At 47.1% G+C, this 54,071-nt stretch overlaps 1 protein-coding gene across 1 annotated transcript; it reads right to left on the bottom strand.

Annotated features, from left to right (window-relative positions):
* Positions 1-4,004: 4,004 nt before the first annotated feature.
* Positions 4,005-50,676, bottom strand: LOC105694280 (diacylglycerol O-acyltransferase 1). Its single transcript, XM_012414797.1, has 12 exons — positions 50,561-50,676; positions 41,010-41,138; positions 38,493-38,587; positions 32,819-32,871; positions 29,911-30,019; positions 18,457-18,612; positions 14,611-14,785; positions 13,769-13,877; positions 9,840-9,884; positions 6,878-7,056; positions 5,231-5,381; positions 4,005-5,147 (listed from the first exon to the last, which is right to left on the bottom strand). Exons 1-12 carry the CDS (start codon positions 50,674-50,676, stop codon positions 4,971-4,973), a joined length of 1,494 nt encoding a protein of 497 aa, XP_012270220.1. The 3' UTR covers positions 4,005-4,970.
* Positions 50,677-54,071: the final 3,395 nt, after the last annotated feature.

The raw sequence follows: 54,071 nt of genomic DNA, 5'->3' as shown, positions 1-54,071 counted from the left end.
TTTACAGGAAACCCCGGTACCGTAAATCACGGTGTTGCGAGCGAGCGTACGTATCGATAAATAAAAAGCAGTCGTCGTGACAGGGTGGAGGGTCAATAAATCAGGGGGAGGGGGGGCTTGGGGAAGGGGGCACGAAGCGGGGAAAATAAAGGAGAATTATCGAGGAACGATATAAATCAGGGAAGCTCCGGTGGGTTTTCGAGAGATTCGAGACATATCGTGGTTTACAATGAACGAATGCCGCGCCACGTTGCAAATAAACCGATGGTCGATGATCGAAAATGGGGAGGTTCCCCCCTGAATGCCCCCCCCAAGAAACGCGACACGACTTCTAGGACCCCTTATCTCGACAGATCCTCTATAGTGATTAACCGATCAATCGAACGATCGGATAATTCCGACGAGATTTCCCCGAGGATGGCGCCTCCCCCCATCTTTTCATCCCTCCCCTCCCGGGGAGGGGGGTGGTGGAATTTAAAGAACGACACTTCGCATTCGCAATTTCCTCACCGATCCTCCGGAGCTCTTTAAAGGGCGCTCCGATGACTCGGTGATTTCCGGTCGATCGTATCGATCTCCCCCCGGGAGATAATCGCGAGGGTGGAAACGATGCGACAAGTGCGAGGAGGGGTCTGGGGGAATGGGGGGGGAAGTAGCGGGGTCTCCTTTCACCCGTTTCCTTCTTTTTCCCCGTTTTAGGGCGAGTCCTACGACTCTTTACATCGGGTGCATTAATTTCCTGTCGACCCCCTCCAGGGGGTGGACTGCAGGGGGAGGGCGAGGGTGACATAATTGACCCTTTCTTCGCGACGATGACAGTAAGGGAAGTGACATCGCCTTGATCAGCTGATTGGGATTTCATTCCTTAAGATGTTCCCATGGGATTTTCCAGATCTTTTCATCCCCCTGGGAATTATCGGGGCTGATTTTATGGGTAACGAAACATCAGGAGTCATCTGATATCGATGGATATCCTTTCCGTATGACCATTTTCAATTTTCCTTTCTTCGTTTTCCGAATCGATGCGTATTTCTATTGAAGGAGGGATTTTACTTTACCTAGGGGTTGATTTGTTGATTACATGATTTTAGGGATAATTCCGAAGGAGTGCTTATCACTAATTTTTTTTTCTTCGATTTTTTATACTTTCCGATCGAAACGTCATCTTTTACGGGGGAGGTTTATTGGGGAGTACCTGGGGAGTAAATTAACGTTAACTGCGCCAATTAATTTCTTCGTAGTTAAAATCAGTACCCCGGATCTTTTTACCCTATCTGTCATTGTTATTGGCCGAAGATCGAACGTAATCGAACAATGGATAATAACTGGCGTGGATGCACCGAGTCGCGAGCACCGGAATACGAGTAGTCATTACCTACTCCGCGGAAATGTCGGACTGAATATCGGCCCGTCTACCGTGAAGCTTCGAATCCCTCGTCGTGGAATCCTCGGACGTTCGTTCGTTCGTTTCAGAATTCGAGAGCACTGACCATGAGTAATGGTGACGTCATTGTTATTCCGCCATACGAGCCGCGAGATGAAATTTTTCCTTTTGGAAAACCCCCATCCCGCAGGGTGCGAAATTGCCGGCGAAAATTGAGGTGAAACCAGCAGCGAAATCAACCCCACTCGGGCGTATGGCTCGATTTCAGTCCGCGGGAAAAAAAAGGAATCTTTTTTTGACGCGTTTAAACGGTCGCGACCACCTGCACGGAACGAGTACACCGGAATTAATTGCGACACTTGCAAATCCAGGAATAGGAGCGAGATACCTGGCCGATAATTCCTAATAAATTGTCGCTTTTGTCCACATTGTACATCACTGACGTATAGAGTCTCGGCGCCAAAATGCACTTGACGTGGAACTCTGCCGTGTTTTTGGCTTACAATCGTAGGATACATACTTTTGTCTTCTTTTATCAAAGGGAGAGGGAGAGAGGTTTTTGAAAGGCACTTAAAATCGTGTTCTCCCCCAATCCATGGTGATTTTTGTATGGCTGATAACGCATCTCCTTTATCACCGTTCATCGGGATTCCTAAAAAAAGGGTGGAAAACAATTCACGCCGCTATGCAATTTCCCTCACTTTTTTTTGTTTGCCCTTCCGCACTGTGTTCCACCCCCCAAAATTCCCCCGCAACATAAATCCTCCTCCATCCGGGAAAATCCGATAAAAAGCCCTTTCCAAAAACACTTGCTGGGGGGTTTCAAACCGATTTTCCCCTCCCCGCCCTTCAATCCCTGTGATTTTTGTCCGAGGGATTTTATCACCTCGTTTTTTTTATCATTCCAGGTATGGAGGGGTAGGTCTCCCGGGCGCGGCTTTTCCTCCTCACCTTTTTCCTCGTTCTTCTCGAAGTCGGAGGTTCCTCTCCGCGATGCTGTAGGTTCACTCCGATGAAGCACAGATGCACCTCCAGGGGAAGATTGGTCACGGGCCTCCTCGTGTCAGCTCGACAGGTGTCACAGGACTAACCTGGACCGAACCGATCCGCGTCGTGTCGCGGCGCGGCGCTCACTCGGGAGATGCTGCGGTGCGCCCGCTTATATAGGCCCTACCCCCACCCTAGACTCGGCAGTACGCTTGCGCAGCGAAGTGGACCTCCGACTTCCCTGCCGGTCCTCCGGAGCGCTTAGTCGCCTCGAGCTTACCTGACTCACCTGACCCGGGCACTTGTAAAATTACCGGAAAATTCACCTCCACCGATAAATATTAAGTAAACCCCTAAACTCGATTTCATAATTGAAATTTGGACATTTTTTAACATTCCGACGAAAATTTTGGGCTGCAGAATAGAAGTCACACAATCTCGGTAAAGGGTTTTGCGTGGAATTTTGGATGTCCTTTTTTTATATTTTGGAAACGTGGGTGAGAGAAATCTCTAGTTTAATCGCCTGGATCAACGTGAGAGGTCTTCAGCCCCCCAGGGAGAGTCTGGCCACGACTGGCAGGGGGTGGATCTTCCCCTAATTGATAATTCACCCCAGCTGTCGAACGAGCTTTCCCGGGAACCGGGAGCCGCCTAATTCCTGCATTTCCATGCGAGTCCTTGACCTCCCGAATTCCCGAATTAAATTTCCCTCTCGACCTTCCGGATCCGCCCCGTTTTTACTTCCGCATCGACCTTCGCCGTTCCCGCAATTTCCTCGGAATTATTTCCGGGAATTATTTCCAGAGTCCCTGAGAAAAATCTCTCCAGGACTCAAATGCTGGAAGGAATAATTGTTTTAATTCAGTGCACACCTCTCATTATTCCCAGAACTTCCTTAAATCACTCGAAAAATTGATTTTAAATGTTGCAGGCTTAATTAGAGAGGATCTTTTGGGAAATACCCTTAGAACATTCCTGGAAGGACCCTGGAAATGGTCGAAACCGAGAGATGCACGTTGGGGCGGTTTCATCCCCTGGAACTTCGAGTCCCGCGGGATCCAGGACTACCACGTGACTTCCGGTCCAGGAATCGAACTTTCCTGGTACTTACTCGATTCCCGGAGGACTCGCGTTTATCCTTCCTGAAACGAGCTCGAGTACCAGGCAAAGTTGTCTTCGATTAAATCCTGACAAAGAACAAGGACTTCCTGGAGACCTCGGATCAATTTCCTTCCTGAGTAACGGCGTTAGAAGTCATAGGCCTTATAAATGGCGAGATAAAATTATCCTGGGGATCTAATAAGCCTGGCAGTAAATTCCTTCTCCAGATGTCCTGCGTCATACTGGAAGAATTTACAGAAAGGATATTTTAATTTAATTATGGATATAAAAAATGGTATTCACCTTTGAAACATTTCTGTAAAGTTGCTAGGAATTCCAAAAGTTTCAATATTCAGGTAGTGTTAAAAAAAAAAAATTGGGAGGTGGAATGTCTTTTGTTAATCTTGTTAATTTGGGGGAAATTTGTTAAGCATCCTTTTTTGTCTACTTCGACTAGGAGGAAGGGAGGAACGAGTGATCCAATTGCGGCGACACTCGATGGAAAATAAGGGCGGAAGGGAATTGCGCAGAATTTAAAAGGTCGTCGCAATGCTTGTATTAAAGTAGAAACCTTTACAACAGAATCGAGACGTGCTATTAAAAAATACATTTTCCTATTCGAGCGCGTGTTGGTACTTTTCGGAGGACAATATACACCGCGGAAGTTGGCTGCTATCGAGAGACGCTACGAGGAAATGAATCCTGAACCATAGGGGAATTTATAAAAATTACCCTAACAATATATTAGGTATTTTTTACATAGAATATGAGAGAAAGTAACGTTATTAAATTTTATGAATTATTTCCTCTGAAGGGAGCTCCCTCGCCTTTAAGCACCCTGAGAAACAATATGTCATTGAACCAGAGAAATATATTGTTAATTAGAAAAATAATTACCCGACTCGAATAAATTTCCTGCAACGTTATTTCGAAATTATGAACATTTATTTGAGTCTGATTCAAATAATCATTTCTTTGATTCAACGAATTTTTTTTTTCTCTCAGTGCAAGATCGCAGCCTCGTCTTTGATATATTTATATATATATATATTATTTTCATACAATAAAATGTAAACTCCAGAAGGCGATCGCGTTTCCCTCGACCGGAAGCACGAGACGTTCTCTTTGACTGGTAAAATATTGCAACATTTTCGACTTTCTATCACCGACCTCGAATCCGAGGACTCATAAGTAGCCGTCGGAATGATTTCCTTACAACTACCCCTTAGCACCTTGGCACTTTTCTACGACCCCTCTATAGAATATAAACAATATAAAAAATCCGGCACTAAGCCGAGTTTGATCTTATCCTTAAACAAGGTAAGTATGCACTAATGGCGAGTATCTCCAAGGGTGCTAAAAATTGCATCTTCGATTTTCTCCCAAGTTTCAAGAATTCGTTGGTTCGTGTGACTAATTCGCGAGATGGAGAAATCAAATGGGAATTTTTCGGAAGGGTGGAAACGGACAATAAATTCAGGGAGTCTTGAAAGATCTTCTAGACAACCGAGTAGTTTTCGATCAGAGTCTCCCCGAAGTGCGTGACGACATAGTCATGGTAGTACATCATGATGCAGAGAGGCTGGCCGATGATCAGGCTAGACCACACCACGAGATTGCCAAATCTTGGGCCAAGGTGCTTTTCCGCCATCCTGCTGATTATCGATAGAGGGATCTTGAAGAAAAACGTTCTCCGGATGAATTAAAAATCCCCTATCATTTACGTCTAATTTTATTTATCGAAATGAAGACACAAACCTGCCCCATCATCCCCATGAACGCCCAGATCTTGAACGTCTTCAGGGGGACGCTGACGAGGTACTCGTGGAAGAAGGCGCTGATAAAGAAGACGGTGATGCTAGCGACGTTCCTCCCATAGCCCATTTCCACAATGGGTATATAGAGGTGTCTACAGGTGCACAAAAACAATGTATAAAAATGCTATGATTTAAAAAAAAAAGAAATAGAGAACCATCAATTTTCTGCGTAATTCTTGTTAATTTGAAGGAGTTGAATGGGGAACGCGATGATAAAGGGGTGCAAAGGGTGGAGGATAGGTCAGGCCGCAGACGGGAGGACGAGATGGCTCAGAGACGAAGGACGAGCGCCTTGGGGGCGAGGGTGGCGGATTCAAAGGAGGCAATGCAATCGAGCCACCCCCGGGAGTAGTCCCTTTCCCATTATGGCGGCATTATAAGAGCCTCGGGGAATAAACAGCCTTAAGTGCGGTACCGCGACGCGTATCGGCTTTTCCCATTACAAACCTGAAAAGACGTCGTCCCCGGTTCCACCCTCCCCCGTCGATCCCACCCCCAGTGGAGCCACCCCTTCCCGGATTTTTCCATTTTCGCGTTTCGCGCCTCCCGCGGGGGTGGCTCTGCAACTGGCACGCAGCCATGCAGCTGCAATCGCGGCTGCAGGGGAGACTCCTGAAGGTAAGGGGTGGAGGCCAAAGGGAGGCTCTCCTAAGGGTGAGACATTTGAAACGCGACGATTCTCGATTCTGCCCTCGCACCCCCGCGAACGAACTCAAATTCTTGCAATTTTTCGGGACTAGAAAATTACTGGGGATTTTTCTAACTGGATTTCGAGCTACAACCCCTAAAAGAGAGAGCGATGAATTTAGGGGGAGGGATTTTGGGGGAAAGTGCAGCTGCATTCGTGAGCAGGAATTCAAATTTATATTATTTCACGGGTCATGGAGGTTGTTGGATTTTTTTAGATTCTTGAAAAAAGCATCCCTCTAGAGGGGGTTGAAATGGACGCTCGGACCATAATCTCTAGAAATAAGGCCTCCAGTACTCGGTTAAGTTCCGCGAGTTAAAACAATTACGAGCCAGGCGGACGCGTTTTGCGAGGGAAGTCTCCTTCCCTCCTTTTCCCCCGGGGGGTGGAAACAGGGGGAGGGAGGAGCGATGAGCTTTGGCGAAAAATGTAATTAAATTTCCTTAAACCGAGGACCTCGTTAACGAAGTTTCGGGGGACCGGGGCTGGAGACGGCCGATCAAAGGGAGGTTTTTGCCGGACGTAGGGGTGGGAAAAAGTCCACCTCCCTTTTCTGGATTTCGAGAGGAAAATCCGAGCGAAGATCCTCGAGCCACTTCGTTTCCGACAGTGGAGGTGGAATCGAAGGATCAATAAGCCCCGATCAAGGGTTTCGGAGGTTCTTTCTCCTCTTTTTTGAAAATTCGTCAGCGTGTCTTCCCGGCAGATCGAGATTTTCCAGGTAAAGCACCTGGAAAATCACCTGGAGATTCAGGGAAAATTGGCGCCAGGATTGGTCCTCGAATCTCGGGGGTGAGAAATTGCACCGATCCTCGATAAGAGGGTCATAAACGAGGGTTTCCCTCGTCCCTCGGAAATTTTCACATTCAATTAGACCTGAATTTTTTTTTCAAAACTTACCTGAGAGCCCATCTGTGCACCGGCATATTCCAGCTTCTCCAGAAAATGTCGATGTTGTTCGCGTTCCACCAGTCGCTGTAGAAGTTCCGGTCGGCAAAGTGCAAAAGCTCTCCCATCAGGTTCAGGTAAGAGTGGAAGGACAGGTAGAAGAAGCACAGCCAGACCAGGTGATTAGGTATCTTGATAAACGATAAAAAGTGAAATTAAAAAAAAAAGAAAAGAAGTAACCTTTCCCTCGACTTAAGCGACAGAATTCTTTCAGAAGTCTCTGAAAATATCTTATTCATAAATTGGATTATTAAAATCAGAGGGAAAATCTCAGGTTAAAATAATGTTTCCTAGAAATTAATAAGCGCCAAGTGTCCTAAGTTTTTTTGCAGTTATTTTTATATGGAGTAAAGTGTCGATAACTTTCGGGAAAGAGGAGATATCAAAGGTGTCTAAATTTATGGGTTTCAGGAAAAATAAGGGTTGTCGCAGGGTGAGGTGCGGATTTTTCGCCGGTTTTATCCAGCGAGGTGTTAAATGTACAAATGTTGTTACAAGCAGTTAAATAAGCCCGACTATTAAGTACGCGAGTACTAATGGCCTTTTATGGGGGAGTTTAAGCGAGTATTAGGTTAACTTTACGGCTCGAACGCAACTGGTGGAGGAAAATCCGCGCCCTGCGGGGGGTGGTTTTTCGGGCGGGCGCGAGAGGGTTGAACTTTCCGGGGGTTTCGTTAACGAGCATGTAAATGTCCCTCGACGGGTCGTTCGCGACAATTTCGCGAGTTGGGCCCTTTTACGGGATGAGGGCGACCACCCCCTGGGGCCCGCCACCCTTTAATTTTCCCCCACTCGCCGGAATTCGGGAGTTATTTCAATTCCGTTCAGGAATCGGGGATGCAACCCCCGTTTAACCCCCATCTAAACTCGGCTTACCCCCGTTGACCTCCCCTAGATCATCCCCTAACCCCTGCAAAAGACTTAATAACGCAGCTCGACACAAAGCCGCGGTCAAAGCCTCGGCCAAACTTTTCCACCCCCGCAAACTTGGCTCGATCTTTTAATTCTGTTTTCATCCCCCAATCTCGCTACGAGGACTGCAAACGGAACGCGAGGAACGCTCCCCAAAGGACGAACTGTCCTTTGAGTCCTCCGGAGAGACTTCCGGGACGACCAACAGGAGACACCCCTGTCGAACATCCCCCGAAGGGGTAGCAACCCCCACACCATGTCTCCGGTTTCTGCCTCTCTACTTACGACTGTCGCCGACCTCCTTAGGACTCTCTTTTATCCTTTTCTCCCCTTTCAACCCTTATCTTTGTACATTCTTGAATCCTAGATAACTCTAACTTTTCTCGCTCAATTTTTTTCGTAGTCTTAATTCCGCCTCTCTGTTCATCTTTTCATTTTATCCTTTTCTTCCCTTCCAACCCTTATTATTGTACTTTTCTTTTCATCCCAAAATGACTCCGGAACTGTTATCTCATTTTCCTGATTTTTTTATCAGCTCGTGATGGGGTTCGACCAATGACGGCCCCTGAGGTCTCTTTTCACGTTTTCTTTTTTTCTTTCGCTGAAAGGGGAAAATCAGGGAAAATTTCGGATTGCTACCCCTGGACGTACGTAAAAGCTCCAGAAATCGCGGAGGCTCGAAGAAAGGGTGCCTATCGATTGTGTCCGCTTTTCTCGGAAACGTATTTACGTCGGGCGCCCGGAAGTTCCACTTAGTATCGACACGCGTCCACGACTACGACTATGGCCGTGGTACTAGTCGCCGTTAATGTACTATTCATCGGTTCCAGTGAACCTGCATCGTTAAAAACATTCGACCACCCTCTATGCAGAAATCACTTCCCGGAATTGATTTCACTCCGTTCGCCTCTAGCAATTTGCAATTAAATCCCACTCCAAATCTCATCATTTATTTTATATCCTCTACATCATATTCTCCATACCGCCCTTTTACAGCATTTTCCAAAATATCTGTCAAAAAATCAGGGAAACCATTTCCTAATCAATTATCATTTCGCGGATGCCTCAAAACTGTCCAAATAGTGAGTCAAAAAATTCAAGGCGAACAAACAGTCGATAATAATGCCCTGGATTAATTGGCGTTAAATTCCATTTCTAAATGTCGCTACTTATTTTATGTGTTCCGTATTAGTATAAAGAAGTATCCCAGAAGAAGAATTTTCTAGCAGATTTTCTTTTCACCATTTCGCGTGGTCCAAACAGGGAATAAAAAAAAAGTGAGAGGGGGGTGAAAATTGATGCCGGGTCGGATATTGGACATTAAATTTTTCGGAGTTCTCGGAAAGGTCGGAGCATCGATTTCGGTTCGGTTTCATCGTCGACGGGATGTCGATTCTAATAACTGCCCCGTGTTAATTAGCGCGATCCCGGACAGGTGGAACGGCGCGAATTGATGCTCGGTCACGGGGCGATGCCTCTGTCTTTTGATACATAAATGATCAGGACATGTCGAAGGGTGGCTCGTTATCGGCAGCCCCCCAGGGATGGGAGTTTGGAGTTCGATTCGAAACCGGTCGGCCCTTTGACAATTAAGGCGAGGGCTTCTGGGGAAAAGTCCGCCCCGGTGGCGCCTCCACCTCCAATTTCGCGTTTAATTTCGTCCGTGTCCCTGTAAAAAATTCCCAAATCACAGGCGACCTGGATCAGCCTCTGGCGAGGGAAATTTCGTGACTGAAACTTCGCCGCGGGATTTTCCCTCCCGAAGGAAAATATTTTTCCTCTTTTTTCTTTTCTTTTTTCTAGAAGTGATCCGAATTCGATCAACCCTGTAAAAATGGCGGAGTGGAAAACCGCTCGCGGGGCGAAATTCGTCGAGGCAAGTTCATCGAAGTTTATGAGCTCGAGATGGCAAATATTGTTTCTCCTGGACCAAAGATGGCGACCGGAACAAAGGCGGGTGGTTCAGGGGTTAAGGTAAGCTCGGGAAAAGGAGAAAACTCACCGCCAGCTTCAGGAGACGCTCCGAGGCCTTGGCGACGTCCATGTTCTGCAACGCAAACGAGAACGAGAAATTATTAATACTGGGGGTAAATACGCCGAGGGGGTGGAGGGATGGAAAAAGAGACGACGATCTCTAGCGAGGGGTTTTAATAATCGGGAACAAGGGGTAGGAAATTTTTGCAAGCACCCCTTATTGTTAGTATTTCCTAGTAATTCTTAAGGGAGGAAAGTGCCCTTCCAATCCATCGAGTTGCTGGAAAAAAAAAAATCAATGTCGTGTATTTCATACGTATAACATATGTATGTAAAATATATACGTATATATATATTATATACATTTTCACCCCCGACTCTCAGGGACCCTAGGGACTGTGTCCGATTTTCTCCGGAACGATCTTCTGGGAAATGCATCGAGATATAATTTTCCCAAGGAGGTCGGGGGCGGATGCACCCCCCGGGGAAAAAACTCTCGAATGAATATTCTAAACGAGAGGTACGATGGAAGATAAGCTCCTGTGTCAAAGTCGACCCAGATACCTCGCAAGGAAATCGCCTTACGAAATCAGGGGGTGCAACTTGACCGAGCCCCTTCATTCCCCGATGCACTTGGACCACTCGAGGGGTGCTCCCGAGGGAATTGACATTTCCGAGCGAGTCATCCTTCAATTGGCAGAAGAGATTCGCCCCCTCTTGGGGGTGGGAGTCTTCGAGAGGTAAAATAAGACGGCTTGTAAATACCTGGACCGCGTGTCTTGTCGAGCTATTTACGATTCACTGACAAGAACCACCCCCTTAAGTCTACGTTCCATTAAATCAACTAAAACAACTCTCCATTAATAATTTTAAAAAATATTTCGATTTGAAGTTCAAGTAAAATTATTTTAAAAAGTGCCTTTTTGTAGAAAATGTTTAATGGGGGAATCGAGTAACTCGTAAGAAATTATGTAAAAAACATGCCTTCTCTGAAATAATTCTGGGGGTGATTTTTAAGCGGAGGATGAGTTAGTTGGTGCTTTATGAATTTTTCTGGAATTTCTAGAGGGAAATTGTGTAAGGCGTGTAGGGTGTCTTTAGCTTCCTGTAAGGAGAGACTGATTAGGGGTGGAAACCACCCCGAAGATGACCTGCTCGCTTGTCGAGGGATGCAACCTCTGCACTCTGAGCGTTGACATGTCGAGATTACGAGGTTTCTTGGACGAGGGGTTGCCTCTCGTGTGTATTATACACGTCTATATTCCCTGGAAGATCGCAGGGGTTGGTATCCACCCCAGTGCTTGCGTAGCTCCTTAAGGTCTTCCATCATCGCATTCAAAGGGTAGCAGCTCTTTTGCTTCTCTGACCCCTCACCCCTCTGGAGGTAAGAAATTTCGCAACCCCACCTGGAAGACCCCAGAAAATCGAGAATCACAGGGGGTGGATTCCTCCCCCGGCGCCGGGAAACGTGTGAACGAACTCGGGTTCCCCTTTGTTTTTTAATAATTAATTCCGGAAAGAGACCGGAGGGCTGAAAAGAGTTGAGAGAGGGCCGGCTGGCCGCCACCCCCTCAAAGGGGGTCGGAAGCCTTACGGAGCACAAAGGGTTATAATAAGTCGACGATGAAAGGAAGGGAGGCTTCCGTAATTCGATCGATCGAGGAGACCCTCGGATGGCAATCCGTGAGAAGAAAAATCGACCTTTGACGGTCGAGGGTTCTAAAGAGGGGTGGCGATTTTTCAAGCCTCGACGCTTCGGCAAAAGTAAAAATCTCAAAAAATTCCTAGAAATTTCTAAAATCGTAACGAATGATCCAACGTCGATAACCACCCCTTTGGAGATGGGAAGTCGACATATTTGCAGGTTTGAGGATTTCCAGGATTTTATTTCAAGTAGGGGTAGTTTCGTCCAAGGAGGGCTCGAAGGAAGGCTGCCGAATCGCAGCTTGCGCGAAAGGGTTGCAGGGTGCGACAAGGTAAATAAAATTAAAGGGCACTCAGCGGGGCTTTAAGCGTTTCGTTCCGGGGGTTGAAAACCAGGGGTAGTTTTTATTCAGTTTCGCCAACGGCGGGAAAGCTTCGGGTCGCGCCAGAGGAGGAATGAAAACCTGAAAACCGAGGGCGGCCACCACCTACGAGGGTAATAACGAGGGGGTTGCTCTCTTATTCAACCCCTAGGAGATGTCCCACCCCCTCGCGTTTATAACGCGGAACTCTCTCGTCGTTACTTTTATGAACTTGAAACTTCTGCGACTCCCCTCGAACCGTTCGCAGGGGTTGTTTCATTAGTCTCGCTCGGATAGAAAATGATGAAAAAAAAATTGCGGGGGGTGGTGCCACCCCCTGGGGTCTCGGAACTTCTAGAATTGTTCCGCCCCTCGGATACTCCTTCGGGATCGTCAAGACGACCGGAACCAATATAGATTTTCCTCCCCGAGTGTTCGCCTCCTCTGCTCAAAGAACAACCCCTAGAAACGGTGGGGTGGAAAAAGGAAAAAGGCGAGGAAATTCTCCGAAAGTCGCGGTTAAAAAATTCCATCGTTTTTCTCCTCAAAGGAAAATCGTCTTCTTGGAACCAACCCCTTTTGCCGCATCCCGGGAAACGCTGTTGCGGAAGTTCCGCAGCGAGTTACCCTCCATACTCCAAGGGAATCGAATGGAACCTCGGAGTAAAGACGAGGTCCTTCGCAACCCCCTTGATAATCGAAGGGTTGGGGGTTGTGGAACTTTCGTGGCGAACTCGCGATTAGGCAGCTCGACCCAGATTATTAAGCGCTTCCACCCTGGTGAATCCGTATTGGATCGACTCGAGGGTCGAGATGGGATCGTCAGGGGGTGTAAACCATCTATGGGGGTGGTTGGCACCCCCCAGTTCCTCCGCTTGATTCTAACTCACGGACAAATTGCTCTGCAAATCGCTCTTACGGTGTATATGAAATGTACATACATCTACGATACGTATATTACACATATTTGTGTTTTATATATTTTATATATTTAATACACATTCAATATTTGGGACAGTTCGTGAAATGCCTAAATGATATGAATATTAGACTCAAGAAAGAGATTATTAAGAGATTATTGTCATAAAAGAAAGGCTCACTAAATTAATGAAGAAAGTGCCATTTTTATGGTTATTTCGTTGTATTAAAAACACTGTCCCAGAATATATGAGCGATCCGATAGGAATATATCAACAGAGCGGTAAGCAATTTTTGGAAACTCGGTAAGTGACGTTGAAAATATAAATTGACGGAAAAAAAAAATGTAAACGGGTTGTTATAATTGGATGGCGGCCGATTATTCCCGGGATTTCGATTTTTCCTTTCCAGGGCGAAAAGGGACAATCGAGGAGGATTAAATCAAGCCAAAGGGAGCCGGACATGGAAAGAGTTATGATAATTGGCCGGCGTCGGGGCGACAATAATTTTTGCGAATTCCCCGGACGTCGATCGCCGCCGAGGGCTCTTCACGGATCGATTGTCCGGAATCGACATATTGCCGATCGGAAAAATAATTGGCCCAGGGCGTGAGCTGGTTAATTAATGGACTCCCTTGGCCGATTAATTGGATTCGATAATTGGCCGGCTCGCGGGCGGCCTCGTCGGGAAATCCTCAAATTGGGAGCGTTTTTTACAGGGATATCAAATGGGAAGCCAAACTGTCGGAGGACTTTCCTTGTCGCTCCACTTTTCCCTTCTTTGGGGATAAAGCCACGCCGAATGCCTTTGAATCCCGGCGCGACACTTTTCGCCCCCAAAACGTGAACGGAGTCAAAGGTGAAAATTCCATTGACTCCGCAATCGCTCTCCGACCAGAATTTCAAAGCTCGGTCATTAGTCCGCCAAAGGAACGAAACTGAAAGGAAGACTGACAATGAATTAAAATCCTACACGGCACATTTTTCATTCAACTCCGTAATCGTTTATGACAAGTCGGCGATAAGGAACTCACGCTGAATGGTATCAAGGAGTTCTTCACGGAGGGGATCATCCATTGTTGGAAGAGAGACATGACCACTTGACACCCGACCACGACTTCCAAAATTCGCTTTATCAGGAACCTGAAACAGATTGGAGTGATTACAATAATGATAAGAGCCGCACCAGCTGCTCTTCCCAAGGATCGGGAAAATAATTCGGGTATTCCGGAAGCTCGGCGAGCCGGAAGCGAAAAACCGGCTTACCCGTGCAACTTCCGCGACAACGATTCCGCGCGATAGCCCGAAATGCAAGGATTCGGATTATCGCGCCCGGATTCCCCTTAGGGGCTCTTTTTTATCCCCCCCTTCCCGGGGGGTGCGAAAATGTAAAAAAAGAGACGTCTTCCGGCGAGAGCGCGCCGCTCGTTATCGCCGGAAAAAGGGAGCCGAAAACTCGGTCGCGCTGTCGCGTCGCGCCGGGAATTACTTACCACCCCTGGGGGTGGGAACTACCCCTAATCGGCGAGCCGAGAGATCGGACTAAGTGTCATCGCGATTGTAATCGCGGAAAGTGACGGCCCGACTCGACGACGAAACCCCCTGAAGGGGTTGGACGGTGTTTTTATTTTTTTCCTTCTATTTCTCTAATTTCATCTCCAGGAGAAATTCTTTTGTTTCCCTGTTATTTCATCTCTCTTCGCGTTTCCAGGATTGGGGTCCTGTTTTGAGTTTTGTGCAATTTTCTCTTTTTTCTTTTTTTTTTTTTTGGACACTTCTTCGACTTGCGATTCTGCCTCGATTTTTGTGGACGCTTTCTCTCCTCTCGAGGGAGATCGAGAGGAGACATGGAGTGGTCCAGGACGAGATGCTGTACCTTTTTCGGATCCTCTGCGTCCTGGGGAAATTCAGCTCGTAACAGAGGGTCGGAGCCAGGATGAAGTAGTAAAGGTCTCGAAGGTTTAGGTTGTTCGGGTACTGGACAAGGTTCGTCCTGCCATCGCTCTCGTCCTTCTCGACCTGGCGCTCGTTCTGCTTCTTCGCGGCCGCGGCTGAAAATTCAATTTATTATTAAATCTGTCAAACCATGAGAACATTCCCCGAGCCGAGCTCGCTATTTATCGAATTTAATCCGCCGCGGTATTTGACAGATTTAATTCGTCCCCGCGTTTCGATTTAATTCACCCTATTTGTTTGGAATTTAATTTAACGCAATATTTCGCCGATGCACGGCTTAACCGTTAAATAAATCCCAGGACGAAAGGATCTCCGGGAAAATGTGTCGAAGGCGGGAAACGAAGGGTTCCGAATTGTGCGATATTTCTCGGGAATAATAAAAAGGATGAAAAAAAAATACGGGAAAATAGGAAATCCAATCTGGACTCGAAATAAGCTCATCGTCGCGAGTCGACACTCCGCCATTGACGTCGATTTCTCGAATCGAACCCCTCGCCGACTCTAACGATCAACTCCAGGGTCGTCCCACCTCTTCGATTCTCCGATTCCTCGACTCGATGGTGTAATAAGGCCGAAGAATCTCTCCAAATGAAATTCCCGGAGAATTTTCCAGCCCCTAGGAAATGACGCGTTAAGGCACCTGACTCGAAGCACCGGAAGTGCGAGATGAGCCCGGCTGGACTTTATTGCCAGGAATTGGAGACAAGGTGTGCTTCATCAGGGTCGAAAATTAAAAGAAAAAGAAAAAAGAAACATCTTGGGAAGAAGCCATCAAAGTTACCTCGCATAACCAAAAATTATTCTTGAATTAATCCATTGGGTAAATATATTAATAATAATTAATCACGAGGATTTAGCTGGTTTAAGGCGAATCGGAGAATGGCGTATGTTTCTTTCGAAGTGAAAAATCAGGGAAAATATTGGGATAGCCAAGTTCCATTGCTGGGAAGGCCGAAATTCATTGCTTTCGATGCTTTGAGGGAAACTTGGATCGACTCGGCGGTAAAACGAGTTTGAGTTACCTCAAGAACTGGGGAGAGGAAGGGGACCAGCTTAAGCTTCGCCGATTCTTTAGAAACCCGGCTTGAATGGTCCAAGTTCGGCTGGACGAGAGAGATCGAAGGAAAACCGAAGGTCTTAGCGCGACTGATTCAAAAGTTACGGCACAGGGAAAGCCGGAGAAGAGCTTGCGTTACACCGGAAAAATACGACGAGGGCAGGATCCCGAAATTCGAGAGGCTCGATCAGAAGAGACTTCCCTGAATCGAAAAAAAAAAAAGATCTCCTCAGCAAAAAAAACAAAATCAATAAATAAAGACAAGATACAAAAAAGTCCATACCACCGAGGGAATTTTTAAAACTTCGATGGAGGCTAAAGAAACAACCGCCCAAGGAATCTTCATAATTTTTACGGAGAATCAGAAAAGAAAAAAAAAAATGTGCAAAGTCCGGAGAAATTCTTAAGGCGTTCAACAATAAGAAATGGCGAGTTCCGAACCACCCAAGGAAATTTCGAATTTTTCCGGAGGGTCATAGAAAAGTGTGCAGTCCAGAGAAATTCTTAAGGTGTTCGAAAAAGAAAGAAAACTGGCTAGTTTCGAACCACCCAAGGAACTTTCCGAATTTTTCCGGAGGGTCAGAGAAAAAAAAAATTGCAAAGTCCAGAGGAATTTTTATGGCGTTTAGAAGGGAAGGAAAGAAATTGCGCGAACCGCCGAGGGAAAGAACAGGGGCTTAATTTGCTAGCCCTCCTCTCCCCTTTTGCATAGAGGTCGGTCCCTCTTCTTCGCACTTCCTTTGTCGCCGGCTTGTTCCTAGCCGGCCCTTCTTGGAGCTTGCTCCGAGATATATGACCCCGAGGAGCCTAAGTGCCGAGGTATCTCCTGGCACAAAGGCGGAATTACCTGGCCGGGCGTGATTGAAAAAAGGAAGTCTAATCGTTACACCGAGGAGAGGAGTCCGCGTCCTTTCTTCCGGGTCACCCTGGGAGATCGGATCCTCTCCTGGGATTTTCCCGGTGATTCCTCACCTCGCAGCATCCCTCCTCAGGGGGTGTCACCGGGACCCCACCCTATCATCTTCCCGGCATCCCTATCGCCCCTCCCAGCATCCCTCCACGTCATTTATATTTTTCCCGGAATTCAATTAAATCAAGTACACCACTCTTGGTTACGAAAAGGTCTCAAGGCGAGATAAATTCGGCAAATATATTTCCTAGGCAAATTTCGGCGTTATTTATGGCCAGGGGGAGCACGCGAGGGGCGCGACTCGTGATAGGATGCAATTCTCGCCGCGGAGGGAGAAATGGGGTGTCGGTAATCGCGGGGAGGGTTCTCACGTGTCCGGGCAATTTGACGGAATCGACTGGCAGTCGTTAAGCCGGCGTGCCGAGGAAAGGCTGAGGGCGAGTTTCCATGATTTGACACGGCTAAGAGCCCAGGGACGTTTTCAGAAAACCCATCGCGCCCGCGAATGGCGACTAGACACGCGACCGGCTCTTCCTGCCTCAGGACTCGACCTTACTTCTGACTTGCCTCATTTCAGCCTCGAAATTGACCTTAATACCGCCTCTCCAAGAAAAGGATACAGGGAAGCACTATAAAAAAAAATTGAAAATGACTCAGGATTTTAAGAGGAATTTTTCAACCTCCGAAATACGGGAGAACGCACAAAAAAGAATTGGAAGAAAAGTTCAGGATTTTCGGGGGGATTCTTCCGCCGTGTGAAAAGTATGAGATTTTGTCAAAAGAAAGAAAGAAAATTCACTAGCGTTATCTCTGACCGAAAATAGGCCTTAACGTCGTCTTTTCGCGGGAATCCAGAGAATGCACAATAAAAAAAATGGGAAAAATTTTGAGGAATTTCGGGGGAATTTTTCCACCACCGGAAATACGTGGGGATTGGGGAAAAATAATTCACTACCAAGGATTCTTATTCCTGGGGGAATATTTCACGGGGAAAGGAGCCGGGACTTATTCGAGGGGCGACCGAGCGATTTCGCGCGAAAGCCCCTCTCATGCGTGTACCGCATGTACGATATGTACGACATACAGAATATGTAGAATATGTAGATACGCGGAGAGCGGCATGTATCGCGCGGAAATATACGAGGCCGGACGGCGCGCTTGTCGAGGGTTAATATTCAGAACGGCGAGTTTATTGGGAAGGCCGATCGTAATTTGACTTTGGCCGACCGGTCTGAATAATCGATCGGGTCCCTCCTGGGGGGCTGCTTTCGGAAATTGACGAAAAGAGGCCCGACTGCGACGCCAAATTGCCTGGGAATTATTCCCATAACCTGAGACCACCCAACAAAACCCTGGGAGAGAATTCATCTGAAAAGAAGTCTCCTCAAAAATCCCGGGAACACCTTGAAACTTCTGCTTACCAAAAATAAATAAAGTAATGAAAACGATGAGGATTTTTATCAATTCTTCGGTATATTCTTCCCTTATTATCGAGTAAGTCGGTGCTGGAAGAAAAATCAGTCTCTCCAAGATGGTGAGAAAAATCATGGATACGCTCTGAAATGTCCACTTAAGGATAGATTAACTGATGAATTTCTTTTATTATTCTTCCTTGTTATCGACGAGATTGTTGATATGGTCTATCATCGAGAAAGGCCTGGGATGACAATCCTGGGAAGAGGTCAAGGCAGCAAGTCGCGGGAACGGCTTTAGTGTTGAATAAAATTTTAATAAAAGGATGGGGAATATTGCAAATTTTTTGCTCCTTGTTAGGGAATTGTTCTTTTTTAGGTACCCACCCTGCAGGGAATTACAGGAGAGGGACTGCCTCCGCATCCTCCCCTGGTTCTCGCACTTGGTCCTGGTGCTCAGCCTGCACCACATGTTCACCTGGACGTAAGACCAGAGCTTCAGGAACAACATGGCGTACAGCATGCAGACGTACATCGCTCCAACTGCAACACCGTCGAATTATTAGACTCTTATTAAACTCTGAATTATACCGCTCGTTTTCCGGGAATTTCATTTCGAACCCTTTTCCCAGCTCGCTCCATTTTCCTCGGCTCGGAATACGCTGAGAAAAATGTCCCCCTCCTTCGTCGGCCCTCGAAGCGCGCAGAAATGCTTCGAGGTAATTCGTTTTCGAAAAAGTTCGCCACCCCTTTCGCGTTTCCCCCGAAATTAAATATCTCCTTTATATGATAACGTCGGGTTAATTAGGCATTCATGGCGCTGGATGGGCGGCATACGTCAAAGGATTATTGCGAAATTAAATATATACAACCCCCTTCGATAGTTTAAACATCGGCCAATTGCTTTTATAAATGCGGTATTTACCAGTGCTAGTACAAATTGGGCAGGGCGAGGAATTTTTTAATTAAAATAGCAATAATACCAGCATTGAAATTCCCGGGGCCGGGATCGAGTTTAAATTGCCACTCGCGACAAGTCTCGAAAATGATTGCGGAGGTGTAATCATTGACGAAGGGCCATTATTATCTCGGATTTCGGCCCTTTTTCCCTATTTTTCCCTTCCCTTTTTCCCGAAACAATTCCGGGGATCCTCGGATGCCATTTGCAATCGGCGAGAATAATTACGCCCTAAAACCTAGGCCGCTGCAATTTGCGGGAATTTCGCAGAACGCACTTCCGGCCTGATTATTGGATGAAATATTTTCCCAGGTATCTTGACGGGGACGTTCTAAACATTTCTTTTTTACGGCAGGGTCGCGTAGGGTGGCCAGGGAATCAATTCGGGAAATAATTGCGGAACGCGCGATCGCGATTCCGCGGGGTCCGTCCTCGCGAATCATTATTTCGGCTCGCGGCTTTGTAAAAAATAATCCCGGGGACGTCGATGCATATCGACATGCTCGCGAAATGCACTTTCCGGGGGAATAATTATTCCCGAATAAAGGTGCACTCCTAGGGCCGACCTCTCTTGCTTCGTCTCGCTTCTGACAATTTATTTTAACGAGCTTGCCGCACCTTCTGATACGTGGTATCGCTTAACCGAGATCGAAACCCCTCGTGGCAATCTTCCCGGAAAGACTTCCGACTTCTCTCGATTTTCCCGATGCACAAAGACGTCTCCCATTGCCGGCAAAAAATTGACAAACCTCTCTGTGGGCCTTGCTGGATTTTTTTCCCCATTTCTTCTTTTTTCTTTCCCTTCAAATTTATTCCCGATTTCTGCGATATTTCTCTCCCAGTATGCGCGGAAAATTTATTTCCAACCGTAACAAGAAATTTTACTCGCCTCGAGAAATGATGGTAAGTAGACCAGCAACATTTTTTCATTGTATTAACAACAAATAAATTCCTTCCCTGGGGTAATAGAAATTCTATTGGTGGTCGTAATATTTTTGACTGGTGATTTAAATTATGTATCGACCAGTCGATCGGCTATAAATATTTTTGCTGTTGGTGGAATTATTCCCGCAGTGAGAAGGAAATTTTATCAGCGGTGATTTCCTTTGTTTAAAGTGCATGTGTCATTTTTTTTTCGCCTATTATCGGACTTTCCGTTGCGATCGTTGCATCGCCATTCGAGGCGATTCCTCGGGCGATTCCATTATTTCGGAGAAACGCATCGCCGATGCGATTCCGGCCACGCTTTGTACAGTGACAATGCCGCGTTTCTTCCAACACAAGGAAATGGTACCGTGTTAACCGCGGTGGCGTTGCGGAATTCTTCGTATCTTAATTAAATCGCGGCCCTCGATTTTCTCTAGAGAGGGGAGAACGTCCCGAAATTCCAAGACGTGGTGCACCTGCAGCTGCATAATTCCTCCCTTCCGTTGCCCCTTTTATTTCCCCATTGTGCCGCGAAAATACGCACCGGACGGAACAATCGGCCCTCACTTCCGCAAGCGGAAGGAGGGCCTCATTTTCCCATTGTATCGCAGAGCTTAACGTGTAAACGAAGACCCCCGGTGGGACCATTCATCGCGATTCCGCAGCGGATCGCGAGAGAAACCGGCGGGAAAATTCGATCCGATTTAAAAATCGATCCGTTTCGGAAGTGCGATATTTTTTCGATCGACAGTTGCAGCCCGAATGAAAAAAAAGAGCCCGATGAAAATCATAAAAGAGATTAATTTAGGGTGCGATAAAAAATTCAGGCAGATCGGCGAGACGAAATGGAAAATTCGAAAATCATTTCAGTCAAGCTCGATAAGAAAAACGTAGATATATCCTGAAAAAAGGAACAAAACGAACGGGAGAATTATTTTGTTAACACGAATAACAATGATTTGACTTAAAATTCCTTGAATTAAAAATATATTACTTCGGGGCCATTCAAAGAAATAATTCACAGGTTGAATGAAATCTTCGTCTCGGGGTACAGAGTGCCGTAAATATGGAAACGGGGAGGAAAATCGAGAAAAAATTATTAGAAAAGAGCCGTGTCCCAAGATATTTTCCGCAATTCTATAGGTGTCGATAGAGCTCGAGTTTGAACTCGAATTTGGGACAGGGAGATTTGCGAGGTTCGATAAAAAGGACAGAGGACGTCGAGGGGGGTCGAGATTCGGCAATTCCTTCCTTGGCGGAAAATCTGCAGGGAAATTCGGGGACTCGAACCGTCCGTCATGATATCGAAGCTTTATCCTCGGCTGGCCGTAAACCATCTTTCGGTTTCGCCGATCTCGGGATCCGGTGCACCCGGTGCATCCGGTGCATCCGCCGGTCCGGCGAGTTTCCGGGGGCGGAAGAACCCCGAGAAGAAACCCGCGTCTTCTCGACCCACCCTCCGAATGTCCGATCCTCCTGGGGGAGGCCACCCTTTCCTCCTTCCTGATCGAAAACTATGAAAGAACTTCCCCTCGGCCATGTTTTATCGATGGCTCTCGCGCTTTATGGAGTCCGCGCATTGTATCGCGAGTAGGGGACGCGGGGTCGGTTTCAGCGTGAAATAGTTTCGCAATTTTCACCCTCGGAGGGATTGCTAGTTCGCCTCGAACTATTGTCGCCTTCCTGGGAAAAGCGACGAACGGGGGAGAGACGAACCCTCTTCGCCCCCCGCGATCCATTTTCGATCTAAGGATGCGACTATTTGAAATACGACGCGTCTCGCTTCCCATCAGAGTTGGGTGATATCCAGGACCTTCGAATATATATATTTTTTTTTATCAAGAGAAAGTTGGCGCCTCGACGCCTTCCTGGAAGTTTTCTCGATAAGAACGCCGACTGATTATTTTGCCCCCCTTGAACATCCCCTCGAACAAGTCAGGAGACGCAATTTTCGATTTTCCAGGGATTGCCAGTTATTCGACGTGTTGGATGATATCCAAGATCTCCTAAATATTTTTTTACTAAAAAAAATAAAAAAACTGACGCCCGGTGCATTTCTGAAAATTCCTTGGGCACCTCCTTAATCGAGTTAGAGAGCACAGGATCGATTTCGGCATGAAATAAACGTCCACTTACTTCCACTTCCGCATACTTTTTCCAGGAATTTGACGCCTCCTCACATGAATCGAATGGACATCCAGTACTTCCGGGATATTTTTCCAGGGATTTTGCGCCTCGCCTTTCCTAAAATTCCCTTCCCAAGAACCCCGAATGACATCCATCACCGTCGAAAAATTTTTCCAGGAATCGTGCGCCCCCCATTCCGAAAATTCCCTCGACAAGCCCGCCGACTGATTACTTCCGCGCCCTTAAGCCCTCCTCCGATTTCCCCCAGAGGGAAATCGCGGTGTTTTTCCCTCGGCTCCGGGCTTATTAATTAAAACTTTTCTCGCGTGTCCGGAAAAAGGGGTGTTTCCTTCGAGGGATTACCTGGGCAAAGTTTTCCCGGTCTGTCCCGTCTGGCCTCGTTAATCCTCGGCGTATCTCCCGATGCTACTCCTGTCTGCCGATAAGGTGATAATCGCGGGCCGAGGGTTTAGTAATTGCAGACACGACACCTCGCGACAACGCGAAACGGATTTCCTGGCAGATTACGCCGGTCGATGGGAACATCCCCCCGTGATTTCTTTATTACAGATTCCAGGTCGGTCTCGAGCCGCGCACTCGCTCGAGTGGCCGCCAATCAGCTGGTGGATTACGTCAATATTTGCCGCTCGAAATTACACTCGGCAATTGCAGCCCTCCCCCCGACCGATTGGCAACCCCTCGCCCCCGACTGGCGATTCAGGAGAGGCTTAATAACGGGGAAAAGTGATGCCTCTGTCTACCTCGAGGTCCCCTCGGGCTTTTACGACCCTCCACCTCGCGGAAAATCGGGGCACCAAATATTCCACAAGGGGGTGGCAACCCTCCAAAAAATTCAACAACACCCCCAAGTAGCGCCTAACAACTTTTATAACATGTAAAATAATTCAAACAGTCTACAAATAACCTAAATTAAAATAAATACTCGGGGTTAAGCGGATTACAAAAATAATGAGTATTTTGAAAATTCGAATTTCACGGCTTTGGTCAAATTACATTTATGCACCGTGCCTCGGGATATTTATCTGTTATTATTTATGCAACTTCTCTCTTGAATTGATTTCCAGTTAACGTAAATTCCGGACATTGTTAATTATTCCTGCGGTTTTTCGGTATTTATCGCGTATCATCGGCCGGTTCGCATTTCGTTCACCGACGCACTCGTTCCTTGTAATTCCGGCATTATTAAATTAATTTTCCGTTAGCGGAAATTCCGCTAATTGCGTCGTGCGGGTCGAGTGGGCGGCCGCCTTAACTGACCTACCGCAAGGGCGCCGCTTGCGCCGGTGACTTCGACGCGGCGCCTGGGGGCACTGACCTTTGACTCGGTGCAGCCGTGTGGGGCTCAGTGCGCCGCCGACCAGCGACCGGTTCGCATCGAAGGGGAGTGTCGCTGCTTTTTTCAAGTCCTCGCCTCCACCCCTTAGCCGCGCCACCAAATGCGTTTCTTTATTAAACAGGGACTTGCATAGAGCCGCGCTCAATGGGGAACATCGGAAACTGGGAATTGTAGATCGGCGCCACTCTTCCGTGGAGTGGGCTCAAGACGAAATGGGAATCCTCGAGTTCATCCATTTACTGGACGAGCTCTGCAGAGGGCGCCGCGAAATATCGACGATAAAATGGAAATGAAATGGAAATAAAATATAAATAAAATATAAATCAAGTATAATCGACCTTTAGATTTAATATCTGTTTTTGGCGAGACTTCCATCCTACGGGGCAACATTTAGCAGTCATTACCAATCTCGGCGGGGCCGCAAATCGCGACATTAATCTTCCCGAAAATCCTGCCCGGCCGATTGGGATTTTAATAAATGAGCGCGCAAGTGATTAATCCTAATGCGCCAGGCCGGTCGGATTTGTCCGGCAGGGAATATATATTCTTTCGCGTGTACAGAGGGGAGGTTAAATCGAGGATGCAAATTGGGGGTCATTTTTCGTTCACCACTAGAAATGGTCCGAGCCTTGCTCGGGGACGTTTGATTCGCCCGCGTTGCATACAATTAGTGCGTCGTCACGAGCCCCTGACGTTCGTGGAAATTCTCTGGATTTCCAAACTGATTCGACAGCCAAGAATGCCGTTCGAGCTGCTCCGAACAGGAGTTGCCCCTCCGGGCTTGGCCACGGGATAGGAGTTAATCCTGCACTGCACTTCCGGGGCCCTCGACGTATGCAGCTCCTTGCATCCGCGGCCTCCCGGAACGTGTTTCGGTATCGATCAATCGAACACCGTTTCCTGGCTTCTCAAATACCGGAATGCTATTTTGAATATACTAAAATTTTTTGCGCGGATGAAAAATGCGCAAGAAAAATGAAACCCCCTACAAGGATCTCTGAAGATCCAATTTTACGATCTCATTTTTTTTTTTTACACAAGCAAAGTCTAAATTGTAAAATCACTTTCCAAGAGTTCCGGGCAAAGTTTGAAGAAATCTCGACCTCTCTAAAAATCTGTCCCTGGGATATCCAGATTCTTTCATATTTTTTATATTTTTCTAGCGTATAGAAATATCGAAAGATCGTGACAAAAAAGAAACATTAAAATCCCATTGTCATTTTCCTTGGCATCTGGATTTCTTTATGGGAATCCGTTTCTGTGATATCCAGGTGGTTTCTTGATGTTTATATATATATATTTTTTTTTACGAGGTTGCAAAATGAGGGGAAAAAATTAAATGCATTTCTGGCGTTTCGGAGCACGCGTCGTCCCGTTCTTAAGGATCTGCTCCTGGCTGGACGAAATGATTTTTACGGCTCCTGGGGTGCGTGTTTTCAGGACTATCTTCCGTAATTCTTTCGGAATTTCGCAGTTGCATGTTCACGCGTGAACATGCTACTGCGGAAACGAATGCGTCTCCTCTGCCAAGAGTCGCCCTCTCGCACGGTAACCCCTTGCCGATTATGCCGTCGTGCCAAGAGGATCCTGTGCCAGGACGAGGAGGTCCTGTGGAACGACGGAAGGGATCGTAAGGACGTAACTAGCGTGTCGGTGTCCCTGCAAGGAGCCTCTCGTACCGAGGCATGCTCGGTACCTCGGGAAGTACTTGCCAAATGTCAACATTCTGGAGCCTAAGTGGAACATAAGTCTCGTTAGTGCAAATGGAATGGATTTCTTGATATAAATTGATATAAACGGCATCATTGTTAAAAAAAATGTATATAAAAATTATTCACAATGAAGATATAAAAATCATCCTTCGATGATAATAATCCCTCATCTTCATTGGCTTATCTTGAGGCCGAGTTATCTCAAAAGTCTGGGGTATTTCTAGAGATGGGATAAATACCAGAAATATTTGGACGTTCCTCTTCTTTCGTGTGTCCTGCAAGCTCAGCCGGGATTTCCGGGGAATTTGTCGCAATTTGTTGCAGCGACCAAACTTAGCTGCACTATGGGGCCCTTTGTCCCTTCTTATGGGGAGGAGAGGGAGAACCGCGTCTCTAAACGGCCACTTTTATGCACGGGGCTCGACTCGGGTCTCGAAACAAGTTCAAAGGAAAATCTCCGGGGCAGGGAATGCGTGTTGTTCCCTCAGTAAGCGCAATTTCTCCCAGTGCACCTCTGGAGACGTTCCCTGTTTATCATTAGCTCTTTCGGTCTCAAAGGCTCAGCTTGGGAAGGGGTTAATTTCTGGGGGTGGAATTTAGTTCAATTTAGACCGTCCGACGTGCCTCTATAAAGAGACGTCGGGTTACGCGTCTTAAAAGTAGATTTTATACATTTTTCCAAAAATAAATCATTAAACTTATTTCGTTATTAAGCTTCCACTCCATCTTACGCTATATCTCGATCCTTATCAATCACCTTTAGAGCGACTTCACTGAAAACGGAATTTTGGAGAAATGATAAACACATGAAGTGTGGGTTAAAGCCTTCAGGGAGAAATCAAAAAATTGTAACAATTTCGTAAACATTCCATCTCGTTCGTTATCACTATTTGGGAGTAAATCCACCAATGAGAGGACGCTAAAAATAAAATATCGAGAAATCACAAATGCAAGAATTCGTTATGGCCTTCGATAAGAAATTCCCATAAGCAGCTCTGTCCACACTTTGTAACCATGTTCTACCCATTCCATGAAGAAATGACAATATCAGCGATATTAAAATTCCTCTCGCCCTCATCACCTCGATTTTACATCCCCGCTGTATCTCGGGCCTTATCACTGTTTGCGAGGAAATCTCCATCCTTCCTCGGATGCTGGAAACGGAACGGCAAGAATGCAGGGGTGCGAGCATTCGTTAGCCTGGTTCCCTGTAAGAAGTCCCCCTACTCGGCTCTCTCCGTAATTTGTAATTCCGAAAGAAAGCGAAGAAAGTGGCAGGGGAAAGGGTAAGGCCAGGGAGAGAGAAAGAGAGAGAGAAGCCAATTCCACGACATCAAACGAGGACGAGCCCGGCGTACCGTGAAATGTCGCGGGCCAAAAGGCGGCGTAGATGGGGGTGCAGGAAGTGCAGGGGTTGCACGCACACCGGAACCACCCCTGCGTGGCCCTGCACCGACGGGGCTGCACCTGCGTGTGCACCTGTCGCACCTGGACCCCATTGCCTCGCGCAATAAGAATGTATTTACATATGCAACGACGCTGGAGTGCAGCCAGCCCGTTAGGTTAACTAGCGAGGGAAATGCACAACGGCTCGTTTGCACCGGATTATCCGGAGAAATTAGACTTCTTCCTTATCGGCCGCCTTAAAACCGGCGAGTCGCATCGGCTGGCGAACATTCGACCTGCCAAATGCATCCAAAATGCATAGGTGCATGGAAATTGAAGACACACTTGGAAAGGATTTCCTAAACGTGCCATTCTCTCGTTGCAGGTACTTTTTTATACGAACTTTAGAATCTCTAGCACCGATCGGGAATTATTCTCTCATTCGTGGAAATGAAATTTTCATTTGCGGGAATTATTTAATAATCTTTTTCCTTCGAGTTAGTTTTATTTAGGGAGAAACGTCGAAGTTTTTATTTGATAAGCCTTATTCTCGACGAGCTCGATTGAATACCTGGATTGCCAAGTACCGCGAGTTCCTCAGGGGTCCTTCTCGAGGAGAGAAAGGGGCTTTTCCTGGGAAATTGAGTGGCAAAGATTTTCCCGGATGAAGGGCCTCGTTAATTCCGGGTAAACCCCCGCAGGGGAACAAACAATATTTGGCCCCGCCGACGTGGCCCGATGAATTTTTCAGACTTACAAATGACGGAGGCGTCGAAGTGCGGCCAGAAAGGGCGCCGTTGCCTCTGAAAGGGGCCCCGGGAAATGAAATTCACGGACAAGACGTCGCGACGCCTTCACTTGAGGGTGGAAACCTCGTTACCTTTCCTCGGCGTCCCTAGATTTCCTCCTAGATTCTTTCACTGCAATTTCCTCGCTGAGATGCTCCGCTCCTCTCGCTACTAATTAATAAAAACGGTTAATTAAAGTTATTACCGAGTGGCGCCTAGGGGATTTTTTATTCCCCAGCCTTTTTTTCCAAAATCGCCCGCCGGAAGTTCAGGGAATTCTCGACGTCGAATTTTTTTTCACCGGAACTTCGCGTCCAGGAATCTTCTTCGGCGGGTTTTCTCCTCACCTTTTCTTACCGGCGCTCGGAAAGTTCCTCGATATATATATGTATATATATGTATACGTGTATATGTATATAGGAAAGTATAGATGTAGATATATACGCAGACTCCTCCTCGACGTTTTATCCGGGGGATGTTTTATCTCCGACCAAAGTCGGCGGAAGTCCGTTTGCCCCGGCAGTAGGCTTCTTCGAGAGGAAGACGGAAAAGTCGTTTCGCGTGTCCCGAGTTTAAGTTACCCACGAAGAGTCAGGTTGTGACGAACAGGGCTAGCCTCTTCGCGAAATCCGCCGGCGGAAACGCGCCCTCCAACTTTCCGCCGCATGACGAAAAGTCGCTTATCCGCCGCCTGCTTCCGGTCGGCCCCTTTCGAAAATTCGACAAATTTCTCTTTTTTATTTAGACTTATGTCAATCCTCTCGTTTCAATCCTCCTTCCTACCACAGTTCACAGCTTTATTAGAAAGAGAAAGTTCATATGTACAGGATACACGTTTTAATATTAAAAAGGAAAAGTAAAAAAAATTAATTAATTTCGCCTCTCTGAGGGAATTTTGACACTTTAGGAAAAGTAGGTCTCAATGTTTAGAGTAATTGCATCGATTTTTATGTGGACAATAAATGCATGAAATAATCGGTGCGAATTTTTTGACGGCCAGATGATAGGTGGAACTTTTTTTTTTTTCGCACATGCGTCCGACTCAAAAAAGGGGATGCAGTTTAAAGATGCACTTGAGGCTAGCCAAATGACATCGAATTGACAAATGGCGAACTTGCATTCATTTTCTCACGATAGATGCGAAAATACTGAAACGAATTCATCACCGGGTATCGCAACGCCAGGTAGGTTTGTATTTTGTTTGTTTTTTTTTTCGCATGTGGATATCGGCTCGAAAGAGGGCTTGCAGTTTAAAGATGCACTCGAGGCCAGCCAAATGATATCGAATTGATAAACGGCGAGCTGGCATTACGAGGGCACCCCGACCGGAGGGAGCGAAGTGCCTCGTCTCTCTCGAGTACTCGTCACTTCGACACGCTCGCCCCTCGCAATGGCGTTTCGCGTTAAAGCCCGAAGCAATCAGGAAGATACTCCAATCAAATCCCCCGGGAGCAAACGGCGCCCGGTGGCAAATGTCGGCTCGACACCGCGCGCTGCAAACAGACTGGAATATTTCAATTACGGCCGCGGAATCCTCTCCGATCGGCCGCGGCTTGCCGAATTCCGCCGACGTCGTTCTTTCGGCCCGACGACGGGATTCCCGTTTGCTAAATTGTACTTTTTACGCCCCCCCAGCCCTGTCGATCCAATTCCCCTCGGCCCCGAGCCACGTAAAAGATGGAACGAAGGAAAGAGTCGACTGGCAATTCGCCCCCTTTAAAACGGACTTAAGAATTGAAGGGTACTCAGCAAATCGTCCCGTTTTTCAGGCCACAACTCGCGGCGATTTAAGAGAATCGCATTAGCGGATGAAATCGGATAAAAAAAGAAATATGTATTGGAATTCAGATAATAATGTTATGATAATCTTCAGAGCGAGCCGAGGGCAATCGTTTGAAATTTTACCACCTGGATGTGGAGTCTGTAAGAAAGCAAAATTTCATTCGCTTGTAAAAATGGAACTTTATGAGTGTTGAGACCTTTTGTAGGGCCTCCATGTACACGTGGTGAAATTTTAAATGATTCGGTACGTCCAGTTTGAAATTAAAAACAAGTGTCATAAACGATTGCACCCTCGGATCACCTGAAGCTTCCATGTCACCTAAAAATCCTCCGACGACCCAGTTTCGTCTTTTATGACAATTGAGAAGACTAGGATTTCAATTCCCTGGTAATTTTAAACTCGTCCCCAATTTTTCGAAATTTTGGCAAGAGTATTTACTGAGGTTGAAGAAAAGGGTCATAAACGATTACACCCTCGGATCACCTTAAGCTTCCAGTCGCCTAAAAATCCTCCTCCGACTCAGTATCGTCTTTCATGACGATTCAGAAGACTAGGATTTCAATTCCCTGGGATTCTTAGACTCAACCCCAATTTTTCGAAATTTTGGCGAGAGTACTTACGGAGGCTGAAAAAAAGTGTCATAAACGATTTCACTCTCGGATCACCGTAAGCTTCCATGACGCATAAAAATTCTCCGACGACCCAGTATCGTCTTTCATGACGATTCAGAAGACTAGGATTTCAATTCCCTGGGATTCTTAGACTCGTCCCCAATTTTTCGATATTTTAGCGAGAGTACTTACTAAGACTGAATCCGGAATCCTTAATGTGAATGACGACCATCGGCACCAGCACCATCACGATGAGGTTTACGACGTGGAACACCATTCCCGGGCCGTGAGCTATGATATCCTGCGGCGGAAAATAAAGAGGCACGTTAGACCGGAAGTCCCCGTCTAGGTCGGGGGAGGTTTGCAGGGCATCGCCAAGGGGTGCTCGCGAAATCCGCGAGGAAGTCGCAGCTTTACGACGAGGGCTCCTCGGCGTTTCGGAAGCGGCCGCTTTTGTGTTGAAATTTAAGACTCTTGGCATGGATGCTTAATATCTCCCAGAGAGGCGGACGGAATTGCGAGATTTAGTAGCTCAGTCGCGCCTTCGATGTCACCACGACTAAACGTCACGCCAAGACCGACGATTTGCAATTTTTATCATTTTTGACAACTATGACAAACGCGTCCGACGTCTAGTCCAATATCGCCTGCACGCCTCGGGGAGTTTCGCCCATACGTCAAAAAGGCTCCGTACTTTGATATTCGATTTTCATAATTTTTTCATTAATATAAATAATTCAGTAATTTTCTATCTTGAACAAGGAGATGTAAATTTGGGAGGGAGGTAAGTTTGAGGTTAGGAAAGTGAAGATGATGGAGGAGGGTGAATGGTGAAGGGGTGCAATTGAACAGTCGCGGATCCCATAAACGGGGCGGGAGGGGATGAAAATTAACCAGGGATTATTTAAAAGTCCGGCTCAGCAAGAATGGAACAAGGATCGAGAGGAGTTCAGGTCCCCTTTTTCCCGGGATCGATAGTTGCAGCTGCACCTGTTACCCGGAGCCTGCGAGTCGTCGGCGCCCAGTGGAATCCGATTAAATCAAAGAGACGCTCCCCGTTTATTGGATTTGACTTCGCGATGCGCTTTGTACAACCGTTTGTTCAACGACTAGAGGCGGCACGAAAGATTATTGAGCATATGAAGAGAGAGCATTTTCGAAAAGTCAGGCTGCGACAGATGCACTCCGACTTCACGACTACCTTCAGCTGGAAACGACATTTTTTAAATGCAAAACCCCGCAAAACGTGAGAAACTAGAATTAAAAGCGAATGAAATGTATGAAAGCGAATAACATTTCGTACTGCATTTAAGAATGTGTATATTAAATCTAGGATTATTAGTCTCTTACTTAAGAACTTGACTTTGTGATTCCCATAATTTCATTCGGTTCCTTCAGTTACTTTTATTTATTTTCTACTGTTTGGTTAATGGTAGGAAAAAATTATCTTGTAAAAAGTGGAAGCCTAAGAACGAATTCGATTTTACTCGTCGATATTAATTGTTAAGGTTCTTTGAAATCAGTCCGAAATATTGGGCGTTCGGAAATACCAGCGAGTGCATCCGGTGCATCCTATGCAATCTCAAAGGACCGCCCAGAAGATGTGCTCCGGCCAGTCCGAGATGTTCCTCAGAAGCCAATTGCTCGGAGGACTTGCGGCACTTACTTTAAATTCGGCGTAAATTCGCACCCCCTGTGAAACTTGCCAATATAATCTCGCAACCCCGCCGAACTCCTCAGGGTCCTCTTCGAGGTTCTTCGCTCGTTTGGATCAAACGATTTCCAGGAGCGGTGCAATCACTCTCCCTATAAACGACCGAATCGGGGAGGAGTCCGAATTATCAAGAAAAATGATAAAATTGCGAGGAAAAAAAAAACAATGTTAGAAGAGGGAAGAAAATTCTTGAAATCCGTAAAATCCCTGAAATCCATAAGATCCCTAAAATTCCCGAAATTTCACCCCATACTACTGAACCATGAAAGGGTAAACGCGAGTTATCACGGTAAATGATAAAATGACGGGCTAAAAGCAAGGAAGGAAATTCTTGAAATCTCTGAAAAGGTTAAAATCAGCGAAATTCCGAAAATTCCAGAAATTTCAGCCAGAGGTTTCGCGTGCCCTTTTCCTCGGCTATTATTTTCCGGGCGTTCCGCGGCGGGAAGGCCGCGTACGGGCATCGATCGAAACGCATCCGCGGACGTTTCAGGGCATTTTCAGGGATGCGTCGTTCCGCGATCGGGGCAGGACGCGGATCGGCCGTCGACAGGGGTGCGTAACGCACCGGGGACGCTTCGCGTTTCCGCGGCAGAATTTACGCTTTACCGCGGCGGGGGCGACGATTGCATCGTTAATTCATGCTAACGCGCTGGGCGCACTTTGCAACAGTTTCGCGCTGCGACGCTCGTCAAATGCCGCGGAAAGTTTCATTGGGCCGTGAGTCGCCGCGTTTACGAGGTCGCTTCCGGAAGAGGGAGGTTTACGGCCAAGGGGATGTACCGCCGAGGGGTGGAAATAAAACGGCGAGGACCGCGCGGATCGCTTCGGCCGGACGAGGTTTAACGGGGCTCAGCCCTGTGCCTACCGATACCAGGGGCCGGGTCCACTTTTCCATAATTTCCCTGCACCTCCTGGAATTTCCCTACCCCTTGACTCGCGTGGTCCCGCAATTCTGATGTTTAGGAATTAGTCATAATAATTTAGTTTAAGATGGTATTAAGAGACTGGGGTGAAAGATGATCGCGAGGGGATATCGAGATATCGAGAGGCAGGTCCACTTTTCCATAATTTCCCTGCACCTCCTGGAATTTCCCTACCCCTTGACTCGCGTGGTCCCGTAATTATGATATTTTTTAAAATTATTTAAATAATAATTGAATTGAAAACGGTATTAAATGCCAAGTGTGGAGGATGGCCATGAGTTTCTCTCTTATCACGATTCTTTACCACTTTGTAGTCTTCGAAAAATGTAAATTTCACAAGAGTTGAGTTTAAACAAAAATATTGAAATAACTATCACGGAAGAGGAAACGTTACTAATATCTTGGATCTCAATTCTAACCCCATAACAAGAGTTAGAAAAATGATTTCGATGACACTCACCGCAGCCAACCCCTTCTCGATGAGCAGACACAGAACCACCGGGACCGTGGAGTCTGGAAAGAAAATCGAAAAAGATTAATCCCTGGCTTGCCAAAATTCCCGCACGTTCCGCACTATCGGATTATTCGAATATCAAAGAAGGGCCTTTTATTTATCACAGAGGTTTAGAACCTAGCAATCGGGAAATGGATAATCCGCGAGGATTAATTTTGGAAAATGCGACGAACTCGGAGCGACTATCTCGCGGGGGAAGTTCCGTCCCAGTTCGAAATCCGCGGGATATCAGCTGCGGTATCGCCGCTCCCGGAAGCCGACAAAACATCGCGCCGCCGCGGACGAGTCCGGGACAGGTTACGGGATGAGATATCGCGAAAGTTAAATAAGTTTAAGAGATGCCGAGCGATAGCTCGGGACCGAGTTGAAGCTTTTCGGGCCGGCTCGGAAGGGCCGATAATTCTTTCGAGTGATGTTCGTGACATACCGAGGAAGACGCGGATTTACGCGGATCTCCTTCTCAAAATTCGGACGCGATCCCGAATTCTCGGATTAACTTCTCGATAGCAAACCCCTGACCTCGGCCAATGATTCCCGAAAATGCCTAATCCTCTTCGGCGCCTCGCAAAATGACCTCAGAAAAATTGAAAAACCTCAATTAATCGATATTTTATGGAAAATCATTTCAGGGAATTAATTTCACCCCCGCGAGAAATGATTTAAACATTTGTATAGAAATAGAGGGGGCTGTTTTTTCTTTTCCAGCGAATCGAAGCGTTCCCCCGGGAATTCCGGAAATTCTGGCCGCGCGGGACGTCCCGCAGGACCCGGCCCAGGGGTTGAAAGTTCTCTAAACAATTAGGGAAAATTCCGGCGTTAATCCGGCCGCGATTCGAGCAATTTCCCGAAAGTTGGGTCCGAATTAACCAGTCGGAGAGTTGGGAACAAGGGCGAGCCGCCGATAACCGTGCGGATCGTGATAACGGCATCGGATCCGTATCAGAGGATCGAGTTATCGCCGATTAGCTTTGACCTGCCAAATTGATCGGAAAAATAAATCCACTCGAATCCGTGATCTCGGGGCGAAATGCGGAATTCCGCGCCTGCGTTTACGCGGAAATAATGCGTTATCGGAATCCAATTAGGGACAATTAGGACCTCGCCAGTCGGAATTCCGAAATCTCGAAGAGAGTCCAGGGATGCACTCGAGGCGACATCGAGATGCAGCCGAGACAGTCGGGCCTGCCCAAGGGTGCATAGGTGCATGCACCCGGTATGCAGCCCAGGGTGGTCGGATGCTCTGCAAGCTCGTTCCACGGTGCACCAAAAGCGACCAAGAGGATGTGCTTTGTGTACTTAGGGGTATGCCCAGCTCCTCGAGATCTCCAGAAATCCCGAATCCAACCGTATGTCCAGTCTCCCGAGTGCTCGAAATTCATTCCTGACGTCAACCCCGAAATTCTTGAAATTTCACCCCCCGCGAGAAAAAGTTCATTTTCACCAAAAACGCATCCCCTGATAGAAGAAGCCAAGCAGGAAAATAAAGAAAAGTTGATTTTCGATTTCACAGGAAAAAAAATTAATTCACTTGCTAATCGAGGAATTCATCCCTGATGTCAACCCCGAAATTCTTAAAATTTCACCCCCCGCGAGAAAAAGTTCATTTCCACCAAAAACGCATCCCCTGATAGAAAAAGCCAAGCAGGAAAATAGAGAAAAGTTGAGTTTCGACTTCACAAAAAAAAAAACTCACCTGCTAATCGAAGAGGTTAGGAAGGAAACTACGGAAAATTAAATTAATAAACAAACATTCACCGGCTAATCGCGAAGATCAAGGTGGAAAATTAATATTCATTGTAAAAAATCTATTGATAAATGGGAAAAATAGGGGAGCGTACATTTTTAATAAGAATTACAACCGCAATAATCGTGAAGGTTAGGGATGTTGAAAAATGAAAAGGGAAACCGCTGGAAAATCGCGCGCGGCGTGAAAATTACCCAGAGATTGGTAAAACCGGTCACGTTTCTGCATTGCTATCCATCGGTCTCCTTGATTAATGAAAACGAATGGACGCGTCTATTTCAGAGAACGAGGAGCACTTTTAAAGGAGTCGCCGAATTCGCCGGATGCACCTCGCAACGATGATGAGAATTAATGCCCAAGGGGGTGGGTGATTAAGTCGTGCCCTCCCGAATTCGCAGGGGTGGCCGATAATGGTAATCGATGAGGCGCTAAATTTCTGACTAATTTCCCGCCCCGCTCGGGAAATTGACCGAGCATTTCCTCAGGGGAAATGAGGAAGTCAAATTATCAAGAAAGAAAAGTTCTCCCGAGAAAACTCACAGGGAAGAATCGAGGCGACGACCCCCGGCTCTTATCATCGGCAATTACTTATCCCAGGGAAAATCGCGAGATCGAACTCGCCCCGGCAATTTGTCAAGGAGTTAATTAATTAAGGGACGTAGATTTTCCGCGGAACTTCCGCTTTTACGAGCCCCGCCGGTATTTATCGGGAATGCACCGGGTGCATCGAGTAATAATTAACCAAAGCAGAGAAAGTTCGAGGCGACGTCTTCGGGTCAGCTGATCAGCAAGGGATGAAATTTCAGGAAAACCTTCCACTCGAAACAATCTAACCAAAGTTCCGCAAAATCAACCGCACCCTTATGACCGGATAGGAAACTCGACAAGAGGGATAAATCATTCACTTTCGAGCGGAGAGTATTTATTAAGAATTTCTGAAGATCATTATCGAATTTTTTCTAGCATTTCCCAAGAGCGTTGTTCGTTTCGACGTGAGCAATTGCGAGTCTTTTTTTTTTCTGGTTTTTATGTTTGCAGGAAAAAAATATATATATAAATCGAGGAGTTCACCAGGGGTGACACGGAGTACCCGAGGACTTCTCGGAAAATTCCAGGGTAGCTAATCGGGCCTTTCTGCCGATTATTTGCCTTCTGCGGGGTAGTCGAGTTTGTCAAAGCTCCGCTCGGGGTTGGCTAATTAAGAGCCTTCCTTTTTCCGAGGCTAAGTCCCGGCACATCTCACTTGGAGTTTGCCGTTTCCCTCTCGTAAGGTAAAGTAGCTGTTCGCCATCCGAGAAGGGAAGAGAAGGTTCCTCGAAGTCGTCCCTTCGTTTTTCCCTACGCGACGTCGGAAAGTCACGCGAAAACATGAGCCCGGTGTCGCGTGCTAATTATGAATAATTACGAGGGCCAATTAAGGCGGTGTTTTACGATTAAAACAGCCCCCTCACCTTCCCTTACGCGCCGCTGCATCGGGGGGATAAATCCCCCGGAAAGTGCCGCCCCACCCCTCGCAGCACCCCTAGCAAGACAGTGCTCCATTTCTCCAGCTCCAATCCAATTAATCTCTCATAAATGTATCCTGCTCTCGAAAACCTACCGAAATAAATCCGAAATCTTGAATTTATACCCATTTAAAAAATCCAGATTGATCATAAAAGAGAAAAAAATCATTCTATCGACGGTATGCGTCATCTTGAATTTTTTATTTACCATGTTATTTACATTTTTCCAGGATTTTTCGAGTTTTCCCTAACTCGGATTAAGTAACTCCCGGGGCGAAGTCGCTTCCACGCGGGATTCCGCATTCCGCACCGGATTTTCCTAAATTAACGCAGCACTGGTTTATTCCGCACCCTGGCACGCGTTTACGCACGGCCGAATTTTATTCCTATCGCAAGTGTGCGTGTGTGTGAATTTTTTTTTTTCGTAAATCAAAACTTTTCTCCCGTATCAAGTTGCATTTTTTGTATTTGTACCGCGTTGTACCGTTGAAACAATGCTCCTAAATTGAATAGTTAATTAACAAAAAATCAGTTCATTCCGCATCTCTGCAATCGAGTCTCCCTTGGAACCCTTATCACCGTTTAAAAAATTGCCCAAAAATATTTCCTGCCATTAAAAAATGTATTCACCCCCCTCGTGTCTTTGCAATCGAGTTTCCTCTCTCCGGTCTCCCGGTTATCACCGGTCATCACCTGTTATCAGCGTTATCACGGACAACCCGTAATTCCATTCGCTCTGAGCGACCCGGGGTTAATCGACGGTCCCCTTCGATGAATTCCTCCCCGTCTGGAGGGGTGTGTTTCCTCGCTCGCCTGGCGGGGGTAGAAATAATGTCGGCTCGTAAAAAGCGCCCCATGACAATGACGATCTTTACTGCCGTGCGTATAAATGCAAGTAACGAAACGTTACGGCCGTCCTGGCCGTAAAAAACGGGCCGCGGAAATTCAGCGAGTGCGGATTTACGAACGGCCCGTTAATTTCGGTTTGAGGTGGGGCTGGAAGAAGAGGGCCTGGAAAAGACTAAGTACACCGGGGGTGGTTTCGCTCATCTAGGGGAAACCTGGGGGAAATAATTCGAGGACTCCCCTCTGAGTTTCAGGTGCATGTCCGCTCGCTGCACTCGCGTGCCGTTATCAAGACACCGGCCCCATATCACGGGCTATTGATTGTAAGCCGTCCGTAATAAATTCCGGGGATGTTCTTTATTACTCTTGGGAGAATCAATTTTCCGGCGATAAATAAAATGCCCCCCTCTCACACACACACACACCGCGGAGGCCGCAAGTTTACCCCCACATCCGAAATTTGTTCGCGGAGGGAATTTTAACGGGGAAGTTTGAATTTTTGAGGCGCGTATGGGGGTGGGTGGGGAATTTCACCCCTTTTTTCTTCCCTGGTCGGACTTTTCGAAGAGGGCCACTCGGCCCGTACGTCCCTTTTTGACGTTGCCCCGCGTTTTACGAGGGCTGCGCCCCAATGAAAACGACCGCACACCCTTTGCCGCCATAAAGTAACGATTCCCTCTGTGTATAGATATAGATCTCACGGTTCGAAAGCCGCATCGAGGTTGCAATCCACCCCCCCCCGAATATCGCCGATTGCCCATCGCTCCTCGTAAAGGGCAGAATTAACGCGCCCCGCCCGGAGGACGAAAAAAAAAAAGAAATTGATTTTCCGCCCTGTGGTATTTCCCGCATCGGAAAAGCTTGCCGAAGGGCGGAGGAAAGGAATCGAGAGCGGGAAAAATTGCATCGGCGACGTGGATTTTTCGATACCCTGGTAGAAGCGCATCTTCGAAGTGCAATCGAAGGGTGGCTCCGAAATTGCACGTTTAATATTTTCAATTATCTGGTTTTATGGTGGAGCGGGGATACAGGAGGATTTTTTAACCTGGGATGTAATCGTCCCCTAAGTTTTGTGGGCGATGGTAATGCGGCTTCTCCTCCAGGGGGCGATTTTTCCAATTCTCTTGTAGAGGGGCGCACGCCAAGAAAATAATATCCGGGCACGTAAGTATTTAATCCGACGTCCCTCCCGCGAATAATTAATCCCCTAATCCCGATACAGAAGGCCGGCACTCCCGAGGGCTGTTCCGGGAAGTTCGCTTAAAAAGCAATCTCGGCCCCGAGCTATGAGAATTACGCGAACATCCCCCGTGGCGGGAAGGGGCAAAGCGTAAAAAAGGAAGGGCAGAAGGGCCGGACCCTGAGTTACGGGGGCTGTTACCCCCGCGACCATAACCTACCCTTACGGGGGAATAATTCGACTCCTTAGCCATCTCGCCGCGGAAGCGCCGATCCACGCACCCCGATTTTCCCCTGACTTCAATTTTCATAAATGAAAAGTCGAGGAACGTTCAGCTCTACTTACAGAGAATTAAAATGAGCGATGGGTGCTCCTCACCCCCGTCGTCCTTGCCGCTGAGGAACCGGAACCACTGCCAGGGATCCACTCTGATTCCGTACCTGCAAAGTGATAACGAATCCGATTGAAATGGAGAATAATAAAACAGAATCTCCTAAATAGGATGGCCAAATTAATTGTCACAGTTCCTTGGGAAGTTTGCTTGGAGGGCAGGACGCAAATCGGCCCTACAAAAGGGGATAATTTTCGGAGCGATTATATTTTTTTTATGCTCTTTTGCAAAACTTTCACAGGGGTTGCAAAGCGATAATGAGGTCGATCAAGATGTAGGATAATAAGATAGAAATTCCGAAATTAATTCTGAGTCAACTCCTATCTATCGGATTGAATTTCTTTTCTTTTCAATTAGTGGAATTAGGAGGAAACGTGATTTCAAGGATCTCTAAGGGTGAGTTTGGTGGACGATTCGAGGAGTAAGAAGGTGGACGGGCGGTCAGGGGGCGCCATTAACGTCAACGGCCGACATCATCCCCAAGCGAAGTGGACGTTCGGGGTTGTAGCTCGTAAAAAAGCTCCGAAGCTACTTTCTGGCTTTGTCTCCGGCCGACAGGGGGTAAATAATAAACCGCGCAAGCCAGAGCACCGGTCTGAAATATAAAGGGAGGCCTCGGACACGCGAAAGGAGAAGCGGGGGTGGAACCGCCCGCCCAGCTTCCGCGGTGGGCGGAAAGAGCGCCAGGGGTGCGATTCCGAGGCGGCCGGAAAGCTCAAACGACCGGCTTAACGATGATAAACGACGGCTTATTGTTTCGGTAATTAAAGTATTTTTAAGACGATCCCCCGCAGCCGCAGCCCTAAAGCGCCGACACAGCCTACGGAAGGCGAGGAGCATTTTACCCGGAAATCAGGGAAAGCTTTTGCCCTCCTTGAGACCATAAAATGATAAGAAATCACCGCAACTCAATAGAGACATTAAGCGATACACTTCCTCCAACAACGTCGATTTATCAAGATTTCCCAATGATTTTTAACCTGGTGTTTTCGCACTCGTCGACAATTCCCAGCGAGTGTTACTAGTTCCTAATCACTAATTTCCAGCAATGTCAACGTGTTCTCTTCTACAAAAATGATCTTAATAATTGTCAATTGACTTGCGCAGTTAAGACGCATGATTTTGTTAGAGCAAAGGGTAGATTTTGTTCTGGGCTCTGGATGCTAAAAGGACTCGGAATAATTATCGAATCCGGTCAAACATGTCGCAATGAAAATGTCGCAGTCTTGTAGGACCCCAGTCGGGGGGGTGAATAATTTCTCGATTTTTTTATTGGGGCTGTAAACCCGAGTCGCGACGCACGACGGGCAGCGGGTCTGAACAGCAGCCGGGTAATTTATCGCGCCCGTTAAGTAGCGAGGGAAAAACTTCCGAAGGAGCCTTTTTTCCGCCCGTAATTGCCGGCCCTTTTATCCGCCACCCCGTCCGCCCGGTTAAGCCGAGCAAGCCATTACGGCCGAGTAATCGCGCCCCACGATGCGTTTTCGGGGACTGATTATAAGGACGAGCCTTTGACCGACCAAGCGTGGTCTGCCAGGGCAAACTTCGTGGTCGTGTCTAATTTCTACGCTTTTTTTTGTCTACCTTGAAACCCCGAGGAACTCATTATCAGCGCCAGAAATCCTCCCGCGAAAAGCACTGATAAGAAGCCTCTCCAGGAAACGTCGAATTTGTTCCCGCTCGATAAGAATTTCCCTTCTGGACAGAATCCCACGGGGCGAAATTCCGAAGACTCGCAGGGGGTGATTGATTTTTTATCCAGGCGATATCGCGTCCATAAAAATCTCTGTTTTCGTTATCAGCCCCAGAATCCTTCCCACGGAAGGCACCGATTAGAAGCCTCTCCAGGAAACGTCAAATTTTTTTCTTTTTTTCTCCTCGATAAGAATCTCCCTTCTGGAAGGAATCGCAGGAGGCGAAATTCGAAGGTCTCGCGGGGGATGATTGATTTTTTTATCGAGCGATAAGACGAGGCGATATCGCGTCGATCAAAATTTCCGCCTTCGTGACGGCCATTAGTCCCCGCGTGCGTCTTTTTTCCTCCAGCTCGGCATCGGGAAAAAATACAGCCGGGCCATTTTCCCGGGCCGACGTTACGAGGCCACAAAGGTCGACTCGTTACCCGAAGAAAATTTTTAATCCCCGTTTCCGTCGCCTCGTTGCGCCCTGGTTGTGGCCGCCCCTACGAGATAAACGATGGATTTCGGCCAGGTTAGTTATTATCCCGGGTACTTTCGTTTAACGGGTATTTCATTAAAAAAGGATTCGCTGGGAAGGGAGAGAAATTAAATGAAAAGCCTGGGCAGTTCCCTAAACAATTGCCGCGCATTAATAATTCCGCGCAATGGCACATATGCGAAAATAATAATTTTCCCACGATGTATGATTAGATTAGAAAGGTAAGGGAGATTTACAGTCGTCGAGAACTTCCCTGGGAAAAATTGTGGGCGGAAATTTCGCTGATAACGTACTTGATAAAATTCTCGAGGAGGAGCCGAATTCCGCCAATTCCTAGGAGGAGGAATCCCCAGTTGACAAATCCAGTGAAATTGTCGAATCCGGAGCTCCAGGAGAAGAGGCTGTCCCTCGGACGGTGGCATCTGTAACGAGAGGAATTTCCATGAAAGAGAATGCAAAATTTATCCCGAATTAATAAATTATTCTTAATTAATATCTGCCGGTAACGAGAGATTTTTCCCTGCAGATTAATCAGTGGATTTATTATCCCCCTCCCCTGTTTATTATCTCAAAATATCAGGTTTCATCTGCGGCTAAGTTCGATCTGAGATTGCGATGCACCCCCTCAGGTGGAGGCACGGGGGCAAGGGGTTGTAGTTCACCAGACCAGGGGTAAAGCAAAATTCCAGACACAGAACTCTGGAAACGGATGGAAAATAAAAACCAAGGACTTACAAAGACAGCCGACGACAATGCGGTATCGGGCTTATCGTCCAACCCCATTATATTCCCGATCTTCCGAGGAAACAAGGGCGAGTCTTCTCCCTGTCCTCGGTTTCCCTCCATTTTTTTTTCTATCCCACGATTTCCCTCGAAAAATATTTACCCAAGTATTCCTTGAGTTGCAAAGAATTCATCGAGAAATTTTGGAAAGTATTTGGAATTTTTTCTCTACTTAAAGAGGGGAGGGTTTTCGATTTTTGGACCTAGGGGATGTTCCTAGGAGGTGCGAAGTGTTGACGAGGGGAATCTCAGGGATCGGAATCGTACAAGTGAAGTGAGGCGCTAACAATGCCCCGCTTGATGTCTGAATTCTGAAAAGCCACCCCTTATGTCCTATGGTACAATGGAGTCCAAGCACTCCACCCCTAACTCGGTGCACCCCTGTCTCGGGAACAGACGAAGTCGATGATAACCCTGAAGTGAGAGGAGACACCGTCAGACTGATAAGGGGTAGTACCTCCCCTAAATCCGGAATGTAAAGAAATTCAAAGTCGACCCTTAACGTTGATAAAACAGGAAAATAATTCAGTCAGGGGTAGATTCTCACCCGCTTCCTTTCTCGACCTATTAGACTCGATCGATCCTCTTCTTCGCAGAATCAAGGGGCTTCTAAGCCACCCCCGGGATTCCCCAGGGGGTGGAACCCCTTAGTTAACAATTCAGTTGTAAACCTTTCCGAGTCTGGACCAGGAAACGTCTCGAGCTACCTTCGAGAGATCGGGCTGCAAGACCAGGTGCAGAACCACCCCCTTTGGGGGGTGGCTGAAAGAGTCATTGTTAATGCAATACTTCCTCAGGCTCTAACCCGAAACCTCCGAACCCGGGTGTCGAAAATATCTCTCGAGCTTCAAATACTTTCACATTCTCATTTCTGCCCGGAAACTACCCCCGATGTTTAAACCCCATAATTAATGTAATTTCCTATAAAATATGAAAAAAAGAATTTCCGGAACTCTCTCCTTTATTATCGACGTTTCATTGAATTTACGAGTTACTTTTTATCATTAGTGTTTCTCCTTACGGGAGTAGGCATTTTCATGTGATATCCCGTATGAAAAAAAAATTAAAAAAGGAAACCACATCGAGTGAATCGAATTTACCTTATCATCGTTAAAGATGTTTCACTTTAAGTGGAGATTTTCATACTTATTATCTAGGTATCTATCTCGGCGAGTCATTTCGGCCTAATCTGCACCTCGTTCATGGGGGTGTCGTTAGGGGTGAATTGCACCCCTTAATCGCGGGGTGCGAACCGCCCCCACAGAAGCGCCGGCGACGTCTAGCCTCGCAGTAACTATTATTCCGAATTTATGGCAGATCGGGGTAATTAATAGAAGGCAGTTCGGAACAGCGGGATGGCTGTCACGATGGGGTGAGGGGGGGTGAACACAAGGGGGTGGCAAAAGGGAAGGTGCGTCGCAAATTCCCGTGTCTGATATCGGCGCCGGGGGTTGCAGACATGTCATAGAGAAGAGGCTCCATATTCATGAGCACCGGAAATGCGCAGGGGGTGTCCACGAGGGCTGGTTACACACTTTGTCCCGCCATCCCTCGGGAGCAGCCCAAGTCCCCTTTAAGCGGCTCCGACTAGAGAATTCGCGAAATTCGCGAAATCCGAGACATTCGGGAAATTCGAGAATACCCCCGGGGGGGTGGACGGAGACGTAGCTTTAACTTTGAAATAATCCCTTCCTGGAGAATTCTTCCAGGGTTTTCTCCCCCTAACGAAGCTCCTTTTGACACCGAGACCCGAATCGACAGGGATTGAGAGGAATTGATTCATCGGGGCTCCCTTTGGACGCGATGGAATTCCATTAGAAGAACGGACTGGTACTCCTTCCACCCCCGCCTCAAGTGCGAAGACCACCCCCTCGTCAATTCTTGCAAAACCTTCCTGGAAGAATTATGAAAAATCCCGGGACTGGATTTTCCCCAGGATAATATATAACATACGTGACGATCTTAACGAGATACTTTCTCACCCCGAGCACTATTCTTACAACATAATAATTTACAAGTGCAAAAACCACCCCTTGGTCTGCTCTCGCATAGATTCCCTGAAAACGATGAAAAATCACGGGAAAAAAAAATTCTGCAGCGAGAAAATGCGTTATGTACATGGCAATTTTAGTGTAATGCCTTTTAACTCCTGTTAGGGGGTGGTTATGAGAAATTATGGAAAATTCTCGAGCACTGCTTTCACGGCAAATTTACAAGAACACGTTTTATACGAGATAAATCGACAGTCTCCTAAGCATCGTCAAATTTGTAATAGTAGAAATTAATTGTTTAGGGCGCAGTATATTATACAATATAAAAATCGTTTAATGAGACTTTTTAGCCCACCCTTTTTTTTTCGAGGGGGGGTTTCGGACGCGGCTGGCGATTTTTTCCATTCCGGCCGGAGATCACCCCCGCCAGGGCGGTATAATTCCTCCAGGGACGGAAATTCGCGGGAGCCGAGGCTGCAAAACCAACCCCCGCGACATCGGTCGCTTTTTCGAAAATTCTCCCCGCCCACGAAGGGCGGGAAACATTCGGAGCGGTCCCAGGGCTGCCGAGCCTCGAGCACCGATCGGCGACAAAGAGCGAAATTATTGGAAAAACGTAGGGCTGCCGGGCGAGGGGGTTGAAAGGGGTTGAAAGCTCCCTGCCCGGTCGGCAAAGCCGTCGGAATTTTCACGTGTAATCGAGCAGAGCCCGAAAGTTCCGTCGTCAAAACTCACCCCTCGTCCCTGGAAAACGCGAAATAATGTACCGTCGACCAGTCGGGGGGTGGAAGAGAGGGATGAAATAAAGGACAAACGTTTTGTTAACCCGTCCTGCCGTGACGCCGAACAATGTTTCGGTGTAATTATCAGAGGCCGTAATATAATTCAGTTCTGGTTGAATTTCCCCGACATGGGCTTCACCCCTTCCGGGGGTGAGTTCCAAAAAATCGAGACCAGCACCCCTAAAACCGGAAATCTTCTCAGCCACTCTCGCTTTGAAGCTTCTTATACCCCAACCCCATAAATTCGCGGGTTAAAAAATCAAAACCTACCAAAAAACAAAACCATTTACTTTTCTCCCCCTACCCCCAATTTATATCCACCCTTACGTGTCATTAAGATACTGCATAAACGCCTTCTCCGTAATTAGTATATTACTCTCGGCTGATTATCTGGATTAAAACTGGAGTAAGAATAAAAACTCGAGATGCACTTGAAATTTCTTCCGCCAATTTCCAGCACTGAAGGGTCTTTTCTACCCCCTTGGCAATCGTCCAAATAATTCTCGATAAATTTATCTCGAAGCTTGGGATCATCTTCTTCCCTCAGGAATTATCTTGGACAGTTAATGATTATGGGGAAGAGATGAGCACGCAAGGGGTTCCGGATCGCGGAGAAAGAAAATTCCGCAGGCACCCCTTCGTGTGTTAGGGGTGGCCAGGTGAATACCAGGGGTAACCCCCTCAGGCCGGAGATAAAAGTGGCAAATCTTTTGTTTCCGGATTGTCTCGACGGGGGCGGCTCACAAAAGGCACCACTCGTCCGTCCGGGGGTGGGGGCAGGGGGTGTTGTCGGAGTCAAGGGTGGCTCGAGTGTCGGGGGATGAAACGAAGGAAGGAAGGGCGGGGACGCGTATCCATCTCGCGATCTCGCCGACACCGGGAAGCGGAAACCCTCCTTGAATATTTAACGAGTGGACGGATATACATATATTAGCCGTGTAATGAGCGAGCCCCGACCCTGGATCGGGGGAAGACGGGAACATCCCCTAAATGATTCATGAAGGGAAATTAAACGGCGCTTTCAAGGGAGCTCCTTCCCACCCTTACCCTGGCGCGGTCCGAAAAATGGGGAAAATACATCGAACCAAGGGAAACCCCTCCACCCCATGGAGGGGGTTACCACGTGCCTCCCCATAACCGCAACAAAAAAAAAAATTGGCGCAACATCATTTTCTATTTCTATCTCACTGTCAATGCCAATATTCTCCCGATATTAACGTAGGACGGATGTAAATGGAGATCAGTTGAAAGAAAAAAAAAAAAAAGAAAACGTAAAATAAGTGTTTCACTTTTCGTTTCACGCCATTTCTTCCCACGCGAAGGGGCGTTATCGTGATGTGAGGGGGTTGCGCCTGGAAAACATAAATTCTTCTTAAAATTCCGCGCTTTTTCGAAGAGTTCGGGGATTTATTCGAGATCGGAGGGATGATTTAAGGGTGGAAGGCAGATGCTCCGGAATCGAGGGTGCTCCCGATAAGGTATCGTTTCAGGGCGCGATGTACACCTGGAGTGCCTAAATCAGAGGCCCTCGATTCAGGTCGCGATAATTAGTTCGTGCAGCGGGAAAGTTGGTTAAAAGGATAGGCAAAGTACTCGGTGCCCGTTAGGTTCGAGGAGCTTTAGGGTGGGTGTAGGGTGCAAGGGGGTGGAGGTCGTTTCCTGGTTCGCCAGGGGCATTAAAGAAGCTAATTTAAACTTGGCCAGAACCTCGTAGGCATTTCTGTCGTTTCCGCTGCTCACCTCCCCTGCCGAAGGTGAACTTATTCCCTCGAAATGATTTCCGCCCGGGCGGCGCGACGTATCGTTATGGAAAATTGCCTGGAAGAAAAAAGGCCCCAGAAAACGCGAAAGGAAAAAGAAATAAAAGAGCCGCTAAATTGTCCCATTGCGGGTTCTCAATACTCCATCACAATTTCCCAGAAGGAAAATCCCCATTAAACGTCGATTCTTCCTGTCGTAATTTTTCTTTTTTTTTTTTTTTTAACAATTTTACTCAGCGATTCCCGCCATGGGTTGGCTAGGGGGTCGGTCTATTGTTTCACTGTCCAAGAGGGGCAGAATCGCAATAATCGGGCATAACGTCTGGCAGATGATTCCGGCGATCCCGCCCGGGTGGAATTCTCCCCCTAGTCGGAGGGTTCCGGGATTTCCCTGATTTTCGCCATTTTTCGCCACCCCCTCGCCGCGTCGACACTTTTAATCCGCCCCTTTGGATCGGCTCGAGGTGCGGGAAAGTGGGGCTGGACCAAGACGCGAAAAAGTTGCCTCCGTGCAACGCGGGGGCTAATCACCCCCGTCGAGATCCTCCACTGGGCGGGGGCGCCCCCCCGCAAAGCGGGCGGATTAAAAGTTTTTGTCGAGTTCGAGGAAGAGGGACGGGTCCCAGGGGGTGGTCAGAGGCACCCGCCCCTTAAATCAGACCTACAATATCCTCCCAAACAAATTTACCCTCGAGATTTTTAATCTCCCGATATTTATTAATAAAGTTAAGTATCGGCGCGATTCCTCGCTGAGAGCCGCCCCCTCCCACCCCCAAATGTCCAGGGAAGGTCCTGAATATTAACTTTCGAAGTCGTCGGCTCCCTGATGTCCTTCAATTAATACTCCCAATGTTCCGAAAATCCGCATTTGATATTTGTAATTCCCGATTCAAAAAATTGTTAGCAAGGTTTACAACGATTTTTAACGTAGCAACATTCATCCCCTGATTTTGCATATAAAGAAATGTAAATTCGTACGAGTGGAAGGATCCTGAATGTTAAATATCGTTTTCCTAGGATATCCGCGGACGTCCTTTGGTAATAGTTTGGGGGTTGGGGTGGATTTTTCAGAATTTCGAAAATCAAAGGACGTCGGTAATTTCGCCGAAAAAAAAAAATAAAAAACTGATAGTCGAGGATGCACCGGGCAGGAGGAAGGAGGGTTTACTCGGGGGTCCTCCTGGGGCCCCCTCCGGGGTGAGGGAGAGGGGAGGGAAAATCGGGCGCCGAAATTGGAAAAGGGGGCCGCGGCTTTATCTCCGCCGGAGCTCGATTCCGGACGGGAGCAACCTATCACACGTCTAATTGCAAAGTTGGTGAAAACAAGGAGTGCTCGGCAAACAGGCGGCCCGAGTAAATATAACGTCCGTTCGCCCGGGAGACGAAGAAAGGGGCGGAATGGGAAAGAAGGGAGGAATCCCGGAGAAAGCCCGGAGAAAGCTCGGGGATTCTCGGCGGAGGAGGTTGGAAAAACGTGGGAGAGCGAGAGAGACCGCGCCATGGGCGGACGTGGGAGTGGGAGAGAGACGGAGCGAGGGAGCGCGTCGCTACGGGCGCAAGGAGGATCTCTTGTTTGCAGGACATTATGCCGTGTCGGAAAGCAAGATTTTGCTGTTTTTCCTCCCTCGTTAATAAAAGAAAAGCACCCTAAAGCCTTCTCCGAGATCCTCCTCCCCCTTCGTCTCCTATTAATTTTGAGCTCGCTCATTTTCCTCTCCCGAAATCGAGGAAGACCGAACCTCTTCTGCTACTCCCCTTCCGAGAAAGTAGCTTAACTTCTAGCTAGGAATTAATTCGGAGTGCGCGTGAAATATTCAAATGAGCGTTCGCAGATTAGCGGAGCTCCCCTTGAGCGGGAATTTTTTTCCCCCCCGCGAAATTCATTCGAATAAATTCCCAGGGGCTCCGGGCGAGCCGCGGATTACCCTGCAGGTTCAACGACACCCTAAGGTGGATTTACAGGTGACACGTCGCAGGTCTCTCGACGACGCACATCCACCGTGTCGCGAGAATTAACATTTTAATAAACATCACGCGAACAGCCCCTCAGAGTCCTTCGGAGCGGCGGTTTTCCTTCTTTTTTACTTTCCTGCGACCCTTTTATCACTCCCTGGCTTACTATACGGAAGTTGAAGGATCGATCGATCGCGTTGAAGACTCAATGTAATTTCCCTTAACGTTAACTATGTACCCCCTTCGGATGGACTTAGTGTGCTCCTTTCTTTTACACTTCGTTAATACAAATTATACGTACAAATTATCATTATTTTCACGCAGTGGCCCTAGATTTCCCGTTAAATTGGCGAGTTTCGAATTTCCCGCGCAAAATTATAGTAAATTTCTAGTTCTTTTCCGCCAATTTCTGTCGACTTTTATTATTGGACATGCAATCTGAGCAGAATTCAACCTCGACCTATGAACTCGAGACTTTAGTCAGGATCTTTAATTTCTAGTTCATAATCTTGACGGAGTAGTCTAATTTCCCCAGGTCTTATCAATTGAAATTGACGGATCGATGACGAGCTCCCGGCATATCCAGGCCTTCAATTTCCGTTCCTCTGAGAGAAATACAAATCTTTCGCCGTTCAGACTTCTCTGAAGTATCTGAGAATAGTGCATTTCCTGATCAGTGATCAATTAATCAAAGGTAATCCTGGGGTCGGCGTTTGCAGGAGGCTAGTTCGTCTCCGAGGGTCGCCGAGTTGAGTTTAACCGTTGTTTAGTCGTCTGATTAGTAGCTACAGGATTGTGGACCGGTCTCTGACAAGAGTACAAGTTCCCGGAGACAAGAAACCTTGTTTACGAACGTAGTTTACGCCTCGGGGTCCAAAGACACGAAGCCGAGATGCATTCGAGTCGTCCCTGAGGGAACTGGCCTTTAAAGGGACCTACAAACCCCAACCTGCCTCAACATAGGTTACACTTGTGCAAAGCTTCCTGTCCTTCTCCCCATAAGTAACAAATCTAGAAACCAAATGCACTAATAAATCAAATAATTACTCAAGATTCATTTACGACAAACCACCATCCATGTCCTGTTCACCTGACTCCTCGGAAAATCCATCCCTTCCCGTGGACTAATTTTTCCCTCCTCGAGGGAAACCTTGAAAAACAAAACACCTGAATTATTTCAACGGACAAATCATTTACATTCCGTAAAAATATATTTCCTGTCCATCCTGTGCAGGACAAACCTCGCAGATGATGACTAGGTGAGCGTCTCGCGTTTACACCGTGCTTAAATATGCATTTGGTGCGAAACTCTGCCGAGTCTGAGATGAGTTGTCTGGTTTTTCTTCCGTTTTTTGTTCCTTCTGTTTGAGTTAATTGTAGATTGAAGTTTTCTCTGAAAGTATGCGTTCGCCGATTGCATGGATCGAGTCGGCTTTAATGATCTATTAATTCCAGGGGCGTTATCGAGTCACCTTGGCCGAGCCATTCGATGAGATAGGAGATTACGAGCTGGCCAGCGGCTAAAGCAAGTTTCTACCGAGGGGAATTTTCCCGGAGATATTAGGAAAGCCTTTAAATACCTTCGCGTGCTCCGCGGAGTTCCTAATCGTCGGCCGGAATTCCCGTGGATTTTTCCGCCGTCACTCCGCGCCGACAACTTTCTACCGCGTGCGGTAATCACCGAGTCGTAATTTGCGTTTTTCGTGACCGAGCTCATGCAATATTCATACGCCGACTCGTTTGCCCGGTGATTCACAATCAAATGTACCTTCACGCTGCCCAAAGTTTTATCCTGTTTCCCGCGACGAGCGGATTTGTCCCGTTTCCGGAGAGAAACCGAATTACCAACTAATACCTGAAAGCGATATTAAAACAGGCAAACTGGATGGTTCCGAATTTTCCGCGTTTACATGCGCTTTAGTATCGGGTATCGGGTTACGGGACGAGTTGCTTTCCCACCGAAAGTCGAATTTCCCGATTCCAAGATGGCGGCGAACGCTCCGGACCCAACTGACCGACTCATTCAAACATTCCTCGTAAAGAACTCTGAATTCTCGATAAATCTAACCTCCAGATTGTTCCCCACCGCAGTAGACACCATTTTCCACTCCTTCCTCCTCAATTTCCTGGTTAATTCGCCAATATTTCTCTTCAAACTCCGCAAGCGTCTCTCCAACCGACGTGTCCCAACATGCACTCCTCTAATTCAAATCTCGCGCCGTGGTCACGTGACATGATCGATGAAAGCGGCTCACGCGCGTGCGTGGTCCGACAGCCTTTGAACAATTTCACCGCGGGCCACTGACGCAATCTTGATAACGAAACGCCGGCATGTTACCGAGTTATCGCACATCATCGACGAAAAGTTAAGTTTAAAGTTACGTCTCTATCGACGATTTTCGATTCGGTCTCCGTTCGGCGCGGCGCCAGAGGTTCCCGAGCGGAGCCGAAGGTAGCCGAGGACGGCCGAAGCCGGTCAAGGGCGGCGCGCGCCGCGAATTCTCTCGTTTCCGTCGCGGCCACGTGGTGGCCGATCAGCTGATCGGCGCGCGCCACAACCGCCGGAAGTACTCACGGTTTGTCGGGCTGCGACCTCCTGGCCCTCTGCTCGGCCATCTGGATCTCCTCCGCCCTGGTGACGCTCTTGGCGCGCCGGTTACGCACTCGACCCTCGTGCTCGTGGTCCGCCATCTTGGCGGCGATCTCGGCTCGCCGGAAACGGTCGGACTTTGACTCGCGGCAATTCCGCGCGGTAAGCCGGTAGTGGACGGAAATGAGTGTTGACCAGTGATGCGATTCGCGTGCGTTTTTTCACGAGCCGACGGGGACGCGTATCGCTCCTCGTGCAGACCCGACCGATCGGCAGCGCCGCGACGACTCGTCGCCGTCCGGCCGACGCCGTCACGACACACCTAGGCCTAAAGAATGAGTTTCTCTCGTTTCCACGCCCCGCCGTTCCCCCGGCGCCGATAAGGACGGTATCTGCGTTGATGAGCCCGATTTCGATAACGAGGCCGGCCCTGTGAGACTTTCCGCCTGTGTGGCCACTGGAGCAACCACTCCGTTAGCCTGGAATTTTCTACGATTTATCTAATTTACAAACGTTAAGTACACTTTTAATATCAATTTTAGATGATTCTCTTAAAGAATAATATTGTTCGAGGCATTTTCAGGCTCTACTCGGTGTCTCAGTGGAGGACGAGTACTCAACGCAGCTCGAGCCGAGTGCGTATGAAGGCTGTCGAGGAACTTGGCTACGACGAATACTCGACCATATGATTAGCTCTAAGAAATGGTTGGCTAGGCTTAAGGTTAACCCTCTTAGTTCTTTTTCAATCCAATAGAAACTGATATAACGTGAGATTTGCATGTATTGATCTTACGATGTTAAGTATTTATTTAGAAATTTATGGGTGTTGGCAAAGTACATCAAAATAAATGTGTAAGCAATGTATGGATAAGAGCGTTCTCTAACTGTACATCTTTTGTCCTATTCCTTTTAGCTTACAATGATTACACAGAGGTAAACGATTGACATGCATCGAAGAGGATTTTGCAAAAAACTTGAATATAATTAATTACTGATCTCGTCTGAGTGTAAGGGAAAGTAACGGAGTGCACTTCAATTGCAAGACAGTCTTCCGAGTTCTTACGAACTGGAAAAAACCGAAACCACGGTGAGGGATTACTCTTTTCATTGGCAATGTATTTCCCAAAAGAGCGCCCCTCCTTTTTCCTCGCTTTTATAACGAATACGCGCGCCATGGAAAGGCTTTCGAAAGACGCAAAAGAGCGGGAAGTACCTCCGAATGGAGATGACAACGGGCCTGGAAGACTCTTTGAACTGTTCAAAAAGGGTGCAATGTTCGCAAAAATCCTCCAGCCGCGACATAGCGAGTGGAAACCTGTTGACCTTTCAACGTTGATACAAAAGGAATTTTCGAAAACTCGGACGCGAGAGAGGACTCAAACAAACCCGGACCTCGCTCTTACTACGAAATAATGAAATTGGGTCTCGGTAAAAAAAAATGCCCTCCTTCCCTCGATTGTTTTTTGCGTTTACATTAAACTCGGCGCAGGGATTTCTTCCCCGGAGAGGAAATATTTGCACTTCAGACTCTGCCTCAGATTTTGATAAAAACAAACAAGCGAGTATTGTCGCTCCGGAAAAAGGTGCTTCCATAGGGAGTATTCATTGTGCACCAGAATTGCCGATAAACAATGAAAATTCCTGCACAATGCAAGAAAGCGCAACGATTCCCTGATCTCCCATCGATGTATAATTTAAATTCTGATTTCTTAACGCGAACTCCGTAGTCGTCAGGCGATGTAAACAATTTTTCTTAAGCCAGGGAATTACTTTCGCCATTATGCAGCGACGCCTGCATATTGTGCATCCGTTACATCGCGACGCTGCGCTTTTTCCCATAAAGTGACGGCAAAAATGCCTGGTAATTAATAGAACTCCGCGGTAAGAAAGGCCGAATGTAAAGTAGATTGATGCGGATGATGTTGCACATCTTTTTTCTTCCTCCTGGCGGAACATGAAAAGTGCATATTTTACGAGCATGCTGCGTCACGCCCGCGCATCGTAAAAAGCGGCTGCATAAAGTCCTTACGAAATGCTCTTATTACGTGCACTCCGGTATCGAGCCATTCTGCGAGGGTATCTCGTCTCCCCTCGATTTATCGAAAGCTTTATAAATTATACAAAACGAGGGGAAAGGACGCATTACCTACCGGCGTGAACTTGAGAATGAAACATCCGAAATGCATCGGTAATGTTCTACGCACTATTTACGAGGGATCACTAAATCTCCGAAATTAAACGTAGAAAAATTAAAGTAACCAAGAATGATATATCAGACAATATTTTCACTCTATCTGAGAAGATATAGCGAAGGGAATTTCTTTACCATGGTTAAAAAAATCGACGACCCATCAATGATGTTCTATACATAATTCATAAAAGATCATTGAATTTTCAAAATGAGATGTAAAAAAATTAATATACCTCAGAAATAATGTTACTCGATTTTAGAGGGTTCGGAATAGGGGAATCCCAGAGGAAGAGGCAAAAGGAAGCCCATTTCTTCTCCATGATTAGAAAAGCCCACAACCCATTAATGACGTTCCACTTTGACAGTTGATAAAAGACCGTTATATGTCCAAAATGAGATGTAGAAAAATAAACACATCTCAGAATTAATTTTACTGGATTTTAGAGGGTCCAAAATAGAGAAATCCCAAAGCAAGAGGCAAAAGGAAGCCCATTTCTTCTCCATGATTAGAAAAGCCCACAACCCATTAATGACGTTCCACTTTGACAGTTCATTAAAAAACCGTTAAATCTCCAAAATGAGATGTAGAAAAAATTAATATACCTCAGGAATAATTTTATTGAATTTTAGAGGGTCCAAAGGCGAGAGGAGGCGCGAAATACGAAGTTGTTATGGAATCTCCCTCTCTCTTTCTCCTACGGTTAATAACGACGAATCTGCTTCCGTTTTGCCCGGAAATGATGCCTCGTCTACCTTTGGCATCGGCCCGACGTTATTATCTACAACTCAGCCGTCTTTCAGCGACCCTTCGAACGCAAGTGCTCGCGAAAAGACTCCACGACTTCAGACTTCAGACTTTAAAGGGGGGAAGGAAGAGTCTGATTTGCAGGAGCGTCTCGCGCTCCGCAAAGTGCGGAAAAGGAACCGCATTACCTCCGCAGAGACCCCCCCCCCCCCCCTTTGCGTTCCCGCGAAGGGAAAAGCACCGCATCCCGCAAATGCGCGAAAGACCTCTCTCCCAGGTCGCATTATTTTTTATAATTCCCGTCCCCACAAGATGGCGGCCGGTCGTGTTGCTAAATGCAAAATGCTCTTACCGGGGTCAATTTACCCGAACTCGTACCTCTACCGTACTTCACACACCGGAAGACACCTTCGCGGTGTCAATTAATTTAATAACGAAACCGAGGAGAGTATCAATTAAGGCGTTACATACATTTTTCTAAACATCTCCTCTGCCGACTTCAAAATAGGATGGAAGGTACTCTCTTCGCGTGATTTCTTCATAATGATTAATTGAGAAAA

The sequence above is a fragment of the Orussus abietinus genome, unplaced genomic scaffold (genome assembly GCF_000612105.2).
Source record: "Orussus abietinus isolate OABI.00-Male unplaced genomic scaffold, Oabi_2.0 scaffold6, whole genome shotgun sequence".
Taxonomy (NCBI): domain Eukaryota; kingdom Metazoa; phylum Arthropoda; class Insecta; order Hymenoptera; family Orussidae; genus Orussus; species Orussus abietinus.
The sequence above is the reverse complement of the archived record's forward strand: the minus strand, read 5'-3'. Positions and strand labels throughout refer to the sequence as shown.

What these genes read in the sequence shown, in the direction of transcription:
- LOC105694280 (XM_012414797.1), bottom strand. Translation starts at nt 50,676, where the DNA reads ATGGCGGACCACGAGCACGAGGGTCGAGTGCGTAACCGGCGCGCCAAG. An exon ending in AGGTCGCAGCCCGACAAACC is followed by an intron (nt 41,139 to 50,560) that starts GTGAGTACTTCC and finishes CTCTCGTTACAG; the next exon opens with ATGCCACCGTCCGAGGGACA. An exon ending in ACTCCTTGATACCATTCAGC is followed by an intron (nt 9,885 to 13,768) that starts GTGAGTTCCTTA and finishes TTTGCGTTGCAG; the next exon opens with AACATGGACGTCGCCAAGGC.